General features: G+C 41.8%; 2 protein-coding genes across 2 annotated transcripts; both read right to left on the reverse strand.

The window, feature by feature from the left end:
• Positions 1–10,914: 10,914 nt before the first annotated feature.
• On the reverse strand, positions 10,915–12,560 carry LOC117467951 (uncharacterized). Its single transcript, XM_034111898.2, has 4 exons — positions 12,165–12,560; positions 11,812–11,998; positions 11,406–11,533; positions 10,915–11,238 (listed from the first exon to the last, which is right to left on the reverse strand). Exons 1-4 carry the CDS (start codon positions 12,375–12,377, stop codon positions 10,915–10,917), a joined length of 852 nt encoding a protein of 283 aa, XP_033967789.1. The 5' UTR covers positions 12,378–12,560.
• A 2,886-nt stretch (positions 12,561–15,446) lies between these two features.
• Positions 15,447–35,635, reverse strand: LOC139432917 (uncharacterized). Its single transcript, XM_071201673.1, has 8 exons — positions 35,631–35,635; positions 35,338–35,404; positions 20,555–20,642; positions 20,230–20,376; positions 17,529–17,675; positions 16,742–16,881; positions 15,718–15,843; positions 15,447–15,535 (listed from the first exon to the last, which is right to left on the reverse strand). The coding sequence occupies exons 1-7, from the start codon at positions 35,633–35,635 to the stop codon at positions 15,721–15,723; spliced, it is 717 nt and encodes a 238-aa protein (XP_071057774.1). The 3' UTR covers positions 15,447–15,535; positions 15,718–15,720.
• Positions 35,636–71,429: the final 35,794 nt, after the last annotated feature.

Genomic DNA, 71,429 nt, shown 5'->3' on the forward strand with positions numbered 1-71,429 from the left:
CAAATTGAATTTGTTTTGGCATACTGGAATTTGGGATTTTGACCACATAGGACAAACAAAGAATGTAGGGATAATTTGACAACCTTTCACGCTGAGTTTAGTCAAGTTTTCTTTGACTGAAAGCCAAGACTGGATAAACCATGGAGGGCTGAGCAGGAAAACCTCCATGGTTTGCATTTCTACCGTTATAAATATAATTAACACAATGCTAATTTTAGAGGCCCTGCACACTCACACATGTATTATTATTTATTCAGCTTGATAAAGCCTCTGCTCAGGTTTCCAAAGCCACCGGAAGTTATTGCATATATGCCTTTTAATCTGTCAGTTCACATATGCCCCTTTCACACCAACGCGGTTCCAGGGCCGGTTCGGAGCTAGAGCCTGATAAGCACCGGTTTTTCCTGTTCACACCGCAGCGGAGCTGGCTCTAAGTACCAACAAATATATCGGTCTAGAACAGGGATGGGCAACTTTGATGGTGGTGGGGGCCACATAATTTATGTACTGGCCACCAGGGGGCCGCAGATTCACTTGGAATGCACACACACACAAATTCCATGTGTTGTATGTCATTATTAACAAATATACTAAGTCTGACATCTTCATTGACATTTTACAATCTTTCAGGGAACACCCTCTAATAAGCTCACTAAACAAATATCAGTTCACAGAAATGTTATTTAATTTTTACAAGTGGCATGTTTGTATTGAACAGGTTATTTAACAGTTGAATACAACTATTTTAAACTATTGGAAAGCACGGAAAACGTGTGTATTGAGATTAAGCATTAAGATGACATAAACATGAAGTCATGAACACTAACCCAGACATTAGTTGTCTAACTTGAACCTAAGACACTTGAGCCTGTCTCTGCATTCCCCTTATTCCACAATAAGGGGAATGTCAACACAGACACCTGTCAACCCGCACTCTGCTGTTCCCCAGCGCCGCTCCCCCTCCCTCCCGCTGAAATTATGAATGAAAAGCGTATAGTAATCATAGATAACACGGCAGGGTCCATGACAGTTTGTTTTCATCTGATTTCAAATAAACAAAGTCTTTGTTTTTAGAATATTAAACTTGTTTCGCCAAATTCAGATGATAAATACAACTTTTAAGCTTGTAAAGGCCTAATTACAAGCGGCAACTTAACGTCACAGCAGGCATAACAACAGCCGATGTTTCTTGTGAGTGTTTCCCCGGGAAACAAACACAATACACACAAATGCGTCACAGATTATTTTGCGGTATTTGAAATCCTGTACGCAGCTCGCGACGTAACTAGGAGTCTAGTGGACGGTATCAGTACTACAAGCCGCATGCGGCCCTCGGGCCGCCATTTGCCCATCCCTGGTCTAGAACGGTCTAGAAGCAAGAACCGCATACGTCACGCTTACGTCGGAGGCGGGGCAGGACCAACCTGAGCAATTCTTTCACACACAGTGACGTCACGAGCTACCCACAATGCAACGCGCGCCATATATATATATATATAAATACGCCATTTTCCTGGAGGTGCTAATATCCTGGAGGTGCTAATATAAACAGCTAGCTAACATAGCCAGGCAGAGCGCACTAGGTTTTTTTTGTGAATTAACGACCGAAGAAATCGCTGCATGTCTTCGGATTACATCTCTGGACTTGAGGGGTGTGCTCTAGGTCGTTACCAGCGTAAACTAGAGCTGTGTGGGTTGTCCGATTGCCCTTACAGACTGCCTGCAGATGTATGGAAAAACGACTCTCGAAAGTGGCCTTCGGTCGATTTTGGCAGCATCTACGTCTATCTTCTGGAAACACCAGGTGAATACCCCACTTGTCACAATAATATTATCATGCCAATGCATATATGTGGTATTTTAGAGTTGACTATATTGATTAAGGCAATAGACTTAGACTGCTTGCACCTCGCGTGAAATGGCGCATACCGGAAGTACGGTGTCGCCCTCGGCCCAAAACCCGTATGTGTGTGTGAAAGAATAACAGTTTATGGCCAGTAGCCTACGGCAAATTAAAGTTGTAACAAGCAGTAGCGCTGAGCAAAGTGACTAGAATGCAACCACACACTTATTAAAAAAAACACACTTTATGAAGTCAGGCAACACTAACCAGGCTTAGTTTGATTCTGTTTATTTGTACCTTACTTTGACCATCCGTTCGCTGTTATTGATCATTGTGGAGAGCAGGCAGACGTTTTGTTTTGTATTATAGCAGCTATCGGATGGAATCAATACATGGGCTGCACAGGTTGTCATGTCCGACTATCACAAGTAGGATCATAATGAAAAATACGCCAGTAAAATGTGCCTGTCGAAAACGGCTTATGTCACAATAGGATAGCAACAAGTAGTCAAGATAGTCAGTTTAGCTTTGGTTGCTATGCTAACATCACCCATTTTATACCAGAGAAACTTTCATAACAGCGTTGTGATGCCAAACAGCGGGCAGCACTGCAGCGGTCGGTAAATGCCGCTGAAACACATGAACAAACAATGAACCACGGCATAAAAGTACAAGTAGTTATTTAAAAGGGATCTATCATGAAAAATGCACTTTGTGATGTCTTATATACATAAATATGTGTCCCCGGTGCGTCGGGGAACTCACGCAGCGTCAGAAAATAAAACCCTCTCTCTTTTCCTCTGTACCCAAATCTTTTAAAAACGGGTGTACAACAAGCAGATACAGATTTGCTGCCGATATGATGTCAAATCGGCAGCGGACCCACAGAAACAATGCCTGACGTGTTTTGGACGTAATCTCGTCTTTGTTTACATTAGCAAGCCTCGCTAACACTCAGAGCTAACCTGTACGTGTAGAGCACATGTGTTTTAAAAAGCAGGAAATAAAAAAAGGAACTCACCTTGTGATAAACCCGCAAGAGAAAAAGCATTTGAGCTCCATACTGTTTCAGAAATAATCTTTGATGTGGTTTAGAACAGCCAGGATGGCGTTTTATCACAGCAGAATTGAACTTTATCTCCGGTATAATTCTGATCAGGCATTAGCTCCGCCTCCTCCTTTTTATTTTTTAAAGCTAAGGACCCAAAATCCGCGTTTCTCCAACAGGGTAATGGGTGAACTGTTTGGTATTTTAAGCAAAAAACTTCACAGACATGTTTTGTATAGGTATGGCCCTATGGAATGCTATTCAAGCCAACAATAAATACATAAATAATTAAATAAATACATATATATATATAAAAATATGCCTATGAAATAAATTCTGAAATAAATAAATGAGGCAATAAATATGTATACATGTAGCTACATTTAAATACACATTTATTTATTTCAAGAGACTTTATTTCATAATGACACATTTATTTATTTCAGGGGACTTGTATTTCATGATGACACATTTATTTATTTCAAGGGATAATATATTTTTCCAATATAGCATAATAGGTCCACTTTAATTTAATCTGGTTTCGTATGATTAGATTAAAAGCAACACGATCATCGACCCGACGCCGTTGGAGAGAAAATCAGCGACGTAAACTGTGACGTCATGACGCAGCCGCGGCAGTACCAGTCGGGCTCTGCGGTGTGAACAAAACGGCAGTAAAGTCCACTGACACCGCTGACATTGCTCAGTTGTTGGTGTTTGTGAGTTTTTATGACGAGGCAAAGGGGAGGTTTGTTGAAGATGTGTTGGGCCTGACGAACCCCAGAAGAGCGCCAGCACGGAGCTAGAACGGGAACCGCATTGGTGTGAAAGGGGCAATACAGTATTTATGTGGTCATAGAAAAAATAACCTCTCTAAATTGTTGTTGGACCGTTTGGGCATTTATATAATTATTTTGACAATTAACACAACAATTAGATGTATCCTTTTATCCCTTATTGCTGGTATCATTCAACAATATGCTCTGATTTTACACAAGAAAAGACATTGAGCAAGTGAAGTCTGTAACCGCCTGAATAGAGGTATAATCAGGCAAAGTAGAAAAATCCGTGTGGGTGTGGCATGCGTGTGAAGGAAAAACGAACTGAACAAACACAGCAAATTTGAAATCTAAAATTCAACACCCATGTAGTTAATTTTAACACTATGAAAGAGTTTATATTGAAACCACCAGCAAAGTGTTAAATTAACACTTTCCAAAGTGTTGACAATATAACACTATCACAGTGTTACTATACCAACACTAAGAGTGTAAGATGTGAACACTAACAGTGTTGGCTGCATCTTCAATTCAACACTGTTTTGGTGTAGAGCAGGGGTCGGCAACCCGCGGCCCACGGGCCGCATGCGGCCCTTTAAGCCCTCTGCTCTGGCTCCCTTGAGTTAAGAAAATAAGAAGGAAATAAGAAGGAAATAAAATAAAAGTATTTGTAGGACTATTTATATTTTGTTGCATGGTTGAAAATGTTTCGTATGTTGTATTTTGAGGTGATACTGTGAGACATAAATAAAAAACAAAACGGTTTTAATTAGGTCAACTAAAATATGCGTCACATCCTGCTCTGGTCCCGCGCGAGCGCCTTTTCTTGGAGGCGAATAACCTGACCCCCGGCTCGATGAGCGAACTATGGACAAATCAAAGAAAAGTACCGGAGGAACACAGGATTTAATTCTGCGTGGACAGAGTTGTATGCTTTCACAGCAAACGATGCTGGTTTACCGGTATGTTTGATATGTAGAGAGAAGTTGTGGTGCAGCCTTTACGAGGGAGAGGAAGACAGCTGACGAGCGTCAGTCATAATTCAATGGGGTATGTAATTTATTTCAGAGAACACTTTTTGTTATATTCCATGGAATGCTCTTAACGTCCCGATAGCAATGAATATATTAAATGCTTTGACAATAAATACATACAAAAATTAATCTCTGGAAGCCGTAGCGCTGTAAAAAGCACGACCAATCATCTGAGCCGGCCCGGCTAAAGTAACTGGATGGCCTACCTCAGAGCTATTTAATAGAAGAGTTACGACACCGGAAGTCCAAAAACGGTTATCGTCACGTGGTTCATGTAGACGAGGGATCGTTCCCCGGAAGTTCATGGCGGGCAATGTGAATGCATTGATAACAGGAGATAGAACTACGATTTTTGGTAATTATTAGTGAATAAAGGTTTTGATTTGCAATATTTATACAACAAATCGATATGTGTATGTATTTACATCAATATGTTTTCAAAAATAAAATCGAATTTGCTATTAAGTGATAATATTAGGATTAGTGTGAACAACTAGTTTACATGTTACTAACAGTGCATTGGTTAAAGAGCCTGTTGCTGTTTATTTATAGCTTTGAATTCTTTCAAACCAATATTATCTTCTTAAACTTGTATGGTAGTCAGGAGGATCACTTTCTAATGTTTATTGATACATTTAGAGGGAGGGGATCTAAAGTAATGCTTTAAAATTCAGATTGGATTCATTTCTACCATTTTCTTTAATTCATGGTAGTTTCAGTAATCCCCTGGTAATTGAGGACACAAGTTATCTAAATGACTAATGTCGTCTTTATGGCTTTCAGAAAGGACAGGAGACCGACAGGATATGATGATGATGTTAAATGTGTTGCTTTAGGAACATCCATTGCAAATACATGGAATTCAATAAACATAGAAGAGCATATCATGCAGTTTGTCGGTGCCTTTTCCTCCGTGTTGTCCTGATTTGCTGTGCTGCCTCCTAGTCGCCACCATGGTTTGCTGTGCTGCCTCCTAGTCGCCACCATGGTTTGATGTGCTGCCTGGGGATGCTCAAATCGCTCAGAGAAAGGAGTACGAATGTACGGCTTCCCCACTGACACAGAGCGGAGGAAAAAATGGCTGGCTCAAGTCAGCAGGAGCAATTTCACGACCAACAGCAACAAAATATGTGATTTATATACAAACACTGCATTTGCACTTTTTCACAAAACGAAAACCACACCATTGGGAGAGCTTAATGTTTTGTTTAATACAAAAAAACAGGGAAAGGCTTGAGAAACACTGAGAGTTGAGACTCAGGGTGCAGGGTGAGGGTCTCAGTGCAGGTATTCAGGCTCCATTGAACCCCCCTCTGGTTCTTGTGCTGAGAGAGGGAGCAACAGACAGGAGAAAGGGTTATACACACCTATATAGCACACCTATTGCCTTGGGGAGATAACGTGTTTACTTATATAAAACAGTAGTATTAAACGTACCTTGTGTTTTCACTCTCACTTAAGTCCCTCTCCCTTTGCCATCAATCCAGAATCAGCTGGGCTGCAACATTATACAGACAGGTAATAATCAACAGAATCACAAGGACACAATATGGCTCTGCTAAAAACACTCACTCTTACACGCACCAAAGTTATATTTATCTAATATTTAACTCCCTCCACCCCCGCATACAATCCCGTTTAGAAGCCCCTCTTCTCTAATTCAACATGTTGGACGAAATGACAGAGAGAACGGAATTTACAATTAAAAGGCTGTTCAACGTGTGTTGCTAACTTGCTTCGGTATGCTAGTTTAATCGGTTATCTGTAAACGTTCCCTAAATCTACTAATTTAGGGATAATCCACTGACATCCTTTAATACCCATGTTCATTTGAATCAGATGTACTGATAATATCCGCAATATACATCTTTAAACTTCTTCTTACCTTTAAAAGTCCGTCACGAACGGTGTATTATGCTGCAACTCCACAGCTCTGCCAGCCTTGGCGCTAACTTCCGGGGAACGATTGAGAGGCTCCACGATCCGCCATTGCTGTAAAAAAGTGGTCCATTGGAGTGAACGGAGATGTCGTAACTCTTCTATTAAATGGCTCTGGCCTACCTGCCTGTCAGCCTTCCATCTGGGCACAAACTTATATCGTGCCCTCATTGGTCATGTGTGCGTTCGTGTGTGTTGGAGGAGGGACTCTGTAAGAAAGTCTGAAGGAAGAGGCATATTTTTTCCGGTTGTGTACTTTCAAATTCCAGCGCACTCGAGCTGGTTTCTCCATTCTTATCTTTAACTCTTTTTAGGGTGCAGATATATGTTTTATTTATTTCAAAGTGGGCCCATTTAATAATATTTGTTTCCCCTTCAAATGTGCAGAGGACTCCCCAAGTGCTGTGTTTAATTTATTTTAAAGTAGGCCTGTGTATTATTTTTAATTCTTCTTATAAAAGTTCTTTGTTTCTTATTAGAGGTTAACAGTTTTATATCATGTAATAAATAGCCTAATAAATGCAAAAAAAACTGTAGTTTTTGTCTGATCTAACAATAAAAAACTATGAAATATGTTTTGCGGCTCCAGACAAAACATTTTTTGGGAAAAAGGAGCGAAATGGCTCTTTTGGTCAAAAAGGTTGCAGACCCCTGGTGTAGAGTAACACTACAGTAGTGATACATCTTCTTCCATCCAACACCTTTAAGAGTTAAACATGTACACTAATAGTGTTGCAATTCAACACTGTTTTGGTGTAGAGCAGGCATCCTCAAAGTACGGACTTCGGTCCGGATCCGGACCGAACCACAACTGTCTCTGGACTCTGAGCAAATTATACTTTTCATATGTATTATCTGTATTATCTGTGTTATCTGCGAGACATCGCCACAACGCAACGAGTCAAAATGATCCGCTATGTCCATAGACTGCAAACAGCGCTCATCGGATATTTATGAGAGAAAGTCTCCAATGTCCGAGTGCAAGTGAATGCAGCACAAGATGCACGTCATGTAACACTTCCCCCGGTCCTGGCGCGAGCGTGGACATATGATTGGCGGCGATTTTATTTGAACGGACGGCGCAAAACGAGAAGCGTTCGGACCGAAGCACTGAAGGAATGAGGTATTTGCGGTCTGACAGAGAAGAGACTGTCAGTTTGGCTGTACTCAGCATTGAATCAAAACGCACTAAAGCTGTTGATCTGAATACGTTTGTGAGGCGTTTTGCTGAACAAAATGGTAATCGCCGCATTCAGCTGCAATACACGTCAACTTGATGCTCTGCTCACGGATGAGATGATGACCTTACGTGTAAATATATTTTTTTCTTTGAGGGGGTCTGCCCCCCAAAAACTGTTTAAGTCCTGAGAAAGTCAAATAAGACGTTGTGTAAAACTACACTGCCCAGCCAAACAAAAGTAACCTCTTTGATTGAACTAGGCCAGTAGGTAAGGACTTTCCACTGGATAACAACTGAAGTATAAAAGAAGGCATGACTGAAGTGATGGAGACCATGTGAAGGCAAACAAAAAGAGGAAATAACAGGTCAAATCAAGCAAATCCCCGGCTGCAGTCGGATAGTTTAAAAATCAGCTCCTAAATTCTAACCCTATCGTCTATTCCTTGACCTCTGAGTGAAGCGTCACGGGGTTAAGGGATAGTGGATAGGAGAATTCAAAAGGACTTAGGAGAAGAGGCTGCGGTACTTTAGAGAATCCGAATGCACTTTCACTATCCGACGTGTTTATGATGCGCCAGCGGACGTCCTGAATGTGCGTCTGCTACTGTGGGGAAACCATGGAAACCACCGTTTTCTATACAGCGGACTACAACATGGATGCTCAATAAGAACGACGGACTCATCTAGAGACTCTGCACCGTGCTCTGATGCTGCTGCTTTGCTTTATGAACGTGGACAACAGAGAAACATATTCTTCATGACCAAAGTTGGAATTGAAATAAAAAAGGAAAGTGAAACTTCTGCTCGTCACCCTCTCCCTCCGGTCCACATTAATACCAATGATCCCAATACGTATGATTGTATGAACTAAAGATCTTAAAATCAATACAGATGTATTTATTATAAACGTTAGTCCTTAACATCTATCACTGTGTATATCACCATTCAAACATCTTTTAGAAGTTGAACAAACTCCACACAGCTCAGTAAAGACTGAAATGTTGACTTTATTTGATAATTTCAGTGAAAACTAACGTTCATATTTCTCTCTTTGATTATAATACTGATGAACGTTCAGAACAAAGCACTTTGGCAACTTACCACCTACGTTTTAAAATGCTTAATAAGCACCGTAACTTTCATGATATCATTTCTCGGTCATAATCGGTTGTTTCCGTGAACGGCCGACTGTTGAGTGACGGCAAATGCTGCGGCTGCAATGCATTGTGGGGCAGCATTTTCGCTTCTCCTGTCGGTTAGGGAGGTCCAGTGGTTCCTAAGCTAAAGGAGGTTATAAAGGAAGTTTGAAACCTCCTTTCCTATCATTCTCATCATTCTAGAGAATTCGAATGGCACTTATCATGGCTGCCACTGAGGGACTTCCGGGTCATTTCACTCCTTTAGGAAGGTTCCTAAGCTAAATGGACTATTCGACTTCAGCCCCCCTCTCAGATTCCACAGCAACCAGAAGAACATAAATACTGGCTGGTGATTTGATTCATCAGCTTTGTGATGGAATAAAAAATGCACAGTGCATTTCCTTAGCTGTGGATGAGTCCACTGACACCGCTGACATTGCTCAGTTGCTGGTGTTTGTGAGTTTTTATGACGAGGCAAAGGGGGGGTTTGTTGAAGATGTGTTGGGCCTGACGAACCCCAGTGGACACACAAGGGGGCAAGACATTTATAAAGCAATAATGGGAATGCTGAACGAAAGAGGCTGCCTTTATTCATAACTGTGCAGCTCTTACACTGCGACTCTGAGGGGTCAAGCACAGACACAATAACAATGAAAACTGCTGCATACAGATTACTTTTGTTTTTGCAACCTTGTGTTAAGAATCTTGTTGCAATTGTTTAAAAGTTTGAATGACCATAATAAATGGACCTTTGTCTTATTGAAACATTTATTTTGGACCTTTAAGATTTGTATTTGAGTACCCCTGGTGTAGAGTAACACTACAGTAGTGATACATCTTCTTCCATCCAACACCTTTAAGAGTTAAACATGTACACTGATAGTGTTGCAATTCAACACTGTCCTGGTGTAGAGTAACACTTCAGTAGTGATACATCTTCTCCCATTTAACACCTTTAAGAGTTAAACATGTACACTGAGCTAGTGTTGAATGCACATTATACTGGTGTTGCATTTTGCATTAGCCTCAACACCTCTGGGAGTTCAAAATGAACACTAATCTAGTGTCAATGTTGTGTATTGGTATTATGATGTACAACAAACTGGTGTTAAAAGTTACAATGACCAATAAATCATTCCAGATAACATATATGCCAAGTGCTTTATTTGAATGGTGGCATGTCTCTTAAGACTGACAAATGTTCACAATATGCAATTCAACAAATAAAAAAATAACCCTCTTTGACAGTGGATGTCCGAAAAGGTCGTTTGTTGCCTGCCGTGCCAGGCAACAAACAACCTTTTTGGACCTCACACACCCATGGGGTGGGGGGATAAATACAAATTACAGCACATAGCTGTCTAAGACAATAAAAAAAAGGGTGTCATTGGTACTTGCAGACATTTGCAGATCAAAAGGCTTATGAAATTGCAGTGCATCAGGTTTGATGACTGAAAGACTATCCTGCTTAACATTAAAGGCATGAAAATGCTCAACAAATAAACTTTCCATGTCTCTTAAGACTGACAAATTCTCACAATATGCAATTCAACCAACATTCAATATTGTTCAACAGCAAAAATGTATATGTACAAAAATAAAAAATAACCCTCTATGGCAGTGGAGGTCCGAAAAGGTTGTTTGTTGCCTGCCGTGCCAGGCAACAAACGACCTTTTTGATCCATGTCAGAATCACCAACATGTAAAATGTCTTCCCTGAGAATAACAGCTTGTTGGACTGGTGATGAAGGATTATTGCTTGAAACGACCCCATCCTTATCATGGTATTTCTTCAAGTGTTTTTTAAAACCTAAAAAACGTTTGAACTGCAATGAGCAGCCATCCTGAGCGCATATCAAATTAAAATGTTTTCCTGGATACAAGCCATGAACAAGCTTAAGGTGCCGAGTTAAGGATCCAGGCGTATCAAGCAATAATCTGCATATGTAACACTTATACATTACTCACAAACTTAGTTCTCAGTTCCTTGACCTTGGGGCTCTCACTGGTGGTGTCAACGTCTATGTTATAGACAGTTGTTTGCAGAAATGTGTACATGCTTTTGAGTGCTGGATCATAGCTAGTGCCTAAGACAAAGTGAAGCTTAAAAAGTTCATCAATTGCTGCTAAGGAAGTGGTAGCCTCACAGGGGATGAGCTTCTTGTCGATCAGAATGAAGAAGTTGCCGACAGCCTCCTGGCTGGTCCCTGAAGCAAGAAGATATGGCTGGCTCGTGTCCATATGGCTCTGAAGGTGCTCATCCAGACTCCTACAGGACTGAAGGACAAGGCAAGCAACATTTTAATTTTACATGGCTAACTATGCGCATGTGTGTGTTTTTAGGAATAGTTTATATTTGCACTAGCCTAGTCCTACTTTATCATAGTGACAGCTCTCTGTAGTAGTTCTGGTGGCTAGATAACAATCTTAAACCTGCCACATACCTTGTGAAATACGACCAGATGGTCAATGGCCTGAGCTACACTGATCTTCTGGGTTTTCTTCCTTCCCGCAGGCTGGGGTGACAGGAGGTGCAGAAGGAGGAGGATGGATGCCATATCACTGTCCCACTCTGTAAGAAAAGAGAACAATGATCAACTTCTTCTTCTTTTTTTTTTACCAATCTGTATAATGTCCAACAGTTCATAGTACATGTACAAGCAAAATACAAGACATGAAGTCTCACAACACAATAAAGTATGGAAAAAGTGAAGTGGCCTGAATACTTTCCAAACCCACTGTACCCTGGCATTCTCCAACTGTGTGGTCATACACTCCCTCCAGCCTCACATAGACAATTTACAATAGGCAATATGACATGATATGACAATGCAGTTCCTAAAACCATACCTGGTGATTCCAGTGATGGTTCATCAGCCCTTTGGTTCTTAGCAGACAACAACAAGCGCTTCAGCAAGGGTGTGGAAGTCAGCATTTCTGCCTGTTGGATGACCTTTGCTTTGAAGGAGGTTGGCCACTGTTCCAGTAGTTTGGATCGAGTTTCTGACCCAAAGAGGAGACTGAAGTCTTGGAGAATCTAAAACACATATAAAGCACAAACGCAAGAACCACCATCAGGTTTTCAATGTACTACTAATGCCAATTTCACAGATTTAGATCATCTCCATTTAACTGAAGGTTGCTTAAAACATCTATCAAAATAACATTCATAATAAGCAAAAGTAGGAGTAATAAAATATTACCAATCCTTTAGTGTCCAGCAGGCGCGGGAATACTGAAAGGACAGTGGAGGATCTGTCAGGATCGTGGACAAGGCGCTGTCTATATTCCAGTGTGTCTCTCATCTTCTTCATGATGACTTCTCTGTCGTTTGTATGATTCATCACAGATATGAGCTCTTGAAATCTCTGCTCATCTGGATGATCATCACAGTGGCCTATCTCTCTCCTTAGCATGGGGCCTCCATTCTCTTCTATTCTGGAATCCTTGGACCTCACAGGAGGTCGCGTTGCTCTCTGAACGGACTTCAGTCGCCACGCTAGAAACCCACCGCCTTTCTGCCCGTCATAAAAATGCTCCTGACCGAAAAAAACAAAATTGACAATTCACCCATTGACAAACATTCACATAACCAATGGCGGCAGCTGCCATGCAAGGTGCAGGCCTGCTCATTGGGAGCAATTCGGGGTTCAGTGTCTTGCCTAAGGACACTTTGACATGTGGACAGGAGGAGACGGGATTTGAACCACCAACCCTGCAGTCATTGGACTATGCGCTACCTCCTGAGCCACAGCCGCCCAAATGAATTAAACTACCCTACAGTATGTATACAACTACAGGAATTCTTAAATGCAGTAGCATGTTATAGAAATCCCACAGCATTCAAGGAACCATGTAAGCCAGGGGTGTCAATCTCAATTTCATCGTGGGCCACATCAGCATTATGGTTGCACTCAAAGGGCAGGTTGTAACTTTAAAGAGCCTGTGACACGGTTTTCCCCCATCATCCAAACCCATCAATTTGAGTACATATTGTCCCCTTGAAAACCGTTACGGAACTGATTTTGGATATTTGTACTTTGATAACCATTAATCTGCCCTTCAATGTTGACAATTTTCTGGATCTTCTCGCAGATTCTTCAAGTCCCGCCAAATGATGGGTGACGTCATTGCGGGCACAGCGCTCCAGCTGCACCATCCAGGATCCCAGCATCTGCATGTAAACCTTTATATATATACAGTCAGATGTAAACGCACGACGGCGCACACAGCAGCAAGCTCAGACAGCGATGACAGGTTAATGTTGAACGTGTCTGAGAGCTCATATGAGGCTGAAGGATCGGTTTATGTTGTATCTGTTAGAAGTTTAGGAATGAGGTGCGTCAATATGGGCGATCATATGGTCATGTAGCCAGTGGTGGACTGGGACTAAAAATCATCCCGGGACTCTCGACCGGCCCACTTCGGTACCGCTAGTAAATTGTCAACGGGGGGAGTGGGCGATGTGAGGGGCGGCGGGTGCTGTAGATAGTAAATGTAAATATGTAAATATTTGTGTCACTGCATCCTGGTAAAATACAAATATAATGTATAATGTCTGTGTCTTTGACATTAGCGCTGCTAGCCACCTGTGCCCTGTACTACGAAGCCAGTTCAACAGACCCTGGATATGTTTGAGTAACAAACAAACTAACAACAACAAACTAACAAACGAGATCTCGCCAACTCGGTAAATCAAGCCAGGGTTTCTCTCTCCAGCTGAGAGCGCGTTCACGTCTAAGACACGAGTGGATCTGACTTTAATTACATTTGTCTCGAGTGTTTCGTCAACATAATGTGTTAAATAATACTTCTGCATCCAGTCTGTGACACTGTGAGTGTTGCACGGCCAGATGAGGCTGGAGAAGCTGACTCAGATAAGGAAAAATGATATATTATGATATTATATGATCGATGATCTGATTGATGATGTAATATGAATGATAAGTGCGACACGTCGGCGTCTTCTCTGCATACGGCAGTTTAAACTGTATTTTCTTTATCCTGTAATATGACTTGAGAGATTTAAACTCCGCACACTGAGTGATCTCTTTTCTATAGACGCCGGAGGCGGGCAGCGTCAGGTAAAATAAGTTATTTAGCCTTCTCAAACCTGAGCCTCACGCGCCGCCTATGGGGGATGTGCTTGTGACTTATCCGACCGGCCCACTTCAGTACCGGCCCATCGGGATTCGTCCCGATGGCCAGTCCGCCACTGCACCCAGCCCACGTAAACTGTCAACGGGGGGAGCCTCGCTGCGGGGAAACGGTGGACCTAGTGTCCCGATCGGAGTGGGAATAATAATAATAATCCGTGCATTTTATCCATTAATTTCCCCAACATTGTGGTAAAAAACACACGTTTAATCCATGTTGGTGTACTACAACTACAAAAAGCATCGGTTTGTTTTCTCATCAGGAAATGCAGACCGGCTCAAACAAACGATTTTTAATCATCATCCTCACTCATCATTTAATGTATCATATGTTCGCCGAATTGACATGAAAGCACTAATAAATGTAGTTTCATCCACTTGAGTTTACAACCACAAAAATAATCGATTTGTTTTTATATCACATCGGACGGGAGGAAATTCAGCAGCTCTCACTCCCGATTTTTAATCCTAATGTAATCATCATCTTCACCACGATCATCTATGTTTATGTTCGCCGAATTGACATGAAAGCACTGACAAATATGAATATACTGTAGTCAACTTCATTACAACGTTATTAACGTGCCTAAACTCAGTAATTCACCATTTCTACGCATGACAACACACTTTGTCCGTGTTTGGCTCTCGAAGCGTTCCTGCATTGACGTCACTTCCGGCTTCCCCCAAAACTTCAAAATGAGTCGAAGGAATTTCCCCGCGATGTTCGAAATTATTGATATTTAACGGAACGGTATCGCTTTTTCTTTTTTAAACTGACGGTTCGAGATTACTAGTAGCCCAATATTTCATTGCACAACAGTTGTTGGGATGGTGTCACAGGCTCTTTAAGACTATATAAAATGATGTATTATATATTACATTATTGCCTCTGCATTGGATTATTATCAGATAGGGTAATAACTTCAGAATTAACTACGTCTGAATGTAGAAGTTAAGGCAAATAATTGCAAATCTCTTCAATGAGAATGTCAGAAAATAATTTTAAAAGAAAAAGCAAATTCTGGAAAAAAAGTGACATTAAAAAAAAGGAGGTGAAATAAAAATAGAAACATTTAAAAAAAAGTCAAACTCTGAAAAAAAAGTCACATTTGAGATGCATTATGGGACATGTAGTTTATGGGCAACGTGCTTCTGTAAATCATCATGTAACCATATAATAAACATATCATTCTTTGCAAGCTCTTTGCTGGGGCCACAGAAAATGAAGTCACAGGCCGGATTTGGCCCCTGAGCCTTGAGTTTGATACCCCTGATGTAAGCCATCTAAAACAGTCTACTTTGATCATAATCAAGAATAACTCACATAGCCTGTCTTCCCATGTGGATCTTGGAGCGAGGGAAACAGGGTAACAATCCCCAGTGCATACTTCTCTTTGGTCAGTCGCTGAGGGATTCTCCTGTAGAGCAAAAACAGTCATTTTCAACATTTAATTATTTTAAGTCTAAGAGACTCAGTTTAAGAACATATAAACTTAATGAACTCAATTTATGTAGAAATACAATTGCACCAACTTCATCCACACTTAGCCTATACATACATGACACGTTCATGCAAAGCTATAACAAATTAGAATCTTACCCCTCACTCTGCACCTAGAATGTTCACCATCACTTTTCTTGTGGCAGGACTAATTGTTCCTTTTTCCTCATACTCCTTCAGCACATCACTTCCTCCTGGTTTGGTCAGCAGAACCTGTTTTATCAGCTTAAAACAAAACACAACAAAAATGACACCCGTTAAGTAAGCAGTAGGGATGCTCCGATCGCCAATTTCGGGGCCGATCGCCGGAATCAGTATCCGCCGGAATCAGTATCGGCCGATACCGATCTGATCGAGTGGGCCCTAAATGGAAGATTTAAACATCACTTTAAATCTTGCATTTAAAGTGATGTTTAAACTCAGTTAATGGGGCTCATTCACTGGAGCTTCCACAAACAACAATCAACTTAATTATTACATTCAAATGATGTACATTATTCAAGTTTACATTCACTTTGGATAATAACACGGGAGAAATGAGCGGAAGCGCTCTCTTTTCCTCTCTCCCTCCCCCTCTCTCTCTTTCCTGACAGCCTGTCAATATCTCATGCAGCTCACTGATCTAGTAATGAGTGACCCGACGGTGAAGAATACATATATTTATAATAACTAGTTTAGCTTGTTCCAGAGGTAGATAAAATAGCTAAGTGTGTTAGGTCTAACTCTTGTGTGTTTCGCTCCGCTCACCGGTCCAGCGGGCGGAGCTGCAGGGTTTCTGCTTCACACACACGTTGCATACCGCTATTTTACTGTCTTTTTCGGACACCTTAAAATAATGCCAGACCGGTGAAGCCATTTTGGCGAGCTTGTTTTGCCGCACACAGAGAAAAGTGTCATGTATTTTACGTCATGCGATCGGCTCTCACGATCGGCATGTTTAGAGAGCACCGATCGATCGGTAGAGAGTGAGTATCGGCCGATATCGATCGGTGACCGATCGATCGGAGCATCCCTAGTAAGCAGTATAGGTTTATGAGCAATCTACTGGTACAGACACACGGATGGACAGACGTCACTAAAATGTAAAACAATGGTGTACATGACATATTGAATATGCACTCACATTTTTGGCTTGTGGACCCTGCAAAGCCTCCTCCTCTTTTCTGAAGCGTTTCAGAGTGCCACTGTAGAAATCGTTTTCACTGCTGCTTTTCGAAGTGACTGAAATAGTATCTGTGCCTGAAGCGGGGGATGAGGATGGCTCTGGAAAATAATGTCATCACACAAGAGATATTAAATATGAATATTGAAATTATATGGTCTTCCTTTGTCATGTCTTTATGTAATCTACTGGTGAAGTGTTCTCAAAAATACAACAAACCCACTGAAAACCTCCATTGCAAGTATGAGTCCCAAAGTCCTTGTCCACAAGAGCGCACTCTACTTGGGACCAATACTTAGGACAGCAATGGTGTTTTTTAGTCTAGCAAAAGCTTAAGAACAAGGCTTTCAACAAGAACCCCAAGTAAGTACAAAATTATGTATTTTCACCAAATCAGTGGAGTATGCACATTTGATTCCTATAAACAATACTTTACCTTTTAAGATAGTATTGTTTATAGCAATGAAATGTGTGGTGTGCTTGACACTTGCATGGGGATAATTAGCATACAATACAATTGAGAAATGTAAAATCGACCCTTTTCTCAGCAGCCATGTTGACATGCAGCGTAAACAGATGTAATTTAGGATGTAGGCAGGCCAGGGCCCTGATAATATGCTGTCTCACTGGAATGGCTGTGACACACTAAATAGATCGGGCCAAAATTAATTTTATCTATTACACCTGTGTTTACCCTGCTATGACGTCAACATAGCTGCTGAGAAAAGGGTTTATTGTCGTCACTCACCACCACTGTCATTCAGTTCATCTTTGATGACAAAGCATATTCCACTGGTAGTGAGTAGATCTGGAAATGCGTAGTCGTCCACTTCTGTGCCAGTCTCATTCTCCACTGATAAGATGCTGTCCACATTGATGGAAAACCTCTCTTTCACTAAAAGGATTGAAGACCAAATATAAGCAGAAGCTACACACGCACACACAAGGGGGGGGGGACTGCCTCAACAGTGCATCATGTCCATCTAATGTAACAGTAGGTTAATGAGGGTGGATCGCAAAATTCCCCTCTGTGGGACTAATAAAGGTATTCCGATTCTGAAGTGGTTTACTTGCCTTCAGTGATGAAGATGTCAAAACAAGCTTCTGGAATTTTGATGTACTTATTTTGGTTTCGGTATTGCACTTTGACTATCATCTTCAGCTGAAGAGAAGAGCAAGAGCCCAATATGGGTAAAATGGAGAAACACAACATTTGTTATTCCACAAGTTATTATGATGCATCACAACTTCCCCTTCTTAAGCAAGCAAATACTCAATTGTGTAAGGGTGGCATAATATAAATTGGAACTGTCTTTAGATAAAGAAATTCTACTTTATGCTCCGTTCTTTTATTTTTGTATCTTTAAGCTGAGAGGCTTCTATCTGTGCATGACAAACGTTCCGGGACCAAATTAAGCACAGTGTTGGTGTGTTGCAACCCAGTCTCACGGCATTTCGTGTTATAGTAAAAAAAGACACGATTTCCCCATTTTTTTCGTGTCACACAGAACGACTTTAAAAGCAATGTAAATAATAACAAATTAGAAGGAAAAAGAGATTTTAAAAACAAATACAGATTTCAGTATTCTGACACAGAACAATATTTTGTCACGGATGAGTGAAGGAAGCAGGACCCAAATGCAGATAACTTTTGAGAAACCCTTTATTCCAAGGATAAAGGATAAATGACAAATACAGAACAGAACACTCTCCGGTGAACTCCGTCACCAACAAACAATGACCCAACACTGAACACAGACAGAGACAAGACTAAATACAAGAAGGGGTAATCATGACAACGAGAAACAGCCGGGCAGGGGAGGAGAAACACAAGGACAACAGGTGAACACAATCGGGTAATCAGGGAGGGAAACAGACAGAAAGCAGACAGGCAGGAAACGGGGGTGAACACTTAACACAATAAGACAGGAAACCCAAAGACAAGAAAAACACCAACACAGACAAAACTACAAGCGTGACATAACATGTGAATTGTGACATATTTAGAAGCAATGCATTTGTATTGGTAATATGTTTCGTGCCTGCGCCAAATTACAAGGAAAAAAAGATGACAAAAAATACAGATTTCAGATTTCAGTATTCAGTATACCATTTAAAATAAAAGGGTTAGGCTAAGGGTAAGATATTGAGTAAGAACATGTTTTTATGAACCACACAGCTTCTGGTCTTCCAAGAAAATAAAAATCGTTCTGTGTGCCACAAAACAAATGCGAAAATCGTGTTTGTGAACACAAATCAATAGATTAAATGTATGCCGTGAGACTGGGTTGAAAATATTCTTAGCAAGATAGTTAACATTATTAGCTACCACAAACAACTACAATTATTTTCAAGGGAAATTAACTAATGTTAGCTAACTGGGGAACAAATTCAATTAAATGTAACGTTATCTAGATAACTCACTGCATGCAGTCTGTTGTCGAGGCCACACAAGATGGCTGCTTCCGCACGGAGCAGAAGAACACGTGCTAGAAAGGAAAAGGAGCCAATTAGCCAACAACTTTATTACTGTACTACATACACTTAAATAATTTCACTTGGGGAACAAATTCAATGAAACGTAGATAACTTACAGTCACGCGGTCTGTCGAGACCACACGGTTGAAACCCGCGGGCAGTGTTGGGAAAGTTCACTTTCTACATGAACTAGTTCAGTTCACAGTTCACACATTTTAAAATGAACTAGTTCAGTTCATAGTTCATAATTCAAAATGTTGAACTAAAGTTCATGGTTTCAAAAATGAACTAATTTATAGTTTATAGTTCTTTTTTCAATACGTTGCTGCGAGCTATTATTTGTCTCCTGTACGATGTTAATGGGATTTGGGTGGTAGTGGATCTGTTTTGGCTCTCTTTTTTATTCGCCACTCACACATACCGTGAAAGGCTAGTCGTGTGCTTATTCTCAATGTGCCGTTTAAGGTTTGTTGTCGACGTCGTCGATGTACGGACTTGCTTTTTCAAACCGGGCGGACACAGTTTACAGGCAAACGTTTGATTTTTTCCATCTGAGTCAGTACTGACTTTAACGTAAAACTCTTTTAAATGCTCATACGCCGACGCCGTAGAGCAGGGGTGGGGAACCTTTTTCCTCTCAAGGGCCATTTCAATTTTTACAATATCCTCAGAGGGCTGTACAAGTTATTGACCTCTGCTTAAAAAAACTAAAATCACAGCCCATTCATTTCATTCTGTGCAAAGAAAAAGCAACCTCTTAATCCAGATATCTCACCATGACTCACGTATGCATGCACGTGCAGGGTGTGGCGTGCTCCCCTGGGAAGATTTTTTTTAAATGTTGAAGTTAAAAGCATCAATCTGGTGCACTTTGAGAGCAACATTAGGAGATCTATGGACACATCTCTCAACACCCAAACACAACTGTAAGCAGATTTTCTTTTAATTTATGGATATTTGACACCACTCACCACCACTGTCATTCAGTTCATCTTTGATGACAAAGCATATTCCACTGGTAGTGAGTAGATCTGGAAATGCGTAGTCGTCCACTTCTGTGCCAGTCTCATTCTCCACTGATAAGATGCTGTCCACATTGATGGAAAACCTCTCTTTCACTAAAAGGATTGAAGACCAAATATAAGCAGAAGCTACACACGCACACACAAGGGGGGGGGACTGCCTCAACAGTGCATCATGTCCATCTAATGTAACAGTAGGTTAATGAGGGTGGATCGCAAAATTCCCCTCTGTGGGACTAATAAAGGTATTCCGATTCTGAAGTGGTTTACTTGCCTTCAGTGATGAAGATGTCAAAACAAGCTTCTGGAATTTTGATGTACTTATTTTGGTTTCGGTATTGCACTTTGACTATCATCTTCAGCTGAAGAGAAGAGCAAGAGCCCAATATGGGTAAAATGGAGAAACACAACATTTGTTATTCCACAAGTTATTATGATGCATCACAACTTCCCCTTCTTAAGCAAGCAAATACTCAAATTGTGTAAGGGTGGCATAATATAAATTGGAACTGTCTTTAGATAAAGAAATTCTACTTTATGCTCCGTTCTTTTATTTTTGTATCTTTAAGCTGAGAGGCTTCTATCTGTGCATGACAAACGTTCCGGGACCAAATTAAGCACAGTGTTGGTGTGTTGCAACCCAGTCTCACGGCATTTCGTGTTATAGTAAAAAAAGACACGATTTCCCCATTTTTTTCGTGTCACACAGAACGACTTTAAAAGCAATGTAAATAATAACAAATTAGAAGGAAAAAGAGATTTTAAAAACAAATACAGATTTCAGTATTCTGACACAGAACAATATTTTGTCACGGATGAGTGAAGGAAGCAGGACCCAAATGCAGATAACTTTTGAGAAACCCTTTATTCCAAGGATAAAGGATAAATGACAAATACAGAACAGAACACTCTCCGGTGAACTCCGTCACCAACAAACAATGACCCAACACTGAACACAGACAGAGACAAGACTAAATACAAGAAGGGGTAATCATGACAACGAGAAACAGCCGGGCAGGGGAGGAGAAACACAAGGACAACAGGTGAACACAATCGGGTAATCAGGGAGGGAAACAGACAGAAAGCAGACAGGCAGGAAACGGGGGTGAACACTTAACACAATAAGACAGGAAACCCAAAGACAAGAAAAACACCAACACAGACAAAACTACAAGCGTGACATAACATGTGAATTGTGACAGAACCCCCCCTCAAGGGACGGATTCCAGACGTCCCTAAAAAAAAAAAAAAAAAAAAGTCCAAAACCCCAAGCAGGGTGGGCGGAGGGGGTCCGGAGGACGGGTCTTGGGCTGACAGCCCAGGAACACAGCGGAGGACCAGGAAGGGGTCACGGGCAGACGGCCCGAGGGGCAAGGTACAGTCCAAAAAGGGGGATTCGGGCGGACTGCCAGGGGACAAGGCAGAGAACCAGGAAGGGGTCTCGGGCGGACGGCCCGGGGTCAAAACAGAGTCCAAGGTGGGGACCATGGAGGACCGAAGGCAGCGGCAGGAAGAGTCAGGGACCCGGGTCCGAGGGCGAAGGCAACGGCAGGAAGAGTCAGGGGGTCGGGCCCGAGGGCGAAGACCGCGGCTCTCAGGGGGCCGGGCTCGAGGGCGAAGACCGCGGCTCTCAGGGGGCCGGGCTCGAGGGCGAAGACCGCGGCTCTCAGGGGGCCGAGCTCGAGGGCGAAGACCGCGGCTCTCAGGGGGCCGGGCTCGAGCCGGTGTCAACCGGACAGGATCAGGAGGCCGGGCAGGAAAGCGCTGATGGGCCAGTTCCGGAGATCGGGCAGGACCCGGTGTCGGCCGGACAGAAACCGGAGCCGGTCGGACAGGCTTCGGCAGGATCCCCCACGGAAAAGGACCAGGAGTTGGCAGGAACCCCGGCGAGACCGGTGATGGACATGGGGCTGGCAGGGCCCCCGGTAGAACCTCCAACGGCACGGGATATAGGGTTGGCAGGACCCCCGGCAGGGGAGTAGACGGTGGGACCTCCAACGACACAGGACACAGGGTTGGCAGAACCCCCGGCAGGGGAGTAGACGGCGGGACCTCCAACGGCACAGGACACAGAGCTGGCAGGACCCCCGGCAGGGGAGTAGACGGCGGGACCTCCAACGGGACAGGACACAGGGTTGGCAGGACCCCCGGCAGGGGAGTAGACGGCGGGACCTCCAACGGCACAGGACACAGAGCTGGCAGGACCCCCGGCAGGGGAGTAGACGGCGGGACCTCCAACGGGACAGGAGAAAGGGTTGGCAGGACCCCCGGCAGAAGAATATTCTGCGGGACCTCCAACGGGACAGGAGAAAGGGTTGGCAGGACCCCCGGCAGGGGAATAGACGGCGGGACCTCCAACGACACAGGACACAGGGTTGGCAGGACCCCCGGCAGGGGAGTAGACGGCGGGACCTCCAACGGCACAGGACACAGGGTTGGCAGGGCCCCCGGCAGGGGAGTAGACGGCGGGACCTCCAACGACACAGGACACAGAGCTGGCAGGACCCCCGGCAGGGGAGTAGACGGCGGGACCTCCAACGGGACAGGAGAAAGGGTTGGCAGGACCCCCGGCAGGGGAGTAGACGGCGGGACCTCCAACGACACCGGACACAGAGCTGGCAGGACCCCCGGCAGGGGAGTAGACGGCGGGACCTCCAACGGGACAGGAGAAAGGGTTGGCAGGACCCCCGGCAGAAGAGTATTCTGCGGGACCACCAACGGGACAGGAGAAAGGGTTGGCAGGACCCCCGGCAGGGGAGTAGACGGCGGGACCTCCAACGACACAGGACACAGGGTTGGCAGGACCCCCGGCAGAAGAGTATTCTGCGGGACCTCCAACGGCACAGGACACCGGGTTGGCAGGACCCCCGGCAGGGGAGTAGACGGCGGGACCTCCAACGACACTTGCGTAGGGGCTTGAATAGGGAATGGAGAGGGAACTCGAGCGGAGACTTGAGAGGGGACTCGAGAGGGGACTCCAGAGGGGACTAGAGAAGGGAACACGAGAGGGGATTTGAGAGGGGAACTAAAGAGGGGACTCGAGGAGGGACCAGAGGAGGGACCAGAGGAGGGAACTCGAGAGGGAACTCGAGGGGGAACAGGAGAGGGGACTCGAGATGGAAACAGAGAGGGAACTCGAGAAGGGACTACAGAGGGGACTAGAGGAGTAACTAGGGAAGGGAACTCGAGAGGGGAACTAGAGAGGGGACCCGAGGAGGGACTAGAGGGCCTAAAGGAGGGACTAAAGGAGGGAACTCGAGAGGGGACTCGAGGGGGAACTGGAGAGGGAACTTGAGATGGAAACAGAGAGGGGACTCGAACAGAGACTAAAGAGGGGACTAGAGGAGAGACTAGAGGAGGGACTAGATGAGTAACTAGAGAAGGGAACTCGAGAGGGAAACTAGAGAGGAGACTCGAAGAGGGACTAGAGGAGGGACTAAAGGAGGGAACTGGAGATGGAAACAGAGAGGGGACTCGAGAAGGGACTACAGAGGGGACTAGAGGAGAAACTAGAGGAGGGACTAGAGGAGTAACTAAAGAAGGGAACTCGAGAGGGGAACTAGAGAGGGGACTCGAGGAGGGGCTAGAGGAGGGCCTAAAGGAGGGAACTCGAGAGGGGACTCGAGGGGGAACTGGAGAGGGAACTTGAGATGGAAACAGAGAGGGGACTCGAACAGAGACTAAAGAGGGAACTAGAGGAGGGACTAGAGGAGTAACTAGAGAAGGGAACTCGAGAGGGGAACTAGAGAGGGGACTCGAGGAGGGACTAGAGGAGGGCCTAAAGGAGGGACTAAAGGAGGGAACTCGAGAGGGGACTCGAGGGGGAACTGGAGAGGGAACTTGAGATGGAAACAGAGAGGGGACTCGAACAGAGACTAAAGAGGGGACTAGAGGAGAGAGGAGGGACTAGAAGAGTAACTAGAGAAGGGAACTCGAGAGGGAAACTAGAGAGGGGACTCGAGGAGGAACCAGAGGAGGGAACCCGAGATGGGACCGTGGCAGCCGGGACCAGATCCGGGTCTGGAACCAAGGCAGCTGGGGTCGGGACCATGGCTGCTGGGACCAGAACTGGGGCCGAAACCCTGGCTGCAGGGACCGGAATAGTAGCCAGAAACATGGCTGCTGAAGCCAGAATCCTGTCTATAAGCTCCAGCTTCGACGCCGGAAACACGGCCGTATAGGGCGCTGCCGGAGCCGGGACTATAGCCGCTGGGGCCGGCCCTGGAGCCGGAAACATGGCTGAATGATCCAGCTCTGGAGCCCGGATCATGACTGTGTGGGGCGGACTCGGAGCCGGAAACATGGCTGCGGGAGCCTGCACTGGGGCAGGAACCATGGCTGCTGGGGCCGAAACCGTGGCTGCTGGGGCCGGAACCGTGGCTGCTGGGGCCGGAACCGTGGCTGCTGGGGCCGGAACCGTGGCTGCTGGGGCCAGGACTGAGGCTGGAACCATGGCTGCTGGGGCCCGGGCTCCTTGTCTGGCCTTGCGACGACTCCTCTTAGCAGCCGCCTGAATGCTCCGTGGGCCTCCATAAGCCTGACGAGTTCCAGCATAAGACTCATGAATAGGAGCAGGAACTGGGGAAGAAGCAGAGGTTGACTCCAGACGGAACACTCCGAGACGTCTGTAGTCAGCAGGCTGGAACTCACACCTCCAGAGGAAGTCCAACATCCAGTCAGGTAAGAATTCCACCAAGTCGGGCTTCTCCATCGCCAACCGGTGCGCCTCTACCAGGGCGGCCTCCTTCAGCCGAACACTGGACGCTTCCTTCCACCAATCGTGGCAACATTCCAAAGGAAAAGAAAACTGTTGCAGCTCCACCTCAAAAGGGTCATCTGCTGGGTCCATTTCTGGTTGGGTCATTCTGTCACGGATGAGTGAAGGAAGCAGGACCCAAATGCAGATAACTTTTGAGAAACCCTTTATTCCAAGGATAAAGGATAAATGACAAATACAGAACAGAACACTCTCCGGTGAACTCCGTCACCAACAAACAATGACCCAACACAGACAGAGACAAGACTAAATACAAGAAGGGGTAATCATGACAACGAGAAACAGCCGGGCAGGGGAGGAGAAACACAAGGACAACAGGTGAACACAATCGGGTAATCAGGGAGGGAAACAGACAGAAAGCAGACAGGCAGGAAACGGGGGTGAACACTTAACACAATAAGACAGGAAACCCAAAGACAAGAAAAACACCAACACAGACAAAACTACAAGCGTGACATAACATGTGAATTGTGACATATTTAGAAGCAATGCATTTGTATTGGTAATATGTTTCGTGCCTGCGCCAAATTACAAGGAAAAAAAGATGACAAAAAATACAGATTTCAGATTTCAGTATTCAGTATACCATTTAAAATAAAAGGGTTAGGCTAAGGGTAAGATATTGAGTAAGAACATGTTTTTATGAACCACACAGCTTCTGGTCTTCCAAGAAAATAAAAATCGTTCTGTGTGCCACAAAACAAATGCGAAAATCGTGTTTGTGAACACAAATCAATAGATTAAATGTATGCCGTGAGACTGGGTTGAAAATATTCTTAGCAAGATAGTTAACATTATTAGCTACCACAAACAACTACAATTATTTTCAAGGGAAATTAACTAATGTTAGCTAACTGGGGAACAAATTCAATTAAATGTAACGTTATCTAGATAACTCACTGCATGCAGTCTGTTGTCGAGGCCACACAAGATGGCTGCTTCCGCACGGAGCAGAAGAACACGTGCTAGAAAGGAAAAGGAGCCAATTAGCCAACAACTTTATTACTGTACTACATACACTTAAATAATTTCACTTGGGGAACAAATTCAATGAAACGTAGATAACTTACAGTCACGCGGTCTGTCGAGACCACACGGTTGAAACCCGCGGGCAGTGTTGGGAAAGTTCACTTTCTACATGAACTAGTTCAGTTCACAGTTCACACATTTTAAAATGAACTAGTTCAGTTCATAGTTCATAATTCAAAATGTTGAACTAAAGTTCATGGTTTCAAAAATGAACTAATTTATAGTTTATAGTTCTTTTTTCAATACGTTGCTGCGAGCTATTATTTGTCTCCTGTACGATGTTAATGGGATTTGGGTGGTAGTGGATCTGTTTTGGCTCTCTTTTTTATTCGCCACTCACACATACCGTGAAAGGCTAGTCGTGTGCTTATTCTCAATGTGCCGTTTAAGGTTTGTTGTCGACGTCGTCGATGTACGGACTTGCTTTTTCAAACCGGGCGGACACAGTTTACAGGCAAACGTTTGATTTTTTCCATCTGAGTCAGTACTGACTTTAACGTAAAACTCTTTTAAATGCTCATACGCCGACGCCGTAGAGCAGGGGTGGGGAACCTTTTTCCTCTCAAGGGCCATTTCAATTTTTACAATATCCTCAGAGGGCTGTACAAGTTATTGACCTCTGCTTAAAAAAACTAAAATCACAGCCCATTCATTTCATTCTGTGCAAAGAAAAAGCAACCTCTTAATCCAGATATCTCACCATGACTCACGTATGCATGCACGTGCAGGGTGTGGCGTGCTCCCCTGGGAAGATTTTTTTTAAATGTTGAAGTTAAAAGCATCAATCTGGTGCACTTTGAGAGCAACATTAGGAGATCTATGGACACATCTCTCAACACCCAAACACAACTGTAAGCAGATTTTCTTTTAATTTATGGATATTTGACAAATCACTCCCCTTTCAAACTGTATTCTTCTTTATTAATAACTGTCATATAGTATTTTATACCTGTTTACTTTATTCTCTTATTTTTTTATAACTATAATGATCATATAAAGATGTGCCTTTACCTCACTGGTTGTAGAAAAAGCTTCTTATATTCGTTAGCATAGCTAGCTAACCAGATGCTAATGATAACAACACAGTTATTGACTGTCTGATCAGTATGACAGATGAGCAGATCGCCACTGGGCTTTCAACTAAAGACACAGACACGCAGAAACTGCGGCATGTGTATGGACTTATCGGTACTGCAATTTCTGAAGTGCTGGAGTGGCGTTCTGGTGCTCTCCGTCAGAACTGCACCCCTGTCAGTCGAGACATATACCACGTGATGACACGTAAGGCTCGTGTTGTGTTCAAGGACCCTGACCTTGGCCAGGAAAAACAGGCACTCGCTTGTTTAATTTGTTTTGCGGTCTAGATTTCTTTAATTTTTTTCTTTTTTGCGGCCTTTTTGCGGCCTCCGGGCCGTATACGGCCCGCGAGACAATTTTGTACGGCCCTCGATGTCATTTATAAACACACGCAAAAAATAAAAAAAATGAAAGAAATCTAGACCGCAAACAAATTAAACAAGCGAGTGCCTGTTTTTCCTGGCCAAGGTCAGGGTCCTTGAACACAACACGAGCCTTACGTGTCATCACGTGGTATATGTCTCGACTGACAGGGGTGCAGTTCTGACGGAGAGCACCAGAACGCCACTCCAGCACTTCAGAAATTGCAGTACCGATAAGTCCATACTAGGGTGACCAGATGTCCCGCTTTGCGCGGGACTGCACAGCATTTTCACGACTTTTGGTGCGTCCCGCAAATTGAGACGATGTCCCGCATATTTCATTTTGATTGGCTAAAACGCTTTTCTTTCAAATCAAGATTCATCCAATGGCTGTTGAGAAAGCAGGGAAGGCTATCATCAGGGGGCTGTGTTTGCTGTCAATCAAACTGTAACACACGGCGGGTGCTGGTCAAGTGTTAACCAATGAGAGTAACTCACTCACACACAAACCCCCCCACCCGCCAAACAACAACAACGAACGCAGGCGACGCAGCAGGTTATGGAAAATGGAGGAAACTGAAACTACAGCTATAGAAGAAAAGAAGATGCACATACTACAACAAAGACTGGGAAGACACTTACCCGTGGGTGCAGCCAGTGCAGGACGACTCTCAGAGAGTTTTTTGCAATCTTTGCAAGAGTAATTTTTAAATTTCACATGGCAGTGAATACGACGTCAAAAGACACAGAGAATGCGATTCTCACAAGAAACGTGTCGCTCAAAAAGAGACATCCCACTCTATGGAGACATTCCTACTCAAACCAAAAAATGATGGCCACTCAGACAAGGTGACAGCAGCAGAAATAACCAGTGTTTACCATACAGTGCAACACTCCCATTCATACCGGTCAAATGACTGGTAACAAGCTAGTGTCGACCATTTTTCCAGACTCTGAGATAGTAAAGAAAATGTCATGTGGTCGTACAAAAGCAGCGTCCATAATAACAGATGTGCTTGCCGCTGCCTCTGCGGAGAGTTGTTTGACAGAGTCAAAGACACCAGTGGTTCTAGGTGACAACATAGTCCACGCACTGTGGGGGGGCCCACCTTCTGTTGCTGTGATGGACAAAACTGAAAGCTATTTTATTTTATGTATTATTATGTTTCTGTTCCCTCCTGGCCAGTGTTGGTCTTATTCTATCTATTAATTTATGTTGTGCCTACTTGTACAGGTAATACACTAGTTGCATTAAGAAGATGCATTTCTAAACACTTGAAGTGAATAATGCCTGCTGCCTTAGTTTACTTTTCTTTATTAAAAAACTGCATTTTGACTTCACTTTCTGCTCTGTTATATATTTGTTACGTTTTTTTTCCCGGGGGTTGCTGTTGAGAGGGTGTCCCACATTGTCCCACACAACCATACTCCTTGTCCCACATTTGGTTTGTTGGGATCTGGTCACCCTAGTCCATACACATGCCGCAGTTTCTGCGTGTCTGTGTCTTTAGTTGAAAGCCCAGTGGCGAATACAATACAATACAATACAAATCAGGCCGGGACTCTCGACCGGCCCACTTCGGTACCGCCGGCCCACCGCGGTACCGCAAGTAAATTGTCGACCGGGTGGGGGGGTAGACAATTTACTAGCGGTAGACATTAAGGGTAAATAATGTCTACCGGGCCCGGAGCAGTCGTCCAAAAAAAAAAATTAACACATTTGTTGCAATAGTAATGTATGCACTAACTACATTATTACTTGTACTACAATATTTTAATCACCAGTTCTTCCTCATTTTCCTCAATTGTTCATATTTGGTTTATTAAAATAATGATATTGTGGTCATTGTTAAAAAATGTCTGCTATTATTATTATTTGTATAATGCACTTCCTGTCATTAGGAGTTAGACATGTAATGGCTATGTAATTTATTTGATTAGAACCTGAACCTTCATTATCCTAAACTGCTGGGACATTTCGCCAATACCTTTATATTGTCTACTCTTCACTTACTTGTCAGCATAGGCATTGATGTACAGAGCCGACAGAAGACCTTGTTTATATTGGCATCATATTGAGAGGTGCAGCCAGTGACGCGTCAACCAGGAAGTAAGCTGCTGGTTCCCTCGACAAGGGTTTTGGAAAATAGCTGGAAATAAGGTCTGTGGGAAACAAACCTGTTTGATAAATGCACGTTTTGTTCAGCCGGATAATCTCCACATGTCTACCCTACTTTTATAATTTTCGAATCATAAATCTAATCGATAGATTATAAAAGGGTTTTAGGACGCGTCACTGCAACCAACTCCATTGATCAAGCTGGCTGAAACTTTCTCTCCCTCTTCTTCTCATACTCCCTGTAACTCTCCTTTAACTCCTCCGGTGACTTTCTTTTATTTGAAGATTGTTTTTTGCCCGGCGCTTGGCCGGTTACCGCTGGTATTAAAAACATTTGGCGAATGGTTAGGTGGCGCGATAGTCTGTAGTGAAGGAGCGCGCTCCCGCTGCGCTCCGCAGCAAACAGCTGTTTGCTTTTCACCCAACAACAACGACAACCGACTCACGGAACGCTATGTTGTAGCGTTGATAAACGAAACTATTTAACTAAATTGCTAGTCAAAATACCAATACCACAGGACAATTTTTTTAAAGCAATATTTTTAGTGGCCCGAGCGGGCAAGTGGAAAGTACGTTATGCTGGCCCGGGGTGTCTAAATAGTGCTTCCGGGCCAGCGGGCCATTTAATGTCGAGCCCTGCCGGTTACCGGCCGGCCCACATCGTCCGACCGGCCCACTTCAGTACCGGCCCATCGGGATTCGTCCCGAACGTCCCGATGGCCAGTCCGCCCCTGGCTGACAGCCTATGGCACTATCTGAAAAAGCCCTGTAAACCCACTTTTCTTTAAAAGAATTAAGGGCATTTCATTTCCACCTCTGACAAGAAGAACAAGTTGACCACACACTGTAATTGCTCAAAGAGGACTTTAGTGCTGTGCTGACAGTGCTGTGCCATAAATTAATTATCCTAAAGCGCTTAGTGAAAGTCACTATAATGGCTTACACTGAAGGAGAGAGGGTGAATGGAGGTGAGCGGCCATGAGTACAAGGGGAAAAACTTGAGTGGCTGTAAATTCATACAGTGGTTATGAGTCTCATCAAGGCAGCTTGACTGAGTTATGATCTGCTCTGAGAATAGCATTTGTGCCCTCGCTGTGGCCTCACTGTCTGCCTGAATGACTTAAAGGAGAGGACAGAGCAGCAGAGACTTATTGTCCTGTTTTATATAGAAAAAAAGTACCCCCTATCTCAAGGCAGCTGGTAGAAAGAAAACAGAAAGGGAAGGAAGGCTGAGTGTATAGTGTGGTGGTAAGTAGCTTGTGTCTGTGTGTGTGAGGTTGTCACAGTAGCACCGCAGCCTCCTGGGGATGACCTGGATGATGGAAATCATCCATCTCTCTTCCTTTGTTGTCACAGCCTCTTAGTTGGCCTTATTTGGCCTTTCTGTCTTCTTATTTCTATTTCTCCACATTATCCACATTTTTTTACTTATAAATATTTTACTGCCCTAGAATGTTCATTTCAGCTCACACAATTCCAGATGTATATGAAGATTGTGTAGTACATGATTTGTATATTGAACCTGGTATTAAGGTTCAAAACTAAGCTCGGAGCATTTTTATTTTCTGCTTAAGGACACTTGAGCTGGTATATGCAAAGATCATGTCATTAACAGTCTCTTTTAACACTTGAAAACCCTCTTGAGTATTTGAATTGTGTCCCCTCCTCCTGCGTAGCTCAAAGATGTTTTTGCTTTTCAAGGCTGTTGCCTTAATTTGGCTCCATACCGCGGACTGTGGGGCCGTGAGAGTGTTTGTGCTGTTTGATGTAACAAGCTGACCTAATTACCCACTAACAAGTTACATGGAGGCCCAGATGAGTACCAACATGCACGCCAACGTTATCGCTCCTCACTGCTCACTTCCAGTCTGCCCTGTGATAGGCTGTTGCTAGGTTACCTTTAATTGCAATCAAATTCTCTTCAGTTCAGTTCAAAATATTCAAAAATGCCTCATTAGGGAAACTGGTTTGCAAACCCAAGTGTAAGGATAACAAATTGTAAGTGATAACCACACATAGACCAAATATTTAATGTTATTGTTTGCTGCTGCGCACATTCTCCATGCTCCAGCCACCTCAACTGAAATAACCGTCTATTTTCCATTTGAGAGAAAGAGTCCAGGCAATAATTGAAAGGACTGAAACTGAAATCTTGCATATGAAAAATTCATTGTGCAGAGATACTGAGTTTTGTAAAAAATAGATGACTTAACATTTCGGTTGATTGTTTGTGACAACCTAGCTCGCAATATTTTAGGCACATGATTTGATATTTAAATATTGTTGATACTATTTTAATCACTTGTTGGCTAATATATCAACCGTCGTCAATGTTGGCAAAACATGGCACCAGGCTCTGAGCCAGCAAGACTACAAGGCATCATGGTTAATATATTTCATCAAAAACTATACCATGATGTACAGTATATACTTTGATAAACCTGGAGTCTTCTGTGCTTTTAATAAGTCCTTTATATGAATAATTCCCCCATTTAATTCACTACTAGTGCTACTAGTTACTACTGCTCTAAGTCAATCCCAATGTTTTAAACATACAGTAGCCATCAATAATGAGCGTGTGAGTTAGAGGTGGTTATTCAGCATAGATCCCAGGTTATACATTAAGTGTGCATGAGGAGTGAATCCTGGGAGTTCCTGGTTTAAACACATGTGAAGCTTTTGCCAAAATAAACTTGTAAAAGCAGATGAAGAGGAAAAGATTTCCCATTTAGTTAAGTTATTGATGAGCCTGGGAGGGAAGCTCCCTTGTTCAGGCAGACGATTGAGATGTTTCCACTCCTACTTCCCCCATACTTTTTCAATCTTCGCTCCTATCCTTCCCCCTCTATGTAATTTGCCTGCACCAATTTCCTCTTTGTATCTTCATTTTTACAAGAGGATGCAGAGGTTTTCTCTGCTGCAATGGAAGATGTGTTCATTCATTTTACCTTGGCATCAGTAAAGTTTAAAGATTCAAGTTCCTTAAGGACGCAGTTTGCACAAATCAAATTCTAAAAAGAATATTTTTTTACACACACACGCACGCGCGCGCACACAAATCCCTGGGGTTTGAAGCCCAGTGCAGTGGAGCTCATCCCACCTTTTTCTCACGTGTTCTCATTCCTTACTCCCTTGGGATTTCCTGACCCCTTCATTCCTTCAACTCTTGTCACCACTTCCCACTCAGGATGCTCCCTTCTCTATTTCCACCTGATACCCTTCTTTTTCTTCGTCTTTCTGGATCAATCCCAGGAAATGCTTCAATCCGATTCCACAGTTTTTCTTTTCCCCCTCCTTTCTCCTGCAGACCCCACCGCCACCTCCACTTCCCCCTGGTGGGGTTTTGTTCTTGATGAACTGCCGCCTCACAACCGTTTGCATCCTGCCCTTCGATGCCTCATCCTCATCACCTTCAGAGAATAGAGAAATTCAATATGAATTGCTGTCATTATTACAAGGCCAGGGTGAGAGAGAGGGAAAGTGAGAATGTGAGAGATGGAAAGAGATAAATGGACCAGAGAGCAAAAAAAAGAGGTGGGAGGAAAGGATAAAATCTATATTCACTCCCTCTGACGTGCCGGCGATAACCACAGAGGCCAAACTCCTCTTTGAAAAAAGCCGTCTAAACGAGGGCGCGACAAAAAGCCCTGCGAGCCTTTCAGCCGAGCCTTACCACCATCGTCAATACAGCATGGCCACAGGCTCAGAGAGAATAAAAAATACAACAAATTGGGGAAAAACACAGGCTAAGCATAAGACTGACATACAGATTCTGGATTCAACAGCATGCAGGTTTCCAGTCTGCAGCCATCATTGATTACTCAATTAATTGAGTTTGAAACAGAAGAAAGACACAAGTGTTTTGAGTGTGGTTTATTCATGAAATTAGACACAGGCAGAAGGGAAATTGGCTGAGAAAGACCATGAAATGATGAGGGGACAGGGATGTAGAGGGACATGCATATTAGTGCAGGCTGTGAGAAAAGGTAAAGATGCAGTGGAAAGTATTAAATAATAATGCTTTGTCCATGTATTTCTAGTACATTAGTACATTCTTTAAACATGAGGCGTTTCTTGGAGATTCTGTTTGTTTTGTAACACACAGGCCGAATATAAAGAGGCCTCCATAGAAGATATTTTCCATTATACCTCAGTATTGCGTTTATTTTTGTTCTTGGTTATTAATAATGTAAAGGGAAAAGGGCTTTCAGATACAGTACAAATACAGAATGAACATGGAAAATGTTAGAAATAAGAGAATTATGATTTCATGACCATTAACCTTTTTTTTCTTTTGTTGGTGCATCAGCTCTCAGAACAGCTTTGAATTGAGAACACCTGTATGTAGTATATCCGTGTTTAATAAATGTAGAACTATTATAAACACATTTAACCTTTAATTGACATACAAGTGCAACCCTTAGAAATGAACATGTAGCATACTATTTAAAAACATTAAGGACAGCTGGAAGGTGCAGGTAAATTAAGTCTCGCTAATTAAAATCTGTGATAAAATTGTCAGAATAGGACTGATACCCTTTATGGATTTTACAAACCCAAAACAAATAAAGGTTTGAAGAGGAAAATGGACACATACTTTATTCAGTATGATGGTTTACTATAGCTTGAGATATGTAAATGTGTTGATAATATTGTTGTTAATGATAATATAATAATAGAGACCAAGGGGTAGACCGAGGACCAGGTGGAGGGATTATATCTCTTCGCTGGCCTGGGAGCGCCTTGGGATCCCCCAGTCAGAGCTGGTTGATGTCACCAGGGAAAAGGAAGTTTGGGGCTCTCTGCTGGAACTGCTACCCCCGCGACCCGACCACGGATAAGCGGGAGAAGATGGATGGATGATAATATTGACTAAGTGAGTACAGCTGTATTGCAATCAGAGATGATGTGTGCTGAAGGCGCTGTAATACATCCCACACACATAAACATGAGCCAACACACCGCTGTGATCACAGGAGAACAAAGCTGATCAATAACAAGTAAATGATGAACTTGAGCTGATCTTAGCTAAAGCATTACTGTATATTTACTATTGTCATTATACCGGAAATATTGTTTTCAAGTGCCAGTGGCAATAAGCAGCAGATGGCTGCTGTGCCATACCTTAAAAAACAATATTGTGACAGGGCAGCTGCAGTATGGGTCAGTGGTTGTGTGATTCGGCTTCGATCTACAACAGATGGGCCCTGAGCAGTGCTGGAAATCCCCTGGTATTCCCACAATAAAAAGCAACACTGCCTCCATTTTACATCCAGGAACAGTGTTTATTTAGATAACTCCTCCAAACCCATTATCTAATGACATGACTCAATGAGTCACCATCCCCCTGATACTGCTAAGCGAGAAACATTGAGTTTTTGGCAGAGAGCGACTCGAATGCAGTGGAAGAGTTTAAAATGAATTTCAGAGAAGTAGAATATTGGAATGATTACAGCACATCAAATCTGTATTATCTTCAGGGAGAATATGTGACTCTGTGAGAACTACCTTGACGAACGTACTGAACTGCCAAGGCTTTTCCCGAAAGTACTCCGTTTTTTCTGCAGAAGGATTTGGTTAGAGTAAACAGATTTTCACACCAAAAACTTTATAGAACTGTTGTTTCACATACCACTTATCAACACAAATGCTTCATGCTCACCGGACCATGACGACATCCGGTTGGAACTTACCTTGAACTCACCAGAGAACACGACCCTCTGGGGGCCCGTGAAACACAGATGTGTGGGAGGAAGGGCCCTAATGAGAAAACAAGACTGAAACAAGGGACTAACTGTGACTGAGATTTGTATTATGTGCACGTGTGCAGTGTTGATGCTTACAAATATTGCAAAATATAAGTATATATATATAAATATGTATAAAAAAAAGACTAGTTGGTGATGTAAGGCTTGAGGTTATCGTTACTTAGAAAGGACACTAAAACACCAATATCTCTATTGCTTAAATCATCATCCACCCTTACCTCATTGTCATCCATTCAGCTATAACAATGCTTTTGTTTTTCTATTGTCATTAGTCACATGGCTTGAAGAGATTGTATTCCATGTTGTTGTTTGTCTAGTGAGGACAGTCTAATATCATCTGTGAAAAAGAGTAGTGCAGACAGACTGGAATGACCAGATAAATGAGTCATAACATGACATTTATTGCAACATTATCAGAAAATCTGTATGTGGTCGTGAATAACCAGAGCATTGTGGCCAGAATTGGTTGTTTTCTGCACTTCGGCAGGTAAAACGATTTTTCCCTTGATTGGGATAATTGAAGATTTTTCAAGGGATAATTTTTTTTAAACATTGTTAATATGATTTTTGGGGTTTTCCTAAACTTATAGCCAAAAAATATCACTGTAATGCTTTGATTTTCTTCCTTTATTCATATTCAGACACTGAATTAATGAGGCCATATACCACAGGAGAGCCGTAGCAGATATGCATGTTGTATAAGCAGGCATACTGTATAGCTTTATAGCGATTTGGCGAGTTTGAGGCTCTTATTGGTCTATTTGATTTGGGTACAAACCAGAAGCTATTTGTAGGCCAATCACCAAAGATGGATGACCTCATGTATTCACAAAGCTTGGACCCATGAAAAACACAAGTAATTTGCTCTGCTGAGCTTCAATTTGAGCACATTAGAGTTGATGTTTGTAGAAAGCCAATTGAAGCCCCGACCCATAATGCCTTTTGCCATCTGCTAGGCATGCAGGATCCGAATGGGCACAGGCTGCTGTGTTCTTGCAGCCATTAGGTCCATTGATAGCTCTGCTGGGTCGCATAACAGCCAAGCAGTATGAGGCCATTTTATGTGACCAGATGTACCCTGTGGCGCCAACACTGTTCCTCTATGATGTTCCTCATATTCCAAGATGATAATGACTCCATACACACTGGGAAACGAGGGCAGTTTCATGAAACTCCAGGACGATGTTGAACAATTCTCATCAATCTGTCAATATCAATCCATGAGTGGACCTTTTTATAGCAGTGCAGTAGAAAAAGGTAAATGTCAATCCTTCGCTAAAGCCCTCCAAACATTTAAATGTTCCCATCTACGATAATGACCCTGTGTTTTATAAAAGTGCTTCCATAAAACATTATTAAGGTGAGGAAAGAACAAGTGGCTTTAAGGTGACTTTTGATATTTCAGAAATGTATGAATTTGAAAAGAGAGTGATGCAGAGACTTGGCTGATAGTGTTTTTTTTTTTCAATCTGTGACATTTAAAACTACTTTATAATGAACTAAAAACTGTCCTGTTTTTGCTTTTTATTCACATCCTATTGGCCGTTTTGCGAAAAGAGCAGGGAACAGCTAATATAAGAGATGTATTTCCTCGTTCCTTGTTTTTCCCCCTTTTACTTTCAGTTTATTTTCGGGCAGGATTGAAAAATCCATGTAGGGATAAAACTGAGAATTCATCTTGAATACAACATGTTGTGTGTACATGGCACTTTGACCTCTGAAGAACAAAACCGCTGCCTCCATCCTGAGATTAGTCACTTTCAGTGGGAAGGGGGGCAGCAGCCTACATGTTTCAATCGATAAAAATGTCATCAGGGACAAACCTATTTTCCTCAGCCCTGTTGTAGATAAATATTGTTCAATCCTGCACTGTCAATTCCCCTCTTCTTTCAAATGTAGACCCAACACTTCTCCCTCTCTGCTCCATACATGGATACACACATACATACACACACACATATCACATCATAGATTTCATCAAGAGTGAAATACAAAAATCCCAGGAAGGTGTTCCTGCTGGTGATGGTGTTTGTAAGATATGGATTTGTCAAGTGCTGATGAATTAGATGTTTTGAAACGATAACCCCTATCAATCTTCTCAGTCCTGCTTTTGGTAAATGCAATGGACCCGACGCACGCTGAACACACACAAAATCAATGACACAGAACTCTTGCACACACACATCAGAAAGAGGGTGACAGGGATGGATATAAAGGGAGAACGAGATATGGTTTACAATTCCTGCCTACCCCCATACAGAAGCCTATCGCATAATAACTGTGATTAGCTGCGATAGTGTTTCGACGTCCCGCACGCTCCAAAAGAGCAGGCAGCGTATTAACAGATGATTTCAGGGCTCTGAAAAATACAAACAACTTGACATTTTGCGCTGAATGAAAATTGAGACTCGGTGCATACAGCTACTCATTGGAGAAATGCATGATTAGCCTTCACCGAGGAATAGAAAAAAAGTGCTGCAGGTAATGAGGGCTTTAAAATGGAGGCACTTCTTTCTCTATTCTGTAGTCGTACGCGGTGGAGTCGGATTTGTCCACTTTCAGGCTTTGTTTGTGAGCTTTTGGCCTTACAGAGGCTGATTATAAGAAGCTTCTCATCAAAGATAGCTGTTTTTCTTCGGCATTAGATATAAATGAAAATGTTTTTCCTTCAAACGTTGCTGAGGAAACCAATAACGTTGAGGCTTTCAATCAAATGAGTTTCATTCAAAGAGTTTTCATAGTTCCCATTGTTACATTTATTAGTAATGAAATGTGTCTGTGTGGGCTTTTAACAGAATGTGTGTATGTGTGAATACGATGTCTTGATTTAGACTGCTGGGGCATTGTAAGGGTGCACATCTGTTCTCCAAGCACCACACTATGACATAAATGCTGGGCCTCAGCTGTAGAGAGCTTCTCAATGGGGCCATGTATCACTCACATCGGTGTCATGACTGGACGAGGGCCCTGTGTGTGTGTGTGTGTGTGTGTGTGTGTGTGTGTGTGTGTGTGTGTGTGTGTGTGTGTGTGTGTGTGTGTGTGTGTGTGTGTGTGTGTGTGTGTGTGTGTGTGTGTGTGTGTGTGTGTGTGTGTGTGTGTGTGTGTGTGTGTGTGTGTGTGTGTGTGTGTGTGTGTGTGTGTGTGTGTGTGTGTGTGTGTGTGTGTGTGTGTGTGTGTGTGTGTGTGTGTGTGTGTGTGTGTGTGTGTGTGTGTGTGTGTGTGTGTGTGTGTGTGTGTGTGTGTGTTTTTTTTTTTTTACATGTCCGAGGGCAAATGAGGGACATCAATTGAGAAATTGACAAAGAGTGGTGCATGGATGTTTGTGTGTATGCAGCTTGCGTGATTGTCTATATTTGTGTGCGTCTGTGTAATGTGGGCAGGTGGCCATCACTGGCAGAGTCTCTCTTCGAGGATGTGTCTGAATACAGAGCGGCCGTTGTTAATGGAGGGCCTGTCCCTCTTCTCTCCACATCTGAGGGTCCATACAGACCTCCACAGGCGGCCGCTTCACAGTGCGTGCTGGCAAGACATTCAGCCCCATCACACTGGGACTCTCTTCCTGAACACCAGGGTGTCGGGGCTTTTCACACTGCAGATCAGAGTCCTTGCCAAGACGAAGAATAGGAGGAGGTCAGAGGGGTGTGTAGAAGCAGGAAATGGTATCAGAATAAAAGATGAATGGCTGAACAACACATCAGCGTTTTCAGCAGGAAAATTGGCCAATCTGACACTGACTGCCCTGGCATTTCACAATTACGTATCTATTTTGAGTGTGGGGTCGGACAAATGTACAAATATTTGTAACATCACAATTTCCAAAATGTTGCCATTGCACGGGATAGAGTTCATATTTTGTAACAAATCTATTTGTGTAAAGGTCTGAGAGAAGTACAGGTCAGGAGGAGTATTTTGACAGGATTTGTGCATTGGACGCCCTGTTATTTTATACATTTATGCAAAAGCAAGAGAATGCACTATTGTAAGCATTTTTTTTAAATATTATTCTGAATATTATTATGTCCCTTTCAAGCCTTGATACATGTGGCCCTGGAATTTTTTAACCTCTTTGATGTTAGTAATACTCACAATGTTTATTCTTTTCTTTGCAAACTTTCCACGGACAAATGTTAAAACTTAGAAAAAGTATCCTACTTAGGCCAAAAACTCTCCAATTCACCTTCTTGCACATAAAAGACATAGAAAAATAGATCTATTATGCAAATTGGAAAGTGAGCTGTGGTGAATTAGCCCTGATTATCCCTTACAGCAAATTACCCTACAATATGGGTCTCAAGCACATTCAATTGGAGCAGTGAACCTTTCTGAATCAGTTTTATTGGAAAAAACAAGTCATAGAACATCAAAACCTACAATACATGTTTTCAATTATTCTGTGAGTCAGTTCAAATAAACACCAGAAGAAGTACGATTTTTGTTATTGCCAGACAAATTCAGTTATTCGTGTTGTCTCCATGTTTGTCTGTACACTCATCTTTCCCCCTTCGATAGATCCTTCTGATCAAGTGTGTCAGTTCATACTCATCATCATCTTTTGGTGTAAGGTGCAAAAAGTGAGGATATCAGTTTTAGTAGTTTTATTTCAGAATATGTGACATGAAACTAACTGGTATCCTGAGATGAGTGGTATTATTTTGATCAACGCATTACGCTGCTGCACTGTGAGTAGTCTGGCCAGGGAAAGAATACAGAAAAGTATTTTAATATGAAATATGTCCACCACATGCTACGTTCATTTGTAAGCTTGTAAGCAAGTTAACTCACCAGACCACGTACAAAACAACTGCTCCCCAAGGCCAGGTTTTTAATTAAGAATTTAACCAAAGGGGTTATTGTGTTCACTGTGTGACTGAACACAAGTTTAAACCTTTCCATGTTCTCTTTACTACGCCAGCCTTTTGAACCTGTCTGACACTTGTTTGTGTTATTTGGACTCATTTGGAGAATCTGATTATTTTTAACAAACGTGCCCTTCAGATTTGGCATTGAGTTTTTCAGTGGGATAAGGAAAGGCCGGTATGATCCAGGGACATAACCTGGTCTCTGGACTTGAGCTATTCTTAATGAAGATTGATGATTCCCAAAGTTATTTTGATTTACACCAAGATAAATAAATCAATAAATTACATTTAAACACTTAAAACTATGGAGGCCTAGATTGTTGACACATTATAGTCACAATACATTTGAAAATAAATCTGAATTGTATGCAGTATATCTTGGGTTTGTGTGTACTTGCCTGCTATCCTCCACTATCCAAGTGAAAAACTAAGAAAATGAATTATTGATTTTTGGTGCATAATCGGTCCTCTCAAACGTAGTATCTGGAAAGAGAGCCCTACATTGCCAACCTTACATAAACAATGCTGAGTGGGGGATACAAGGGTAGACCTCTTGTATCAAAAGCTTTGGTGTGCTGTAGTGTGCTCAGTGCACCATCCAAGTCTCTCAGATGTAAGTCAATGGCTGCCTCGGCAAACATCCACTCATAGAAAGATAGATATGTACTTTATTTATCCCAAATTGGGAAATGATTTAGTTACAGTATACAGTGTGTTCAGGCATCTTTAAATCTTTAAAGTGATGGAAAGAAGTATAAACATAATAAAATGTAATGGAATACCATAAAAAAAACAATAAACATCAGCAAGTCTATACATAAAGTAAAAAGGACATGCACCACAAGAATACTCAATATACAATGTTCTAGAATCATTTGGACTGTTCTAAAATATTTGTACTGTATGCTTCAAGCTTTGACAACTTTTTCAGACATAGTATCTTTTTGAAATGTAATTCATTGTCTTACCTTTCTTAGAATTCTGTGCTTTATGATATCTGTGGTAGTAAATATCATTTTAATACATAAACGTTCCACAAAGTAATAATATTTTGCATCCTTTATTACAACTGAAAAGTCATCCGTGAAGAAATCTCTATTGAATCCCCCTACTTGTTTCCAGTTGATGCATTTCCCACTTTGTTTCTGTAATATCACGGACCCCCTACCTCTCACCTCAATTCTTGCCTCCTTTGACCATTTCTCCTCATTAAGTGTTCCTCCCACTTCACTGACAGTTTGTTGTTGCACTTGTCTGACTAATCAGAATCTCCTGCTGTTTGAATGAGAATTAACAGTGTTATGCAACATTGTGCCATAACAGTAATCATTAAGTTCAATTGATTGGCACATTAATCAGACGAGCTAATTGGACAAGCACATGAATGCTAATAAGTGTCTGATTTGACAGAAGCAGAAATCTGTTATTAGATCATACATCATCATTACCCTCAAACTACTGTACCCTGTGCGAATACCAAGTGCGATTGTGTAATATATCATGTATATTTCTCAGATAGATGAAGTTCCTCATAATCACGCTTTAATTGAAAGAGTATCACTGAGAGTTAGGGGTGGGAGTAAATGGGACGAAGTTAATCTCAGAGAATATGCAACTGGATGGAGTTAAGGGTCGAGGAAGGTGTGAGGTTTTGTTGTGTTTTTCTTTTGTTTCTGCATCAGCACTTTCTCCAGCCGGCTTTATTTGGGCAGTTAGCGACATCATTAGCGAGATTCTTGGATGTTGTCAGACCTTTTCACCTCGCAGCAATCAAGCCCTGCATCATTTCCTGCAGACTTCCAAGATTGGGTGAGTCCCCGTGGTATTCAAGTTCATTAGTAAGGTGATGTGACAGCGCAGCAAATGGCTTTTTCCAACACGGCGGCTATGAGAAAAACTGTCAGAGAATCCAAAAGGAAGAGGGTAACTTTTAGAAGTTATCAGCAAATACATCCCAGAAACAACCAACGACTGTGATGAACTCGCATACACTTACTTTCCATTATAATTTAACCTGAGTTCAATGTTTTCCAAATCAAACTTTATAAAGGGTAATGCCTCTTCTCTAGATATGGCAGGGTCGTTTGGTCAGTTGGACTAAACATCTCAACAACCATCGGATGGATTGGCATGATATTTTGTGCAGTTATTTGTGGCATTTGAGGATGAATCATACTTACTGTGAAATCCATCATGAAATTCATCCTTTGACCCTTCATCTATGACCATCATCTGATCAAACATTATAATATTATGTTGGCATGCTGACAATAGCATTCAGCTTGACACATCACTGGGCCTGAGTCTAACCTCATTGAGCTACTGGTGTGGCCGAAGACTATTATCCCTGTTACAGTACATTTGAACATGATTCCTCTCTGGTTAATTGGCTTCTGAAACATTGAGAATACTCTATGCATATGTCACATTGCTGGCTCTAAGAGTTCCCCTGGGTTGTCATACAAAGCGGCCGTCTTGTGGTCCTACGGTTGGACTGATCGGCTCTCCTCTCCAGAGGGCTGGCGCTCTGCCCGGCAGAAAACTCCATGCCCTGCAGAAAAAGCTGGATCAATTGACTGTCAGCATATGCAGCTGCAGGCATTTGAAATACGCTCGGCACAATTCAAACATGTGCCACCATCCTGAATATGTTGAATTGATCCATTGATCTGTGGCAGCTTCTATTACTGTGCTAATAGGCCATGCGTACAAACAAAACTGTAACCAGAGCCCATATGTAGAGATGATTATTGTGTGAAAGAAACCTATTGTTATATCATGAAGTGGCAAAGACACTGATTAAAAGTAACAATAGAAAAAACAGGCTCTACAGCATCACATATAATGACATGTAATCTAATCTGCTCTACCTTCTTTGCAGCTGTAGTGACTGACAAGTGCACATGTACATGTTGTGACTGTTGGTATGTTTTATCGGGTCACACTGGGAGACTACTGTGCGCCTCAGATATACAATATTTGACACAGTTATGTTGATTTATCCAAGTACACACTTCTATCAAGACTAACCCCAGCAAGAATACAGCAGAATATCAGTACATCAGTGGCGAGCCGTGAGGGTCCTCTAGGTGTGCCTAAGATATTCTACAAAATAATATTTAAAAACATTAAAAAAAATAAAATATTTTTTTAGTTATATTTTTAATTTGTTTTACCAAAATAACTTGATTTAATTGTATTTAAAATAACATTTCCAAAGAAATAAATCCTTCGAATCTGCTTATTCAGTTTCTGTTGGAATGTGAAGGGTTAAATGAAAGAAGCTCGTCTCTGCGAGTTACTAGGCTTGTTTGAGACACATTGCGGCTCGCCTCGAAAGTAGACGAGAGTAGCCGATCGCAGCCGGGGGAGGTGTCAAAATGCTCGTCTTAAGTCGGACAGCTCGGACTCGGAGTCGGCTTGACTGGCTGGGTTTGCAATGGCGGAAATTGCGTTGGCGTTTTTCGTTGCAGATGAAGTGGATGCAATAGAAATCCCACATGTATTGTATGGAGAATGACATGATCTAAAGGGACTGTGATTGAGAGAAAATTAAATATTTGTTTACAATAAACATGAATATGTGATTTGTTTGATTTGCATTAAAAGACAATACCATTTTTGATTTAAATGATAGATTACCTTGTGCATTTGTTGCAGCCCTTGCTTGCTGCATAAGTGCAGCTGCTAAACTGTTATCTGAAAAATAATTTACATAATTTAAAATCATATCCAGATTGTTGGAATGCAATTTAGTTGTTTACTCACCATTTTGTAGTCTTTGGGAAATGTCTTGTGAGACTCTTACAGTGATGTCTCCCTGTCCATCACGCAGTGGAAGCACCACAAATTCCATTTGACCCACTGTAGACAAAGGTGATCACTATTGCTTTATATAGGTTTGTTAATTCAGTCATGATGAGGAACCACACCAGTGACTGGGTTCCATCATTAGAAATGCTCCTCCCTCTTAATGTTTGCAAAACTGATAGGTGGACAGGCTACAAACGATCAGTCCCTTCAGATCCGCACACATGAAGCTTCATGAGCATGAACTGAACAGACCTGCTGCTGTGTTAATTCTTTAGCTGCCACTTTAAGCTTTATGATGTGTACAACATGGATGTAATTTGATTTGATCTTGCCATTTTAAATGATGTATTCAATAAATAAGGTTAAACCAAATCATTACATTACAATAGATTTTATTTTAATGATTTGGTTTAACTTAAAGAGAAACTGTATTGTTATTGCACATATTACAGGTACTGAGACAACGAAATGCAGTTTAGCTTCTAACCAGGTGCAACAAGCAGTGAAGTGGAAAGTAATGTACACAATCTACAGAATAACATATAGAATGAATTGAATGATGAATAAACAGTGGGGTATGAATACACTAGATATCAGCCTGTGAGCAGTATGAACAGTGTGTATTAATACACTAGATATCAGCCTGTGAGCAGTATGAACAGTGTGTATTAATACACTAGATATCAGCCTGAGAGCAGTATGAACAGTGTGTATTAATACACTAGATATCAGCCTGAGAGCAGTATGAACAGTGTGTATTAATACACTAGATATCAGCCTGAGAGCAGTATGAACAGTGTGTATTAATACACTAGATATCAGCCTGAGAGCAGTATGAACAGTGTGTATGAATATGCTAAGATATATAAAGTATGAAAACGGTAAGCAGTATAGTATAAAATATATAGATATTAATTTCATGATGATAAACATTGTGGAACAATGATGAAAAATGGGAATGGATGTGGCGACGTAAAACTGACACAAAACAACAACAAACTTTTGCCAGCCAATGGGAGAGTTTCATCAGCAGCACGTGGTAAAACCCACCAATGAGCGCTCAGCTCGAGATACCAGCGAGCCGTTTCCCATCAAGCATTTCGCTTCCGCAGCTCGTGGAGAGCAACTGCGCCAACTCGCCTCGCCTCGCTCTCAAGGCTGCGGGCGTCTTTGTCCCGCGAGATTTCAAAGTCTCATGTGGGCGAGCCTCCAGAGCAAGTCGGACAAAATGACTAACCATCATGCAACGCACTAGCAAGACGTTGATCGCAACTGCGCAGGTCTGCGCAGGTCTTGCTTGTCTCAAACAAGCCTACTGTGAAGAGAGGAGCTGTTGGACGTCCAGGCGGTCCAGCTATGAATTCACAGAGGGCCCAGCTATAGTAACTGAACGAGAGAGTAATGTCAAATGACAGTACAATTGACCAATCATATCTTCCCTCTAAATGGGTGGGTGTTATTATCGCGGACTTTATGACAAGTTCCGCCCACTGTGAAACTGTTCTTGTTTCCATAGCAACAATAACTTCCTGTCAACAGCGTTAACTCGCCTTCAAAATAAAAGCATGCAAAATTACACTTAAGACATACAACTGCAACGAAAGTAACAAAGACAATGCAATATCCTTTTCAATTTCAAAGAACACAAATAGGGGTATTTACAGGTGTTGTTTTGTATGGTAGAGGGTCGCTTTCATTTATGTGTATTGCACCCCGGGCCGTTGTTTTGATATTCCGCTGAAGTATACCCTGTGACGTAATAAATCGAGGGAAGGGGAGGTCAGAGGGCCTAGGTATAAAAGTCACGGCTCGCCACTGCAGTACATTGATGCTCCATCCATTAAATTAAACAGAGGATTTCCGGACGTATTTATTCTAATTGGCAATCTGTAGAAGAGAAGATAAATACGTGATGAGCCAGAGAAAAAACTCAAGATTTTCTTTTCTTTGACAAAATGTTTCCAACATGTCATTCCTTCTCTCTGTTTTTGTAGAATTATCTGGATTATGTAGGTACTTTTTGACTGTTACATTTTCCCTGGTGGAGTGTCCATTTCTGTGTGAGAGTATTTATGTCAGCCATGATTCTGTCGTGCCATGTGGTCGACATGTTTATTTATGGGATCAAAACATTGTTTTCATGCCAATGAAAAAAGAAAACGCTTGAAAGGTTTGGCAGCTGTATTCAGTCCTATACCTGCCACTGTTATCAACGAGAGCGTATGTGGAAATAAGGAGAGGGGAGAGACTTGCAGACAGTGGTAGACAACATCTAAACAGCATTTAGCGTAAAGACAGAACAGCTGTTGGAGACTGATTTTGTAATCATGCTGTTGTCTGGAAACACAGAAAGGTAAGTGTACACCTAGACAGTCTGGGCATAACTGCAGGTGCTTTAATTAGAAAGTTAATAATGAAACAGAATGGGTGAGTGAGCTGGAGAAAGGACTGGTGGCCAGACTGTGGGGGGAAGAAATGTTTCTTAATCATAGCTTTGTGCCTTGAAGCATGGTTAGTTTTAATGAATGATTGAAAACCAATCATAAATCGTGGTACATTAAAACTTCAGGATGCCAGATGACCTTTTTCTTTTTGAAATGAGTGAAAAAGGACATTCCAGTTAAAAAAAGAATTCGTATTATGTGTTTTCCCCTCTTATACAGCCAATCCCTACGAGATTTCAATTAAATTGTCATACTGTGTTCTTCACTTACTTTCCTTAATCTCCCTCTTGGCTTGTGGCAAAGTGTGATTTTGTGTTTCCCCGATGTCATTTCCAATTTAATAGAAGTGCATTTGTGTTCGCCTATGTTATGAATTAAAATGGAGTTCTTTATGGGCAGAGATGCATGCTGCTATGGTTGAGCAGACCTTCATTCAAACTCTCTGTACCTTGAAGGTGAATTGTCCACTGCTTATGTGAACTCCATAAATTGAGTTGTAAGAGTTCTCCCTTTTAGTGTTGTTGAAGGTAAGGCTCCAGACTTGCCCTTCAGAAAGAGTTTTCAGCAGGTGAGTTATAGATTCACTAAGTGTAGATAAGTCAGTTCACTCAGAGGATTCTATTTTCTTAGGCAACCTTAGAACCACAGTGATGAGTATTATCTTCATTAGGAGAGACAATGTCATGGCCACTTATGATTCATTATACAAAAATCCTAATTTAAACCCTGGAAATGTGATGCAACTGCTGTGGCAATAAAAACAAAAATAATACAATCATCACTCAAACATTTCATGACTCAAATATGACTCATGGCAGCTGACAGATCTGAAATCTTTTAGATTTTCTCAGCAAGGCCTTGTGGTTTTGGGCTTTAGGATTGGAGATGTTTGAGGCTCTAATGAGGACAGCCAAGAGATCTGTGGACCCTGCAACCCATCCTCTCATTTCTCCACAACATGAAAAGACAAGCAGAGAACCGCCTACAACCCATCCCCGAATAAATGATGAAGCTTTTTGTGCCTACAAACCCTTTTTTTGGAACAACCCAACATTCCCTTGGAGACAAGACAATCTTACAAATCAAAACTAAAAGACGTTTTGTTTGTGCTGCCCCTAAAATGATTCCCAGCTGACTCGCAGCTTGTAAGTCCTCCCAGAAGCTGTCCCTGGGACATTTGGCAAGAGGAAAGTCAGAGACAGTTATGTAAATGCTAATGAGTGCCTGGCATTAGACTGATAGAGCCCATGGGTGTTCTCTGCTGACTGTCGTTGTATGCATAGATGCGTATATGCATTATTATTGTGCTAAATTAGTACATGCATCTGTCGGTCTTCAGGCTGCTGATGGCTCGTCATTCACGGTTGGTTAAACAAGGCTGGTCAGTCAATGTGAGTCTTCTACTTCCATTCAATCTCGCTTTCAGCCCCTTCAGCCTATGGCTAACAAGTTGCCACCCTCTGCTGTTTTGGTAATGCCATGATGACGCCAATGACACTTTGTTGTCATATTAGAGGACTGCTGAGATGCTAATTGTCCATTGCTAAACCCTGCCCGCCTTGGTTACTGTTGCTACACCTATCAATCTTTCAATTGCTTCATGCATTCAGTCTACAATTATTATGATGTCAGATTTGACATTTGACACTCATTGTTATTTCTAGACAAAGGATTCTTGACTTTTGATAGAAAAAGCAGGGTTCTCATTTTTGGTTAACAACTGTCAGAGCTGCTGTCAGAAAGGACAGCTGTCACATTCAATATTTGTATCTAGCCGTTTGCAGTAGGCTTATTGGTATTTAGCTAGCTCACTAACATTCACTCCTTGAGTTAAAAGCTCTGTGTCTGTGCTTTTAATATAGCCCCATGTTTATCACTTTAGCATGTGGAGAAATCCACCAATGACCATTACACTTGCTAAGCTAATCATTGTTAATGACTTAAACAGTTATAAAGCATCACATCAAATCATTTGTACGAGGAAAAAAGCCTAGCATTATCAGTGAAGTTTTAAAATGGAGTCACTTGCTTTAAGAGAGAAGTGGAGAGGTTGACTTTGATTTTCTAGCCAAAATCAGCAAGGGCATTTCAAACGGAAAAATAAATTGAAGTAATAATTCTCACTCATCCTGCTGTATAATTGCGGTGAAGTAGCTTAGAGGGAAAGAGCAGAATTACAATTTTGCTCTTGGAAGATTTAAAGGGAGACGTTAGATGTGGTGAGTTGTATCCTTGGGAAGTTGGGATGTTTGCCAGTGTCAGCATCTTCGGTGGCCAGACGATTTTAGAGCCCCCATGTGTCTGCCATAGAATGTGATTATGTTTCGCCTTCATTGGTTTTGCAAGCATTGCACGTTTCTCTTGCAACACTCTGCCTGTCGTGAGCAGGTAAATATTTTTTGGAAGGATTCACAGTTACCCTGAACTTGGAGTGCATCTGCTATTTTCCAAAGTGCAATATATTTCCTTCTTTTTTGACACAGGGTCAACAGTTTTAAGTGGAATATTTCTTCCAATTTATAGATCATGTACTTCATGCTCCTGTTTCATTTATTTTACTTCTCACAATTCTTGCTATATATGTTTTCTCTCTTCCTCTACCACAGCTGCTGCTCCTATTAGTTTAGTCTCAATCCCTGAGGAATAAATTGCAATTTGAACCTGTGCTTTTAGTGGAAAGAACAAACCAGTGCTGATATTGTACAGATAAAACAACTTGATTCACAAACTTATTGGCAAAAAGTACATCCAACTTTACTAGTGTTCTGATATCACAGATGGCAAACTCTGTTGGGTGATTTCCAGAAGTACAAACGGAGGAGTGATATAACGTTTATTTGCTATGTGCTGAAATGGAGAAATAGGACATGAAGAAATGAGCAGGATGGAAGACATACGTCAAAGGTTGGGCGCAACAGATCAAGATGTCACATTGAAACTGCGGGAGCTTAGTGTACATACAGCAGGAGGCCGGTGAAGGGAAAATGATATCAGGGAATATCACACTGTCGCGAATCACATTTCCAACTCCCAGCTGGGATTGATCCGCCAACCTTCTGCTACCCAACCACACGCCCTTATTTTCTTTACCTCCTCACAATGCTGCTAAGACATTTCTCTACAAGAAGCGCTGTGTCATCATGAGCAGGGGACTGTGGCACCAGTGTGCGATCAGGAGGTCATGGCTGTGACTGGAAGTGGTAGAAGAGGATTAGTGGCCCAGCGGAGGGGGGGGGGGGGGGGCAGCCTCCCTGCAGTGGAGAACAAGCTGGTCAGCAGGCGGGACAGCCCCGCTCCATCTGCCGGTCACCTGCTCCACCCGCTGGGAGCCCTGGTAAATCTCTCCGCTTCCTGTAGCTCCCACAGATTATGTCACCCAGTTTTGTTTTACCGGACTTCGTCTATGACGGAGGTCTCAGAACGTAGCATCATAATGAATCTGAAACCTGTACAAATATTTGATTCTTTATTGTATGTAGCACTTTGAATCATTTGTTATACATATACGAACTTGCACACGCTATTGGACTAGTTTGATTCCTCGAATTGCTTAGATTTTACACCACTAACTGCTCTAGAGTTCATCTGACCGATATCCGAGTGTGTTATATTGACAACTATATCTTCAGAATTTGATCCCGGATATACCTGATAATTTTCCCACTTCAAAGCTGGCAGATAACACTGTTCAGGTACAATTACGTGCTTATGTTTTTCAGGGCCTTTGAGGTTCAAATGGAATGCTTGAGTATTTTAGGGAGCGTGCTTCAAAATTAACAATTTAAAACCAAAATAGGCCATAGTGAGTGTTGCAAGTTATTATTAAAAAAGACAGGCTTTGTTAAGATCCTTTCCATACTGTATTTAATGTTCAATTCAAACAAGGTTGTTTCTGGAATCTTTGAGGAATTCCCAGGAAATGTTATTTTCCCAAGCCTTCAATCACCCCAGTTCTGTCATAGCGTCTGTTTCGTATCTCATCCATAACCCAAATCAGGTACCAAAACCTATTCGAATCAATGCGGCATTTTGTTTATACTGCTGAATCCCTCTGACAGCTGCGGTGGGTTCCTGTCAAAAAGTGTTGTTTCTTTTCTTTTTTTATCTCCCAGTCTCAGTCACACTAACAAGGAGTGAATAAACCAACACATCCTCACTCCCAGGTCGGCCTATGTTGACGTTATGTCAAGTCCCCTGCCGGCTTTTTCCAACGCAAGGGGGGGGGCCTTAGCGTCCATTTTCAACGCAAGGGGGGGGGCCTTAGCGTCCATTTTCAACGCAAGGGGGGGGCCCTTAGCGTCCATTTTCAGCTTTCCGGGATGTCCATGTGCTTCTATGGACGCTCATGGAAGCACGGCATTCGTTTGTGTCAACTGCCCTTAAAGGCAATGAAGACACTACACTACCCAGAATCCCCAGCTATCGTTTGGACTACACCATGTGCTCTGTTTGACAAACCCCGTGATAGTCCTCAAGCTCTGTGATTGGAGAGTGTGCTCCGAGGGTTACCGAGCCTCGAACAGCACTTGAAATGGGATGGAACCACGGCAGACTGTTCAAAACTGGATTTGAACGGGTCCACTGCGTCCCCCCCCTCCCCCACCCCGTCCCCAGAACTACACATGCTGGCTATTCTGTTTCGCAACATGTTCTCTATGGCACGTCTCTACTGGGAGTTGTAGTTTTAAAAGACGTTTTCGTATTTCCCATAATAAGAAGTTGCCAGTATTAAACTGTGTACATCCCTCGAGGTTTAGGGGAAAGGAAACACTCACATTTAAAACATATAATTAATAAATGGGTGAAAATTGCTGGTGCCCATAATGGGCAGTATTAATATATATACCCACATGCCAGCTAAGGTCAGAAGAGCTTTATTTAACAGCTGGACTTATGTTTGTGACCCCTGTTGTTAATTGATAACATTACATTACATTAATTGATAAGCCTGAAACATGCACTTGTCAAGGTTCAGAGGCACATTTTGCAAATATGGCAGTAGCCATCGATCAGCTTAAGATGAGATATACTTTATTGATCCCAAGTTGGAACATTTGCGTTACATCAGCATGTGTAACAGTTAAATATGCAGTGGTGTTTATTTGAAAATCATTTAGTATAATCACACAAATTCTGTGTTTTATATTTAACAATTCTGTGTTCTTTATTTATTGATTGTTCAATACCTGACAAGGCCGGAGATGAAATATCTGCATACATCATAAGAGTATAATACATTATGTATAATATCAGTTAAAATAAGTGCTTCAACATAGTTAACATTGCTGGAGGTATGCACACATATTGATAGATGTCTTGTAATGCACTGTTGAGGAACCTGCGACCCAAGTTTTTCATTCAGTGCAGAACTACACCATAGTTGTGTAGGCCTATATGATATGTCAATAAACCTTAGAAAATCTTGAAATCTTGAAAGGGATGTGCAAAATAGTCATTATATACAGTCTTTAATTAACTATTAGTAGAGAATAACGAGTAATGAATATACTTTATAGGGATCCTATTAATATCTAATAATAAAAATAATGAAATTCAATAACATGCTTTAACCACCAGGTGTCTCTTTATATCATCTGTGCACCTTTATGGTGTAAATACAGCCTATCTACCAATTGGATCAAATATAAAAGTGAGCCGAATTAGTGTTGATACGACAAGGAGACGTATTGTGTGAAAAGAAATGTAAGATGTTGTTTAATGGCTGATATATTTATGATCCACGTCACGTTTTCAGTTCCTCATGTTTGTCTTCTCATCAGGGCTATACATACAGAACTACGGCAGATATGTAATATTTAATGCAGCCGAACCGTGTATTACAATGCTGTTATGTGATGACTTTCAAAGAGAAAAGCAAGCACACTCGGAATAAGGTATTATTTTATTTTTTTTAAATGTTTTCGGTCTGTTTCCGGTATTTGTTAATGACGATGTGCTGTGAGATGTGAGACTGGAATTGCAGAGGGGGAAATAACGTATCTTTAGATGCGGATTTTGTTAAACTAATATGTTTGCGCTGTGGACCAACACTATACATTGACGGGGAAGGGGGTAGCAATAAAGATAACACCATTAAACAGTTACACAACATAACAGAAATAATATCGATAGCAGCGTCCCTAGCAACCACCTTGGTAACAATGAAAACGTTGGACGCAATTTCCTGAAGTAATCTTCGTAATAACTAGCAAACTAAAGATCATGTACATCCACTGCACACATAATCTGAAATAACAACTCATATTTCTCGCATCAAATGACATCAAAACGCATTTTAATGGCCAAACTAACTTTAAAATAGGCATTTTACACCCAGAATAAAACGAAGTTCGGCCATGTTTTCTTTTTCTGCAGGGAGAAATGATAGCTGGGGATTCTGGGTAGTGTAGTGTCTTCTGCCATCCTTTACTCCGAAAAAAGATTTGTTTCTCCGAATCGAAGGGGAAAAATACAAAAGCATTGCACACAATTTAAACCAATCAATGTTGTGTAATTAACAAGGATAATCTGGTGTTTTTTAGTCGATGAGTAGTGCAGATAACACTGTAAAATCAATCGTCAGTAAGGGGAATATTTACTTCCGGGTGTACAATTCTCCGCTATCCAATGAGAATGGACGCTCACATTGCCTTTAAGGGCAGTCGACACAAACGAATGCCGTGCTTCCATGAGCGTCCATAGAAGCACATGGACATCCCGGAAAGCTGAAAATGGACGCTAAGGCCCCCCCCCTTGCGTTGAAAATGGACGCTAAGGCCCCCCCCCCTTGCGTTGAAAATGGACGCTAAGGCCCCCCCCCCTTGCGTTGGAAAAAGCCGGCAGGGGACTTGACATAACGTCAACATAGGCCGACCTGGGAGTGAGGATGTGTTGAATAAACAGAAGGAGTAGAGAAAGCAAAGGCTCTAGAAATGCTTCTACCCAAGAGAGTCAGCAGAATTTGGGTTAAACTTTATGTCATAATCTTTTGAACTGTTCTCTGCTTAATCTGATATACATGCAGAAGTGTCGAGGAAACAATGATAAAGCTTGCTGCGAGTTGGAGTAGCAGTTTTCCAAAATGGCTCGGTTTTGCTCATGTTGCCGCTTTTGTGCTCAACACTGAAAGCTGCTGTCTCTCCCCAACAATAACAGATGTCAGAATCATGTTCTTCTGAAAGTTTATAACTGCTTTGTGCTTATTGCAGCCATCTTAGGAGAAAGCCAATCGTGTTTGGTTGACTGTGACTTTGATTGGCAGTAACTTGGCTGTATTGTTTGGCCACTCATGTTATCACATTTGAGAAGCGCGGCTAGCCTGCGGCAGTAAAAGCAAGAGGGGGATATTGGCTCCTGAGTAGCTGGCATCAAGCCTCTTTCAGACAGGCAATTCCAGGGGAGCAATTGTCTGGTTTAATTGTTACAAAAAAGAAAGACAGAGAGGCGGTGAAACTAACAAGCTGTCTCCAGAATCAGTAATTTACAGGCTCTGTGATAAAAACAGATTTCTATTTTTCTATTTCTTTCTCTCTTTTTTCTCTCTCTCTCTCTTTCCCTTGCTGTTGCAGATATTTAAATATTCACAGGGCGGGTTATTGGGCGGGTATACTTTGCCAATTGTGATTTCAAAGACAGACACACACTGATTTCACTAACTCTCAGACTGATTTGATGGGCCAGAGCTGTCTACCCATTTCTAAACTAAAAGCACTCAGAGAGCCCATACTTCTTCCAAGGCTGTGCAATCTTCTGAATGTGTTATTTCAAGACATTTTTAAATATGCATCCGGATCTGCATCAAATAGACACACAGGTGAAAGATTGTATTTTTCTCTTTCACTTAGTCCAGGCCCTTTCTTTTGCTTTTAAGGAATTATTTCCAATAATTTGGTATTCCAAATTATTTTCCCGCAGGCACATATTTCCCAAACTTTTCTCTCGTTTTTGAGATGTCGCACTAAATAACCCACGATCTGGACCTAAGACCTGACCCACTTTACTTGCTTTATCATCTTCATTCGTTCCTTTTGTGCTTCATTCATGAACTGCTTTAGTCTAAAATGCATCTCCTGAAGACTGTGACAGTCTGAGAAAGTTGGGGTAATTCTTTGGAAGGACTTAACTGGATTTGAGCAGTACAGAACATAATGCAGAAAAACAGTAGTCACCAGAGCGTCGGCTAAATGAAACATGAACTTTTGATCTTATCACAGATATTACTTTCTTATCTATTGTTGTCACAAAATGTATTCGCTTTTACAAAAAAACTATTGATTTTTTTTCATAGGTTGTGAGTAAAATGGGACAGTACTAAAATCAATGTGCCAGAGGCATAAATAAACCCAAAATATTAAATAGTCATGTCAATTCATGTACACACATGAAGCCAAGCAGAGGGAAAAGGACATTAGGCAGCAGAGGCACATTCACAAAAACAAGTGTGTTGTGTGTAAGTCTGTGGACCATGGCCTATTCCTCTCCTCTCTGCAGCAGCCTCCATCCATATTCATTACCTCCCACAGCGATAGCAGAGAAAGGGGGGGGGGGGGGGGGGAAAGCAGTAAGAGGAATGAAGATATCAGTGTGTACACATTTAAATAAACAAGGTGCACAGCGTTGTGTTTGTGTGTGTTTTTTTGTGAGTATATATTTTCATATGATCCCAGACAGTCTAAGGTTTGCAAACATTAACAGGGTAAACTAGAGACCATGAATAAGACAACTTATTGCTCCACTATTATTATCAATCTTCCAAACACACTATTTGCAGGGCATATGAGTTCAACTTTGTGGACTCGGCAACAATACGCAGGGTGATTAAACACGGATAAGGGAACATTCTCTGGTTCATAATCATTAGCATCACAATTAAATTCTAACGGATATTCAAGCTCATACAAATATGACGGCAAGGTCCACTTAATCATCTGCAGGCTCAATTTTTCTCTAACATAGTTAAAATCTTACAGAAATCATTCATCAATAAAGTCACAATTAATATGGTTTATTCTTAAAAAGATTATCCTCACAAGAGGAATGGATGAATACGAGCACCTCCAAGAGAGAGGAGAACATACGCATTACTTTTACCTGCATTACATTTTATTTGTGTCATTTTAGACAAAAGAGTGAAGACATTTCTGGCAAAGAGGCCTGGTCATCACTTCTTCATTGAGCTGTTTAAGGGTTAATGCCTGTTTTAGGTTTGTGTGATTGAAGGCAGCTCTGTTGGAAAAAACTAATTCAAGGGCTGCATTGATTAGGGCATGTTGTTGCAAGTACCAGGGAGATGATGAAATTCAACCCGGGAAGTCCAGTTTGAGTAATGCAATACATCCATGACTCTGAAGATTTATATGCCAAAACAGTGCATAGCGGTTTATAATATTACAAATAATTTCATCTTTTGGATTTTGCGCTTGCATGCATTTAATTGGACAACACCTTACCAGATGACATCACATGCTAGAGTCTTTAAAGGGGACCTATCATGCAAAATGCACTTTTTGATGTCTTTTATACATAAATATGTCCCCGGTGTGTCGGGGAACTCACGCAGCGTCAGGAAATAAAACCCTCTCTCTTTTCCTCCGTACCCACATCTCTAAAAACAGGGCTACAACGGAGCTGATCCAGATGTGCGTCCGATATGACAAAATATCGGAAATGTAGTCTGGCTTTACACCCACGACCCTATCAGAGATGTTGCTATCAGAAACAATGCCCGACTGTTTTGGACGTAATATGGTCTGTGCATGTTTACATTAGCATCGCTAACACTCAGAGCTAACCTGTACTGCACAGAGCATGTGTGTGAAGAAGCAGGAAATAAAAAGGAACTCACCTTGTGGTATAACCGGCAAGAGAGAAAGCCTTTGAGCTCCATAATGTTGCAGAAATAATGCTTGATAATCCATAATATGGCGTTTAATCACAGCAGTATTTAGTTTAGTATCTTCCGGTAGAATCTCCCGCATGAGCTCAGCCCCCTCCTTTTTTTTTAATCAATTTTTTTTTTTAAAGCTTTATACCCCAAATCAACACTTTTGAAACAGGAAGTGAAAACGAGCGATATGAGGCATGGCTAGAATGGGTGATCTGTTTGGTATTTTGAGCAAAACACTTCATAGACATATTTTTTATATATTTTTATTAGTGCTGTCAAAATTATCGCGTTAACGGCGGTAATTAATTTTTTGAATTAATTGCGTTAAAATATTTAATGCATTTAACGCATGTGCAGAATGGCCCGCCCCATACGTGCCACCAGTGGCAGTGCCAGGGTATGGCTGGGGTAGGCTACACCCATACCAAGAAATGGCTTAGCCCCACCATGAAAAATGATGTTAAAGTAAGCAAAATAAAGTCTGCCAACTCGCGTGGAGTAAATTGCACAGCAGTTAGTAAGATTGATTTCAGCAGCCACGGTTTTGAAAACTTTTGTCACGTAGTGATCGTCTTCTCAATAGAACATCTTTGATAACGGCGTGGTGTTGTTGCAGGAAGTCCCGACGGAGAATACTTTTGCTGTAGTACAGGGGTGCACATAACTGGTACGCAGGTTATCTAATCTGAAATGCGTACCGTCACTTGTGTCACAAAGCGCATTTGCGTACCGACGTACTTGTGAAGATTTTCCAGAAGGCGGTTAGATCACCGGACGACAGAGTCGGTCTCCATGTGCACAGACAGGGCTGCTGTTAACGTCGGTCTGTACAACGGAATTGTGCCAAAACTACGCCAACCGGCTGCGGAGGGAGACTCCCCCCCCCCTTCACTGGAGAACTGCGCTAAAACAGCTGATCACAACGTTCACACTCTGTGGTCACGAATTACTCCACTAGCCCTCCCCTCTGTTGACTTTCCTGAAGTAGCCTACTCCCCCGTTGATATCAACACGTAATGAATTAAGACCCCACGGTTTGATGATTGATAGGTGTGTGGGCTGTCTTTCATTTTGACACACAGCACCAGTGGCGGCTGGTGGAACATATTTTTGGTGGGGCTATTGATAGAGTGAGTAAAACAATTTTTTTGGGAGAAATGACCCCTTAAATTAGGACTTCTGGTGATGTAATGGCGCGTTTCCAGTGCAGCGCGGAGCTCGCTTTAATGCTGCGTTCAGACCGGACGCGATGCGAATATTCGCTTCGCTCTAAACGCTCCTATCGCATCGCTCTAGTCGCTCGAGTTTCACCGCAGCTGTCAGCTGTGTTTACTCGCATCATTCAAACAAGACGCGCTGGCTTGGGAGCTACAGCTACAACAACATGAACATATTTTACCGTGATTAAATTGTAATACACGTTTCTAAATTATGCCGACGTAACAACATACTGATACCGGTTAGTAAAAACCATGAATTCATGCTTTGACAAGTCTGCAGACAGACGGCAGGCGATAAACCTTTTAGAATGCTTGTTCCCTGAATGGAGCTTGGCTAAGCTAACGCTATATATGCTCCGACCGTCCACACTCACAACAACGGCCTACAGACATAAATAAACCAGTGACTGTATTCTCCATGACACAGACAGTCTGTGGTTTGTACTTGTTTAACTTTTGTCTAGTTTCTGAACAGATCGTATCTCTCCCCGGCTGTTTGAAGAGCAAGCATGTGAAACAAAAGATAGCATTTACCTGTTTGCATCCAGCTAGCCATGTGAGAAGCCTTGGTCACTCACGAGTCTAAAAAACAACTCCTCACGTCAACGCACGTAAGCAACATGGGCGCCAACGTGAGCGCCTACGTGACCAAAATATTTGACAGCGCTGATTGGCTGAAATTATGTTTTGGCGGCACAGTTTACTATTGAGACTTTTGCAACCTGCTGGTTGCTGCTGTTTCGCTCGGGGGCTCTGCCCCGTAATGATAAACTAATGCCATGGGCAAGGCCAGGCAGGAAACAGGTGACTTATCAGTAACTTTAGACATCGTAACACAATTTTAAACGAGATTGTATTGTAGATTATACATCTTTGTGATACTAATTGTATGATATTTACCTTGTTCATTAAAAATTAAAATATATATTTTTTTTAAATATTTTTTTTTTAAATATATATTTTTTTATTTAATATTTTTATTTTGTATCTGGCAAGAGGTGGGGCGGCGCCCCTAGCGCCCCTATGGGCCGGCCGCCACTGCACAGCACAATGTTATAATAAACATAGATACTGTATCTTAAATGGATATATCCGCCTTCTTTCATTTATCTTTCCATTCCCACAACAATATACATAAATAAATGGCATATTTTGGACATAGTTCGAATGGTGATTAATCATGATTAATTAATTTTTAAACCGTGATTAATCTGATTAAAATTTGTAATCGTTTGACAGCCCTAATTTTTTATATATCTGAGACCTATGCTATTGCCTAAAAATAGCATGATAGGTGACCTTTAACATTTCTTCTGGATGCCGAGGGAGCAGTTTTTGTTCAAATTCCAGGAAAGATTGTGCAAAAGTGTGTACAGTTATCATCACAGTTAAATGATTAGCACATCCTTCACCTCTTCATTATGACACTTCTTCAGATGCCCGTGTGTGGCATGTGAAACGATGAGATCTGTCACTTATTCGCCCACCTCCTTCTCTATTCAGATGCTTTTAACACATCTGTTGACACATTTGTCATTCTGTCAAAATCTCTCTGTCCCATCCTATTTCATCTCCTACACGTCTAATCTCTCTTGTCTCTCTTTACCCTCGTTCAACTTTTTATTTCCTCAATGATTTGAGCACCGTGTGTCATCTCAGTTTGATGTGTTGAAATCCCAATCTATTTGATGTTAGTCATTGATTGGTATAATAATTTCTCATGTGCTGATGTCATTTGATGCTGAGTTTCATGTACTTCAACAGCTATGGATATTATATGATTCATAGTTGTAAAGCAGGCAATTAGCACCCATGGTCACACAGACTGGCACACACAGAGACTCAAGCCATGCAATTCCAGTGGACCACTATCATAATCTAGATCAGCGGTTCCCAATTTGTGGGCCGCAGCCCCCTAGTGGCATTGCAAGGTGGCCACGAAATACACTTGCAAAACATTATGATTTGTGTGAAAACATTTTCATTATTTTTTAAGATTTTTTGGGCGAGATTAGCCTTTATTGAAGATGACAGTGTTGAATGGGGGAGACAGAGAGGATGACATACGTACATGGTTCCAGGCCGGATTCGAACCTGGGTCCTCCGCATGGGAACTGAGTCCTTATACATGGGCCAGCTCTACCAGGTGAGCTATATGGCGGCCCAACATTTTCGTTATTATGATTTTTATTTATTTTTTATTTGAACCTCCTTTCTCTTTCTTGATCCTCCTTACCAACGGGCATTACAGTCCTTGACAGCGGTCTGTACTATTGGATTAACAACGTGTCACATGTTCTGAATTGACCAATCAGGTCTTTGTTTAGCCTACGTATTGTTTATGGTTGAATGTGGGCCGCAAAAAAATGTAGATTCTTAAGTGGGGCCTGAGTTGAAAAAGGTTGGGAACCGTTGATCTAAATAGAGGTTCTTATCTGTGGCTGAGAAACACTCACACTCTATACCCACTCATTAATGGAGATTACGCTAATATCTTGATTCCTCATCTAAAGCCTCAATAAACACAAAGACAAATAAAAAAATGTAATTTAATTTGAGCATTTCTGGGGGTGTTCTGGGGGTGTTGATGAACATACATCCAACGTTCCTAATATCTGATGGTTTTTGCATATATTTCCCACTCTGTCTCCGCTAATTTATTGTCATATCAAACTCGCAAACTTTATACAGCTCTCTACATATATATTTTTATGATTTATCAATTACTTAAGCGAGAACAGAATTCTTAAAAGCAGACTGTGACATACTAAATCTGCCTGCTTATGATTTGCCTTTATCTCAGGCACACTCTCAGGCCTTTGTAATTTTATAGACAACATGGTTAATTGATTACTAAAAATAACAATTGACAGACTAAAAAGAAAATCAGGAAGCCACAACCCTACATTTGGCAGTGCTCTATACCAAGTGACCAGGAATGCATCAATATTACCTTCCCATCCAACCAACGTGAGGGAGAAAGTAAAACTAACTCACAGCATCTAATTAGTGTATTTCTGTAGCTGACGCTTCAAGTCCAATGTCTTCAATCACTTTCGGATGGAGAATCCAATTCATGTACAGTATGTTCTCTGCCCACACTAGCTATTAGCTACCTCCGCTTGCCTAATTACTGTCATTCATCCTTTATCAATGAGAAGTGGTGGGAAGCAGCTGCTACCGGGTAGCTGTGTTCTCATTTGCATCCAAATATACACACACACACACACACACACACACACACAAACAAAATCCTGATGGTGACATTTTTTTAAATTTGACCTTTGTAAATGATCTTCTGCCAATAGCATGTCTGAATTTGGTATTCCTAAACTTCTCTTGGATCGCAAGGCGTAGAGCATTAATCGTATGTGTATGTGTGTGTTCTTGCGCGTGCAATATTCTATTTAAGGCTGTCTCTCTGACACCAAGGTGATGGCATACTTTATTAGCTTATATTCAGGGACCGGTGAGAATCCCATCGGAGATCTCAACTGTGACATTGTGGATGCTGAACTTCTTTGTACCTTCTCATCAGTCTTCCCATCCTGTTTCAGCTCCTTCAAATTATACTTCCCCCTCGCTACCCCCCTTTTCCACAGCTGTAATCCATCTGTCATTCTTACTTCACTTCTCTCCTGCCCCAACCTCCCAATCCCTCGCTCTGCTCGGCCTTTTTGTTGCGTTTACAACAACCGATGCCTGTTATCGGTGAAATAACCCCGCCATGCTGCGCCTCCTCCGACAAACCTGCCTCTCATGACAACTGGCTAATTAGGTGTCACCGTGGAAAATGGAAAGTAAACGGGAGGTTGATATTGAAGAGCCATAAAGCTGTCAACTGTCTACATTTTGGAAAGAGAGGGGGAGGATGGAAAGAAGATGAGGTAGATTATGTGTGGGGGTCAGCAAAAGAGTGAAGAGCGCTGGAAGGATGATGAACGGAACCAGGGATTGTGAGGAATTAGGAGGTAGGAGGATTGAAAGCTAGATAAATGCAGGAGAAAATGAGAATATGGGGGAAGAATAGAAATGTACTGAAAGATGTGGGAGGGGAGAAAGTGAGAAAGTGATGCAAGAGGCAAAGGCCACTGCCGCTTTTCCCTGTGGCCGCTAATGCAATCCTCCAGTGAAACCTCTTGTATGTAGACACATGCATAAGAACAAACACACACACAAACAAAGGGCAGTTAGACTTCCTGATCGATTGAGCCATGCCCTGCTCTGACATCTCAGTGGGCCTCCAGATGAATGAGCTGACCTACAAAAGCAAAGAAAAAGAGGAAAGAGGACAAAACAAAACTTTGGATTTAAAATCTCAACGGTTTGTGCCATGTTAGTTACAAGTGGGAAGTAGTGTTTGTGTATAAAATGACATGGTAAGTTGGATAGAGAGAAATTGTGATTTTGGTTTTCTACTGAAATAGTTCAATCTTATATTAAGGACAAGACTGATGTCTGACTTAAATTATTCAAGCAAAGCTCTACTCCTTTCTTAAACGTAACTAAATGTTTTATTCTACTATGGTAGCCATAGTGGAATAAAACATTTAGTTATGGTGACAGGTCTAAAAACAACTCATTAGGTCAATTTTCTTATTCTGCCATGATTAAAACTGATACTGTCATTGTTATGACAAGCCCAGTCATGTGCAGTATTATGCACAAACACTTAAAGTCAAAGAGGCCCTTTTAGAAATTATTTTGCAAAAATAAGTTTATTATTTCCCTTAATGTGAGAAATACGACAAATGTTCTATGACTAAAACAATACATTTTCTTATATTTTTTATCACCTTTTGCAACACCACTTGCAGGCATTGCAAGATATATTGTCTTGCATGCTGAGGAATTAATTCGTACTCTGTTTGGCATTCAATTTCATATGTGTGTGTCTGCTTGTATCTTTGTGTGTTTGTCTGTGTGTTGTTGATGATTTCCATCTCTCTGTCTTTAACTGAACCACAGCCAGAGACAGATTTGAGCTGCTCCTGGTCAGCCCAGCACTTGAAAACCATCCATCACCTCTCAGCTGATGGTCCACCACTGGCCCGCCTGTCACTGCCACTCACACAGCAGCCGAGAGAACAACTGTTGTGCACTGAAAAGGGCACATTGACTATTAATTGGAACTGTGCCCATACTGAGCTTGAGGCTAATTAGCTGAGCATCACCAAAAGTGTGACCTCCATACTAATGGAGGATATTTTTGTTTGCAGGTTTTTCGGTCAACAGCAGGTTGCTGACAACAGACTCCCCTTCCATTCACATTTTCTCCGGTACAGTCATGAATGGTTAACACAATATTCACTCTCACAAATATTCAGCGATGATATTAATTGTTCATTAAAGCAATTAGGAATAAGAGCATCCAATCACTCAATCTCATTAGTTCCTTTGTCAGGAGTCCGTCTCCCGTCCCTGCATGGCGTGCAGTATTTATTGCCATGATGCTCATTTAGTGTCAGTGCTTATTTAAGTCTTTGCATGGCTATGAAAATGCCCGCTCACAGATGGCTTCCCCAGATAGAACATATAAATGAGAATATTATTCAGGGAGATGATTGTTTCATGAGAACGACTGTAATATTCTATGCACAGTAATAATGACAGAGCACAATAATGCTGTTTAAGACAACAGAAGGTACTGTGGATGACAGTACTTCTGTAGCTGTAACTACATGCATCCATCTCTCTCACACACACACACACACACACACACACACACACACACACACACACACACACACACACACACACACACACACACACACACACACACACACACACAGATCACCTGTTTGCTTGACTTACAATCGTCACCACACAAGCCCAAAAAGCATGTTTAAGGCAGATCTGGGTTAAGAAAATCACTGAGGCTGCTTCTGAAATGAGAGGGGCTTACAGTAGCTTGTCAGTGTGGGTGAAAATGTCATTGAAAAATAGCAGGAAAGTGGTGCCAATTTAGCGAATAATAGCACAAAATGTAAAATAATTTGATAAAAGATGGCTTGAGCTGGGAAGTTACCTTTTTAAAGTAATAACTTACTTTTCAGGTAGTGTAAGGCTGAATTCAAATGATAATAGTTTTTACTCTGCACTTTGCGAGGTAGTGCACAAAGAGGTGAAGGCAGCTTTCAATGGTTTCTATGGTGTTCTCCCCTGCTTGCCTGTGTTGCTTCTGGCCACGTCTAACAACTGTTATCTTATTGGTTATGCTTTTAGAGGTTAGTGTTAAACAAGGTTTAAGATGAAAATAATTTGAACTTTGAGCACATCCCTTGGCGGCAATGTACAACAGTCTCCCTTTAGTAAAACTATGACATAACCAGTAGTGGTCTTAACACTGATCATATAACAGCGATTCTAATCTCAGTCGATGTTTGTTGTGCAGGGAGAGTGGGTTTGTATCTACCAGAAGAGGAGAAATGAGACTTCCAGGAACTAAGTTGTTGTAATTGCATGATGGTTGGAGTTCTTTGTTAGAGTGTAGATCTTTGTTCAGAGTTAGAGCATTACGTGAACTCTGCAGCCTCGTCGTTAGGGGGGACTTTGAAGTGCTCTTACACATAGGCGGTGCGTGAGGCTCAGGTTTGGGAAGGCTAAATTACTTTTTTTACCGGACGCTGCCCGCTTCCGGTGTCTATAGAAAAGAGATCAACTCAGTGAAAGCACCGCCTGCTGACCAATCAGAGCTCAGTGTGCGGAGTTTAAATATATCAAGTCATATTACAGGATAAAGGAAATACAGTTTAAACTGCCGTATGCAGGGAAGACGCCGACGTGTCGCATTTATCATTCATATCACATCATCAATCAGTACATCGATAATATCATAATATATCATATTTCCTTATCTGAGTCAGCTTCTCGAGCCGTATCTGGCCGTGCATCACCTACATTGTCACATACTGTATGCAGAAGTATTATTTTAAGCAACACATTAAGTTGACGAAACACTCAACTCAAATGTAATTAAAGTCAGATCCACTCGTGTCTTAGATGGGGCAGTGATATCATAAAACTGTTGTACGCTTTCAAACACTCGGTAGTTACTCAGTTGTTCTATATTCACCTTGCAGGTGCAACTATGTGGCTTGTATCCTGGATTATATGTTTAAGTCATGGATGTTTAAAGTTCATATTTGTCTAATATTAGTTTACTTTTCATTAATGAAGTATGACGCTGCGCTGTCAGTACACTTGTCCCTGTTTGTGATTGGTCAAATGTAGCTAACCCCGCCCCTTTCACGTGAACGCGCTCTCAGCTGGAGAGAAACCCTGGCTTGATTTACCGAGTTGATAACCAGCGTCGTAGGACTGCTTAGCGAGATCTCGTTTGTTAGGGTTAGTGAAGATAACTCAAACATATCCAGGGTCTGTTGAACTGGCTTCGTAGTGCACAGGGCACTGGTGGCTGCATAGCAGCGCTAATATCAAAGACACAAACATTATACATTATATTTTTATTTTACCAGGATGCAGTGACAAAAACATTTGGGAAGGCTTAGCCTTCCCTAGCCTACAGTACCCACCGCCCCTGCTCTTACATGCAGTCACCATGGCGACTTAAACTAACTGTCTATGTGAAACATCCCATACGTAGGCCGCTTGTTAAACCATAATAGCTGCTTGTTAGACCATAATGCTTTGTTTCCTTCTTCTGTGTGTGAGTGTTAGATAATGCATGATAAAATACAAAAATACATGTATGAGGAAATGTTACATGTGGATGTGCAGGCTTTGGAATAGTTTAAGGTAACTTTTTTGATAAAGTTGTGTTGAGAAACAAAAGTAATATAACAAACTACTTTTACTGTTTTGTGTTAGTATAATTGCTTACACAATGAGTAATATTGTATGAGTAATACATTTCAATTTCAACATGCTGAACACTGGATAAGGATCAAGAACTAAAGATGGTTTGCCTCACTTTAACCCCTTTTGTCTTCTTATTTTAACAATCGTCATCAAAATGGCTACAAAGGCACAGATAAGATGAAGTAACATTTTAATTCCCAATCGGACTCGGGCAAACAAAATGTTTGATTGCTACTGTTTGATCCAAGAGCTACTAAAGAAACGTTCACATTATGTTAAAGTGAAGGTATTCTGTGATTAAGACATACAATTTTCCGAAGGTGTCTTTTAGACATCACACATCATTTACTGAAAAAGCAGTGCAAATCCATTTTTAAAACAGTGAAACAACTAATACATTTGCCTTATGCTGGGCGGTATACTGTTTCATACTGAACACCATGAACTTTATACCGTATGATATTCATTTTTCATATACCACAATACCGTTGGAAAAGCGGTGAAGAGCACTAGAGCAGTGCGGCATTGAAAAGAGTCCCCTATTCAATCATAAAAGAAGTATTTAAATGTGCACTCTGTTTCTGCTTGTTTCTGGCAGTGACTCTGCTTCACCACCTGTAGATGTGTGTATCATCTTATTCCTCATCACACTTGCAGTTAAAGTGGCACTGTGGGCCAGTAAGCAGAGATGTGGTGAAAAGTTTTACTACAAAGTCATCTCAGGGAGCCTCTATATTAGTCAGAGGGTACTTAGCATCTTCAAGCACCCCTATAGAACTGCGTCTGCTACCATTTCCAGACATGGGTGGATGGTAAAAAGACAAAAAGTACCTGCACAGCATTGCATGCACTCACACATTTTGCAAACCCACATCCTCCCCTCGACTCACACCTTCATGTACAGTAGCCTCAGGGGGACATCACTCAAACCACTGAAGAGCAACAGGAGGTGATTACTGTGATCTCGTCGTACTCTGCTTGTACTCCTGTAATGGAGCCAGCTGGTGATGCCTGTTGAGTTGATGTTTTAAGAGCTTTAATGGACTGGCGAGCCACACATGAGAGCTGGGTCTCTGCCGCACTATTTTGAGGTTCGCACTCCTATCTACTCTTTGATAAGATGTAGCCAATTAGATATCTGGAGTGGAACATCCTATAGGAATGTGATGCTTTACATTTGAACATGAGAGTGCTGTATGGCTATGCCAAAGTCCTTGGCCACAGAGGTATATGAGCAGCACTGCCTGTAGGGACCATTAGCAAGGCTTACAGTCCCGAGTGTTGATTACTGCTTCAGTTACTTACAAACATAGCACTTTAGAATGTTTTAAAGGCACCATTATTATGTTGTCTGAAGCCTACAATCACATTATTGCCGGAGTTAGAGACAATTTAAGTATGCTTTTACACGCAATGTTCTAAAAGAGCCACAGCTGGTGATTTAGTCTATCTTTCGTCCGTCTCTATAATGCTGCGTAGCTCTCCCAAGGGCTGCATTAGCAGCTCAGATTCCTTTGTATCTCCTTTAACTTCACAATCTCCTCCTCCGTACATTTAACTTCTGTCTGGTCTTTTTCTTTTCCCCTCATGTCTTGCTTCCCTTCTACTTCCCATTCCCCTCTGTGCCCCGGCCTCGTGTAGCAGATTCAATGTTGATTAAGTAGATCTATCAGAAGAGCACCACCCTCCCCTTACTGTAGGTCTTGAATAATCCATCCTTCATCCAATATTCTGATACAATGGCTGTTTAATATTTATCCACCTTTCAGAGTAGTCTCTTTAACAGAGGAGTCTGACTATTGAAATTCAATCATTGAGGGAACAATAAGATTGGAAATAGCAAAGATTGACTTACAAGTGCAGACACGTATTCCTCTCTGAATAAAAGAAGCAATTGTTAAGACAAATCGGTAGCATGCCGTATATAATTCTACAGAGAATAATACAAAATAATAAAGCAGTTATGTTTAAAGTTTGAGAAGCATTTGACATTTATTCTACAGGTCTGACCTTTAATGTATAACACCCCCAAGTTCACACATAGACATTGATCAAGGAATTGCAATAATGGACATAATTATATGTGGGTGAAGTAATTTCTAATTATAATATCAACGTTTTGAAAAGAAGGAAGTCAATAGAATCACAGCGACCTTTTCCTTTGTTTTGACTCCTGACACTGGTATGTTCCTTTTTATATCTGCTCTCCACTGACATCATTTGGTGTCAAGCCTACTGTTATAAATTGGGGTTTAATCTCAACCTGTTACCTCTAAAGACCCGCCGCAGATGTGATCGTTGACTGTAGCACCTCGAGCATCAGTCTTCATCACAGAGGATTATGAGACTGTTAGTTTAATGGGGAGCAATATCAATATCACAGTTTGCACTACATCTGCCTCACATGGAATCTAACCAGATACAAGGTACTCCGATGATTGCCTTTTACCTCAGAGACTCTAAACTGAGTTACATTTTAATCTTCCGTTGAATCTGAGCACGGTGACTTACTGTGTCTAAATTAAATGAAGTGGTCTGCTCTCTAAAAATTGACACGGTGAAACAGATCTGGCAGAGACGTAATTGTGGGACATTTTAGTAATTTAAGTAATTGTACCCCCAAACACATCTACGTCCAACGAGCTGTGGCCTGCACAGAAACAATTTGATCGCACAACATTCAAAACCAAGGTTGACAATTTCTCACAATTCTTCCATGGCTGCTCCGGAGGGACTTTGACTGAGCTCAACCACAGCAGTTTTTTTTATCACAGACAAACAATTATTAAATTGAGTATAATGTTGTAATTGCAGGCTGGTTGTTGCTAACAGTTTGTTTGTGTTCCTTGTGTAATCCTTTGACAACAAGCTGCTGATGATGGTAATCAGCCTTAAATATGAAGTTGATTTGATTTTGAAATTACTCAGCGAGTAAGCTCAGAAGTGCTCACAGCTTGGGCCACATCTGAATAAGTCTGATTGTTATTGATTGACTAAGAGCGTGATTGTGTTTGTTTTGAGATATTTCTGTAATGCGGTGACACACAGGCATAACTGCACACACACAATTACACCAAAGACAATGGTGTTAAATGAAATGTTAATAGGTCTCTTTCTAACTATCTCTTGAGAGGTAAACATAAACACATTTCCAGGCACTCAAATATACTTGTTAGCACTCGTAAATAAGACAACAAATGGTTGAAAAAAAGTGCATGCTCTTGGTCATGGACAGAGGCAGACAAAGCCTGCATAGTGCATACCCCTTGCCAAATGTTCACACACACACACACACACACACACACACACACACACACACACACACGCTGAAACACACATAGACTTGCACTTTTACCGCAGCCTGGGTAGAGGTCTCAGAGACAGGGGGAGTGTGATGATGGATGTGTTGTATCTACTTCCTTCAGAAAGCCGGCCTGCAGTGTGGACATTGGAACAAGGAAGGCCATGGGTCAACACACACTTTAGCTGTCTATTTTAACTTGTATGATGTATGGTGTGTGTGTGTGTGTGTGTGTGTGTGTGTGTGTGTGTGTGTGTGTGTGTGTGTGTGTGTGTGGTGTGTGTGTGTGTGTGTGTGTGTGTGTGTGTGTGTGTGTGTGTGTGTGTGTGTGTGTGGTGTGTGTGTGTGTGTGTGTGTGTGTGTGTGTGTGTGTGTGTGTGTGTGTGTGTGTGTGTGTGTGTGTGTGTGTGTGTGTGTGTGTGTGTGTGTGTGTCATTGCACATCCTGGCTGCTGTCCTGTCTCTTTCTCTGACCATAGTTCCTTTGGTGGAGCATTCTCCCTTCCCATCTGCCCCGGCACCGCCTTTTTTTGTCCCCCGGCTTGCCGTACTGACAGGCAGAGTTGCCAGGGTGATGGATGACTATGCGCTTGGTTTCAGTGTCAAAGTCCTGCACTTCTGCTACCTGCCGTGTGGGTCCCTGTCAAAGACTTCCTGTCAGGTCAGCTATACTCTGCCCCCTCCTTTTCCCCCCCTTTTTATTCAGCCCTTCGTCTTTAGCTCTCCCATCTCTGCTTTATTTAGCTCACTATTGGGACCCATTTCCAAAGTTGGAGCAGAGTGTGAAATGTTCCAGAAATAGACTGTCAACCTGCTACCTTTGGAAGAGCCACAGAACAAAGAGACTGATTGGAGATGAGACACATAAATGCTCTCTCATGTCATCCGAAGCAATTCTCTTTCAATCAGTGAGATTGGTAGAGTCCATTAAGAGTTTAGACACAAAGAATGTTAATGAAAGCATTTTCCTTAATGAGCTGCATGATGTAAAGTCACTGCTCCCTTTTCTGCCAATAAGTTGTGTGTGTGTGTGTGTGTGTGTGTGTGTGTGTGTGTGTGTGTGTGTGTGTGTGTGTGTGTGTGTGTGTGTGTGTGTGTGTGTGTGTGTGTGTGTGTGTGTGTGTGTGTGTGTGTGTGTGTGTGTGTGTGTGTGTGTGTGTGTGTGTGTGTGTGTGTGTGTGTGTTTGTCTGAGTGTGTTTGTCTGAGTGCACCTGCATTTACCAGCATGTTGATGTGTGTTCATTATACATCGAGCTTCCTCAAGTGCGACCCCGGTTTTGCGCCCCGCATTTTAAATACTGGCCCTTTTTTAAATGAGGTCCATAAGCAAAGCACTCATGAGCTTTGTCTGTGAATGTAATTAGCCAATTAGACTGTCCTTTATTAGAGACCAGCAGCAGCCATGCGTCTCTGCTACCAGGGACTAGTTAGTGTGTCCTAATGAGCCTTTAGCTTCTAACCAGAAGCCCTGTCAAGCATTATTAATAAAGAGGCTATTTGTGCAGGCCTTCCAGTTTAAACAGTGTTAATACCAGAGAGCCACGCTCATTAAGATTTATCTGCAAGATTCACGAACAAGGTTGCACTTTAAAACCAAATAAGGTGAAAATAAACAAATTCTCGCATTGAGAAAACTAGTAGTTTCAATTATTTAAAATTCAACATGTTGAATGAAGAAGTCATCCTTGACTGTGATTTCCAGTACAACTACCCCCACAACATAACGAGCAGAGATGTGTTTTCCACAACATCTACTATAAATGTCCTCCGACTGTTTCACAATTACTTTTGTATTATACCCACATTTTCTCAAAGCTTTGTATTACACTATTAAACTGTCAGTGGGAACAAGGAAGAGCAAAGACATGTGGAATAACTTGTTCTTTATGTGGAAAAGAGAAAAATAGATTCAATTTTCCATGCTGGAGTATTGCACTGTAATATTAACGGACTTGATATGCTCATAACAAAAGCAATTTGTGACAGGTTAGTTTAGGAGTAATTGTTGTAGGATTTCTCTGAGCTTTGAATTGATCAAAGAGACAGTGGATGAATAAAGACACAGCTTTGAAAATGATTTAAAACACAGATTCCACAAACTACTGTTACCACCAATATCACAAACGGCAAATTGCACAGTATTTAAAATATAATGTCCATAAACCTGCTAATAGCAGCATATCTCTGAATATCATGTTCATCCTAGTCACAGTATCACATAATCATGAGCTCATTCAAGATTACAAAAGGGATAAATACACCAGTCTAAAGAGAGAATAACTCTGCATGTCTGGGTTATGCATACATAGATACAGGGTTATTGTAATGACCAAAATAATTGTACTTAATATAATGTTTCTTAATTAATTACAAGAGTTTATGATTTAAAAATAATGCAGGTGCTCAAGTTTTAGATGTTGCACATTGAGTCGCTTAATACAAATATTTTAGAATATTCTTTTGAAATTCTATCAGCTGAAAAATAAGATTGATGGATTAACAAATTTACTCACAAATGAACAGGTGTAATTCAAGTAGTTCATACCCTTCAGACTAATGTACTGTAGGACTCTGTATGTATACAGTACAGTACATCATTTCCTTCCATCAGTGGCAGCGATGAATGCAACACAACTGAGCAACTTTGTGTCAAAAAAGACATTTTTATGAACC

Source organism: Pseudochaenichthys georgianus, chromosome 22 (assembly GCF_902827115.2).
Source record: "Pseudochaenichthys georgianus chromosome 22, fPseGeo1.2, whole genome shotgun sequence".
In the NCBI taxonomy this organism is placed as follows: domain Eukaryota; kingdom Metazoa; phylum Chordata; class Actinopteri; order Perciformes; family Channichthyidae; genus Pseudochaenichthys; species Pseudochaenichthys georgianus.

Coding starts and splice junctions, on each gene's coding strand:
- LOC117467951 (XM_034111898.2), bottom strand. CDS start 12,377: ATGCTAAGGAGAGAGATAGGCCACTGTGATGATCATCCAGATGAGCAG. Junction 11,999..12,164: donor TGCTGGACACTAAAGGATTG/GTAATATTTTAT, acceptor TATGTGTTTTAG/ATTCTCCAAGACTTCAGTCT. Junction 11,239..11,405: donor ATCTGGTCGTATTTCACAAG/GTATGTGGCAGG, acceptor CTTGTCCTTCAG/TCCTGTAGGAGTCTGGATGA.
- LOC139432917 (XM_071201673.1), bottom strand. Junction 20,377..20,554: donor TGACATCTTCATCACTGAAG/GCAAGTAAACCA, acceptor CAATCCTTTTAG/TGAAAGAGAGGTTTTCCATC. Junction 17,676..20,229: donor TGAACTGAATGACAGTGGTG/GTGAGTGGTGTC, acceptor CAATCCTTTTAG/TGAAAGAGAGGTTTTCCATC.